The sequence below is a fragment of the Cupressus sempervirens genome, chromosome 2, assembly GCF_028749045.1.
Source record: "Cupressus sempervirens isolate cs-2001-9-10 chromosome 2, ASM2874904v1, whole genome shotgun sequence".
NCBI classification, from domain to species: domain Eukaryota; kingdom Viridiplantae; phylum Streptophyta; class Pinopsida; order Cupressales; family Cupressaceae; genus Cupressus; species Cupressus sempervirens.
The window spans coordinates 676,006,213-676,078,301 of record NC_143119.1 but is presented as its reverse complement, the minus strand read 5'-3'; the positions used below and the strand labels follow the sequence as shown (position 1 = coordinate 676,078,301).

The 72,089-nt window shown below is 31.8% G+C and overlaps 1 pseudogene; it reads left to right on the top strand.

Annotated features, from left to right (window-relative positions):
* The first annotated feature begins 38,258 nt into the window (after positions 1–38,258).
* Positions 38,259–67,178, top strand: LOC149575168 (putative pentatricopeptide repeat-containing protein At1g02420; annotated as a pseudogene).
* The last annotated feature ends 4,911 nt before the right edge of the window (positions 67,179–72,089 follow it).

The window sequence follows — 72,089 nt, the reverse complement described above, 5'->3', positions numbered from 1 at the left end:
CACTCTAGTGTACATATACTCCTGGCTCTGAACATTCCTTCCACTTTTCTTCTATATACTTATCACTAATGATTAATATATCAGAGGAATTATAGTAGTTAGTTTTCTTTACCTTATCTAGTGGCAGAGTTGTCATACTACCTTTTTGTGTTGGCAACTTTGCATTTTTTGAAATACCCTTCTCCCTTTTATGTGGTGGTATATAGATTTTCTAATTTTTCTCAAAAATCCTAATTACTTTTTTTGAGTCTACTTGTTGTTGTTTCTATCCTAGTGGAATATAGTTAGCTTTAGAAATTTTGGCAGGTTTATATATTGTTAGCTTACTATTTTTGTCCACTTTTGCTAGGAAAGTAATCAATTCTACCATTCGCTTTTCTTCCTCTACTAGTTTGATAATTTGGGTAGAATTTTTTTGAGGACATTTATTTTCTTCCATCATTGGCCTCTTTTTTTGCAATGCATTTCTTCTTTGATTCCTATTTGAAATTACAATTTTCCACCCATTGATATTTTCACATGGATTTTTATTTAGCTTTATCATCTTCCTATCCCTGGCTTCATGTTGTTTAACCAAGGCTCTAAATGTATTTGACTTTGAATGATCATTGTTTAAAGCTTCAAATTTGTTGCTGATCGAAATATAGGGGATCACCTATTTTCCTTTCAGCCTATCTCCTTGTTTCTGATATGTTGACTGGGAAAAAGTGAAACCCTTATTAGGGAAAAAAATATTTGTCATTGATTGTTGATATCAATGTCGTCTAGAAAAGGAATGATTTATGAATCTAGGAAATACTAATTTATTCACTTGATTCGTTACTTCTATAGTTCTCACCATTTTTCAGAGCACTCCTTGATGAATTTGTAAGCTTGCCATTCAATAGCTTAAACTAAATATTTAACTCTATGACCCTTATCCGATTTAGAAATTCATCTTTTCTCTCATTGTTTGTAACAAATATTCTTTGTGACCATATGGTAAGGGCATTTTTGGGTTAGTTTATCTATGTCTCTTTGATTCTCTAGAGTTTCAATAACTTTTTGATTATTTTTGGAATACTTTTAGAATAATTTGGGGGGGGGGGGGAGTGAATTAGTTATCCAAGGTCCAGAGGTATAACTAAAACTTTTCACAGATCAGTGAACCCATAAAAAAATAATCTTTATCATGCATGCATCCATAAGATTGTGCAATCACTTAAAATTTGTAGGTTACTAATAAATCAATTGGTAAAAATGCAAACATGAAACATAATAGATTCATCAACACATTTGACATAATTATTTATGTGGAAACCCAATTTGGGAAAACCCACTAGTAACATGCTACTCCTTTTTCACTCTTCTGAAGTGATGCCCTATGAAAGGCCAACCTTGTTAAAGGTTACAATACACACTATTAAATGTGACCTTGTTAAAGGATTTCATTCACCCTATTAGGAGTGAGCCTTGTTAGAGGACTTTAGACGATTCACTTGGAATGTCACCCAATTAAAAGATTTACAAATGACTGTTAGGTCAACCTTAATCCAAACGATTTAGCCTAGACTGATATAATTGTTAGAGAGTAATAGTAAGGCTTGATCTAATAACAACCTACAACTTCATTTGTAGATTATAGATGACTGTTCAATCCTTAATTCTACTTGGCCTTCATACTTTGCAACTCTAATAGCTTGTTCACCCTTCAAGAATTCATCTCCTTAAGCCTTCTTTCTTAGCATGCCAATGCAAACTCTTCTCTTAGTTCACTTGATGAAGTAGAGCCCTTGACTCCTTGTCTTCCTTAGATTTCTCACACCTAACCTTATTTGCTTATGACTAGCCATTCCTATAAATAGGAAATTAAGATCTTTTTTGCTCATTCTCCATTATCTAATCTAGGGTCAAGACAGATTAGGTAGGATACAATGAATCTATCCCACATTCCATCTTTCCTCTAGAAACTTCTCCTAGAATCCTTTTTAAATTTTTATAAAAATGATTTAACTTGAATTCTGTGCCACTAGCTTATCAATCTTATCTTCCACTTGGTTCACAAATTCCAAGAAAACAAACTTGTCAGCTTAGGTCCATCAAATTCACGATCTTTTAAATAATGTAGCCACTTAGCATTATCTTGCTTCTGATGTTCAACACATACTACGTTAATTGACATCCACTATGAAATTACTCGGCATTAACTAAAGTTTACTAGTGCTCGACATTAACTAAACTTTACTCGACACTCACTATTCTGCTTGGCTTACAATAGAATGAAACTTTACTTGGTTCCAACTAATTTTTTTCTTGGCTTGCACTGACTTTTCCTAGCAACTACTCTTCACTCGGTGAAGCTTGGTAGACAAACTTTGTGTAACTTGTTCTTCTAAACTTTCTTAGTGTAACCAGCCTTTTTAAGCTTAAATAGATTATCAAATACATCATGTCATCACTGTCTTAACTAATTCTTATACTTCATTACATAATGATAACTCAACCTTTCCTCTAGGTGTTGTTGTTACATCTTTTGATCAAATCCTCTTCATCAATCAACTAAGTGATAGTACTCAAATCGTATAAGCAATTGTCTTACTAGCAAATAGTAGGTTTGACATCAGTGAAAAAATAATGATTGAAGCATATTGGTCATACTTGTATGTTCTCAGCAATATCCCTTTACAATCTCCCTCTTTGATTAGCTTCTTCAATCCATTCTCAACAATTGTATTTTAGAATAAAAGCTAGACAGTTATGGCTGAAGTGCACCTCACATGTTTTGACTTCAAAATTTGCAGAGCCCAGAATTAGAAGGCTCATAATTTTTGTGTTTTGAGAGATGAAATCAAATAGTAGGAAGCTGGGGCTATTGATAGAGACCGCAACAAGTTCTCCCTAATTCATATTTTTCACTTTTCTTGCCTTGAAGTCTTAGAGCAGCATGTATTTGGAACAGATCCTCAAATTTAGAAATGAGCCTAAGCCTATAATCAGAATTGTGCCTCATCTCAATAGCATACAAAGTGGTCTATGACCATGTCTTTTCCCTTTTCGCGGTGAGTGATCTTCTCTACAACCAGTTTTTGCCTTTTAAAATTTCTTTGCATATGGATCTCAAATTCGAGTAAACTTTAGAAAATGAGTTTGTCATCAATGGGAGTCAATCTATAAAGTCTGTGGCTCGTGTGCCTCCTACATGGCCTATCTAATTTTTAATATTGTAGCTGCTTGATGTGTTGAAGGAGCACCAGATCAAGGGTTTCTTCATGTGGGATTAGGGTTTACTAGCTCATCCTCAATAGTGTGTTGTTTGATTCCAAATTTTCTCACTTTTCTTATTCAATATGATTTAAAAAAAAAAGTAAAAAAAAATAATAACATAAAAAAATTAAACATATAATAAAACAATTTGCAATAACTAAATTATATCAAACAAAATATCTTTTAAAGAAAATAAATGACATAAAAATTAAATAAATATACTAAAGCCAATCAAATATTCATTTATTAACTTACATTTTTCTTTTAAGCAACTCTTTCTTTCCTTTAAATGAGAGAAAGGTGGAGCATGTTTCCCTTTTTGAGAAGATACAATCAATAAGATTTATATATATGTATTTTTTTTTGTTGATCCTCAAAAGCTATTAGGAAAACATTCAAATAATTTTATTTAAAACAAATATTCTTAAATTTTTTTTAAAAAATAAGAAAAATAAAATAAAAATGTGAACAATTTTATTTCCCAAACTATAGAACCTATTTTTAAAATTATTTTTAATAATTAATTTCATGACAATTAAATATTATATAATATTTATCTGTTAAATATTAATTTTATTTTTTTTCAATACAAAATATCCTTAATATTATATACTCAATTTAATAACTTATCAAAAGAATTACTTAACCATGCCATTGCCACCAAATGTAAATTGATACTTTTCTTTATTTTATTCACTTCATCCTCACCCATCCCATGTTTTGTGTCACCTTTTTAGGAATAACTAAAATACGAGTCTTGGTTTATTTAGAGTTGAAGTACATGAGTAGTTTTATTAAGAAAAAGAAATATTCCATGTTCCTTTATAGCCTTAAATTATGGGATGTGTTTTATTATTTTATTTCACATAAAAAAAACTACACTTGTCCCCTTTCCAAAATTTAGATTCTTATATATACTTTTTTATTTATATTTATATGATATAAATGATCTCTTTATCATAATTTGTTTTTGTATATATAAATATTTCTAATTTAACTCCTCATTATTGCTTTTTAAATCTATTTTATTTAAATAGTTATTTTCTCTTTAATTAAATCAATAAATTATTATATATGAATCTTATAGTTTAATATCTATATAATAATAAAAAATTATTTTCAACTAATAAAATTTATTATATGACACCTATTTCTGTCACCGATGATTTAGGAAGAGTGTTTGTTGTTTCTAAAGGACTATTTAATAGTTTACTAATATTAGATTTATACATGTGTACACTTAAAAAAGAAAAGAAAAAAACTTGCGTTCTCTTATTATTTTAATTTATTCTTATCATCTTGCATATATTTAACTAGTTGATCTTCCCTTATAATAGAATAAACCCATGTGTTTAATTTAGGAAGGATTTTTTAATCACTTTGTAATTTTTTTTTTACATACTAGATTTATTTTGTCAACCCCATACAAAAGACATAATTCTTTGGGGAATCTACAAGTTTTAAAATGTTTGGTAAAAACTCTGAAGTGTTAAAAACTTTAGACCAAAATGGACAATTCTAGCGAATCCAACAAATCCAGATAAAACCAAATTTGGTGACTATGTTGTAAACAATCTTTTTCTTGCAAGGGAGAGCATCAAGTGTGTGGAAATGACAATGGAGAATATACTATTCCTAAAGATTTTTGTTTAAAAAAAAAAGTTTCTAATCAGAATGTGTGGAACTCAATCTTGAAGATGACATGTATGAGACAATTTTTATTTTATTTTTACATACCTTGTCCTCTCAAGGATTGCTCTACGTCTACATAAATGGTAAAATTCTTGGGTCAACATCATTGGAGTAGTATATTCTAAAAGTTTTGTGATATTCCTCCTTAATTTTCTAAATTACATTAATAATGGCCTGAGATACCTATTAGTATTTAAGGTTGTTCATGTTCAAGGCCAAGAGATAAGTATCATATTTGTTGTGCATTGACCATTCACTTTCTATTTGGACATTCTCACTAGCAATGACATTATTTCAGAAATGATTCAATCAAACATGCACACTACTTTTGCATGGGTTGCTAAACTAATACTTGGGTATTGCCTTCAAATTTAGTGTTCATCCTTTCTGATCAAATGAGGCCAGTGCTTCAAAGATTTAAAAGCAAGATTCACAAAAGATTTAATAAGTATTTCCACCTAGCCTAGAAAATAGTTTTATTTGGTGGTATAACTATTGTACTTTTCATTTGTCCTGTAGGTGACCTTTTGAGAGTTCTCTCTCTCTCTCTCTCTCTCTCTCTCACACACACACACACACACACACACACACACACACACACACACACACACACACACACGCACACACACACACACACACGCACGCACACACGCACACACGCACAATTATAAATATATTAAATATTACATACAAAACTGTTTTTAATATATTTACAAAATAATATATATCAATTTGAAAAGAATAAAGACTAAATAATAAATAATAAATATATCAAATATAAACATATTTTTAAGAACAATGATAAAATATTTAAAATAGTGTTTTTTTGTTTGATATTTATTAAATTTCTACATCCTTGCCATGATTTTAGGATACATTGTAGTTGATTGATTTTGTCTCTAACTAAAGATTTTTTTAAAATAAGAATATTGATTTGAATACATAACTAATTTGAAAACTTCAATTTTACAACTAATGTTTGAATTTGGACTTTATGTCTCTAACCTTTCCATAGGATAAATCTAGGAGTTTATTTAGGAATTTTATTTTATCTTATCTTATTTAGTAGGCATCTTTTATGAAAGATTTTAAGAAGTTAATAAAGATCTCTATATAGTGGGTAGATTTCTTGTGTGGAATTTTCTTTTTCTCAACATGATTTTTTTTTTTCAATTTTTTTTGTTTATTTTCTTTTTTGTTTTACATGGTTCACCTTTCTAACTAAATACTAACTTTTTTTTAATTTTCTAAATTTTGGATTTTGCAAATAGATGAGGAAAGTTTTTTTTGCTATCTTTAATCTATTCCTAACATTAGTACATAAATCAAATATTTCAAAATGAAAAGATGTAAAATCTTTATTATTTTAAATTTTTTCTATCTTTTTTGCATGAAAATAAAAATACTGAAATAATTTTTTTTGATTTATTCCTACATTCCATTGAACTCATATTTTTTTGTTCTACACTATTGTTTTAAAAAATTGGGCTTTGATACTAAAATGTCATGCCCAAAAGTTGAACAAGACACACACACACACACACACACACACACACACAAAACTCAATAATAATAATAAAATTAAAATTTCAAACACTTTAAGAAACCATATCAAATCATTTACAAATTATTGCTACAAATTTTCAAATACATCAAATCATATTCTAGGAAATATTTAAAGTGAAATGTATTCACAACTTGACATATCTCTTCCAATATTACAATCACATCTAGATCTTACAACAAAACAAGATTTACATATATGAAGATCTACATTTGATCTTTTACAATATAGAACTTATACAAATATTTATAATAATCATCTTGAAATCTCCAATAGAAAATGAAATCTTCCAATATTTTCTTCAACACAAATTCATAGAACCTATAGAAAATAACACTAAAAATCATGGAGAGCTCACCTCCCAACCTAAGTGTCTATGAGACCACTCACCAAGCTCAGAGAACCAAGACCAACAGGGTAACAATCAAACACAACCACATAGAATAATAATTACATGATAAAACATTTAATACCCTTTTTGAGCTTACATAATAGGTTACCATAGCAGCTAATATAATGGGTGAAGGTGTACGTAAAACCCCGAGGAGAAGTCAAATACATAAAACAAAATCTGCCTTCACAAGGCATACAAAATAATTACCAACTCTCACAAAATTTCTCCCCTTATCACCCCTAAAGTGTATAACAATATTGTACGGGCACATGCAACCCATACTACATGTGTATCCCTCTTCCTTCTAGGGAAGAGATTCTGCACTCAAGGGAAAGGCCCAACTAATCCCTTCACTCGAAGACCACTTCTTCCCTCCCAAGGGTGAGTGATGTCCTTCCACACCCATAACATCATACTCTCAAAATCAAAAAGAAAGAAAAAAAGAAAAAAAATAGAAATTCATTCACACCCAACAATACAACATGGACAATACACATATGCATCTATAGTCAAATTTGCATAACTTTTATTCAGTAAAACAATACAATACATAATTCCTAAAACATGATAGAAGCTCCAACCTTTCTCCAAGCTATGGCAAATGAACTGATTTGAGAATAGCTCTCTATCATTCCTTGATCAAATCTCCAAAAACCAAAAAATCTCTAAAACTAGAGAGTGAGTGAATAAAAACTCTATTTTCAAATTTTCCTTTACTAAGAAACTAAACTCATTCTTTTCTCCATCATAAAAGAGAAAAAATCACTTTAGCTCCACCTAATTTTTCTTATTTTATTGGAACTCCAACTCACTAAAGATAAGGTGAGATGTTGGGTAAGATTTCTTCCCATTTTCATAATACTTGAAAAATGGGATTTTAAAAGGGTTAGAAAAGTGATTTAAACTAAAGTAAAGTAAAAATTAAAGCCCTAACATATAGTACCAACATGTAGGTAACTTAATTTTACCAAAAGAACACCTTAGGACTCTAACAAAGCCCTCTAAAGCCACCTTAAACTTAAAATCCAAATTTAATCTAATAAAAACCTTTATATGATAATTTTATGCAAGGGGATATGACTTAAACATTTCTAATTGGTTAGAAATAAGGTTGGATGTCTTTTGCCAATATCTAAAACTAACTTGCCACTTATACACATAACAATACAAGTGCCAAGTGACACTATAAAATATACACTTAACATTATGAGTGGAAAATATAATCTAACACACTCATTCACATTACATTCACAAAGTAAAATACTAAACAATGAGGCTAAGATCTCTTCATTAGATGTAGCCTTGGCATTCTTAGTAGATACAAAGGTATAGTCTCGGTTCTCCATTTTACCATGGTTATATTTCCTACATACTCAAACCACATATTAGTAGTCCAAGTTATATAAATAATATGCATATATAAATCCCTAATAAATTTTATATTCATAATTGAATCAAAACATAAAATATATCTCAATTGAATTTCAAATAACAATTTTCTATTTCTATAATACTAGCAAAATCAACTAAGCATAATATGACCATTTGCAACATTTCATGATTTTCAAACATATGATCCATCTAATCTTTATATTCAATCATAATTTCACACTCCTCAATAAAATAACCAACCAAGTACATGAATGTAAACAATCATCAAGCATCATCAATAAGTTCTAACATCATAAATAATCATCATAAAAATAAACCATCCGTAATATCAAACAACCTGAAAAACAATCCAAAATAGGTCCAACATATAACAAGGTCTCAAAATATAAAATATCTAAAACATAAATAAACTACTACGATGGCTAGGTTGAGGCCTCATAGTTATGGATGTACCCATAAAAAACTTCTTGAAGGAGGATATAAATAGACTAATTAGTGATACGTTTGATAGATTTAACAATTTTAACATTTATTTCCAAATTTTTCTAAAGTATAAGAGAAGGAGAATTAAGATAAAATTCTTCTATCCCTATTGCCGCACCTAGTAAATCTTTAATTTTCCTCAAAATTTCACTATGAAGAAGCTTTACTAGTAAATTTGGAATAATAACCCATCTAGGAATAGGAATTGAGTTAAAAATGCTAGGTTCAAAATTTGATTGCTATTTTAGAAATTTAATATTTTATCCTTCAAAAAAAACTAAATAACCATGTAACATTTGATGTTAAGGTTGAGATCAATACAAAATACAAATTAAAAAAAATCCTTTAAGATATAGATTTGTACTTGCTCCCTTGAGGACTTCTTCATTCAATTAGAAGTGTGATTCTTTGAGGAGTTCATACCATCCCATTTGGAAAAAAAAACCATTGATTTTGAATTGTCTCCATAAATTGCTATTATGGTGCCATTTTTTGATGGGATATGTCTTTCAACTTCATTAACTATAGGAGATCGACACACCACAAGGTTTTCTTGATTAGAACACTTTTGCCAACAAAGGCCACAGACCAATTTGTCATGCCCAAAATATAAGGGCAAAACACACACAACAATTTTTTGTATAAAAATAAGAACAATGATCAAATAAGATAACATGGTTGTAAAAGATGTTAAATGTTAAACTATAATGGAACTAATTGTTCAAATAGTTTTAAATTTGGATTACCAAAGATACTTTGAAGATAGATACCAGTTCCCATCGATATAGAAGGTTACAACTCAATGAACATTTCATAAGAAGGGTTATATATATACTGAACATAAAGTTTCTATTAAATCAATTAATTAAATAAAATGACTAATTCCATTTAACTAAAGTCCTAATCCATCAGTTTGTTTAATAATTCCTTAAACAAAACCTCCTAGGGATGACAAAGAATTAACACCCAACTTATTCAACGTGTCAAATGACCTACTAACTAAAAAGACATCTATCTCTTAATTACATAACATGTTTAGCATCAATTTAAATATGATCAAATACCACTAACCTAAAATGAGCCAAATAACTAGACCCTCCTATCAACTTAATAACTTGATCGACATTACATTTTAATCATGTACTTTAGGCTTAATGTAATTAATTAAATCCTTTCCACTTCCTTCTAAGATAATTACACCCCGATCCATAAATTGACCTAAGAAAAACTTACCAATTTCTAGAATACTATCATAAGAGAATTTAGAACTCTAATAGATCAATCAAATTTAACTATTCAACCCATGCTAACTACGATCTAAACCTTAATCAAAATCTAAGCTATCCTTTAATATACATAAAATAGAGATAAATGATATTATCAACTATACTACCTATGCTTTAATCTCAAATTATCTCCTACGTTCTCATAACAATCTAATTTATATTAATCTATTACTTACAATTAAAATTGAACTAGGATCAATTCAATAAATCTATCAATTAAACTAAGCTTTATTTAAAAATTTATTCAACTCGCAACTTTATTTAATCTAAAATTCTATAAGAAATATAACATCTCTAAGGATACTAACCATATAAATTAAATCAACTTCGATTAGATACTACAATAAAGAAAGCTTTCATAATTTACCAATCTAACAATTGAACTAATAGCATTATTAACATCATAAGATAACTTGTATTACAACATATAATTCACTTCTACCTAAATCTAAAATTTAACTTTTCTAATTCAACCTACACTATCTTTTTTTTAAAACTAAGCTAACTTTAATATTATACCAACATTTACAACTAATAAAAAACTAAAATAAATCCTATTTTAAATATTAACTAACCTTTAAATTAAATCTATTATTATTAATAAAACAAATCCTAAAGCTAATACTAACCCTTAACCATACTAACATCCTACTAACTAAACCACACACTAATCTAGAAATTTTATTCAAATAAACTCTAACCTAAACTAACCTAACAACCCACCCTTAAAATCCTATATTAACCTAGACTACATACTAATCACTACTAACAACTATACTACACAACATGATAAATTAAAAACAAAACTATACTATGCAACTACAATAACATTACAACTAACTCTACTCTAACTACCTACTAAAAATAGCAAGCATCCTACCTCTAACCCCAACTACCTATTAAACCTAGCAAGCATCCTACCTCTAACCCCAACTACCCCTATACTACCCTCAACCCACCTTGGCATGCATGGGCCACTCAACCTATACTGTGCTGCCCAAGGATGAAGTACAGTAGGCAAGTGGGAGTGGTAAAGCGCATGATGGGAAGAGAGGGTTCCATATATACTTTTAATTGTTTAGGAGTGTGAGTGCAGCTTAAGACAAAAAGGTACCTCCTTCTCCCAAGGTGCTCACCCTCAACTTGCCTCCTCAATCCCTAAAACTGATAAGAAGGTCTTGGGAGCGCTGTCCAAGAGAAGGATGCTGACATGATCTTCTTTGTTTGCGCACCACACAAGGAATGGTAGGAGTGGATGATTATAAGGGTATGAAAGGTGGCTTTAATGCCAATTTTTTTTGAAATGTTGTCTTCCCCAAAAGCCATTAAACCAACCATGTTGCGCCCAAAACTTGAGAGGCAAAGGGTGACAGCAGCAACATTTGATGGCATCCCTCCTCCATTCAACGCCTAGGTAAGGGAAGTAAAAGCAAGTGGGAGATAACTAAACAGTTGGGTATTAAAGGGGTATGGGAGTAGTTATTGTAAAAAAGTTAATTTGGTAGGGATTGGACATAAGTTTAGCTAGGGTATTTGTCACAAGCAATCTATTTAATTTTGCAAATTAAGTTATTGTATTTGGTTTAAAAGAAACAATGATTATTAAAGGGCATCTAGAAGAATATTCTCTGTGACTAGGGTGGGGGGGGGGATAAAATTTTTTTCCATACATTTTCCAAAGAGGGTTTTACTCTTGGGAATGCACATTTTCTTTGAAGCCAATTTTACTAAGTGTTGATATGTTTTGCTATATACTTTTATGTTTTATAATTAATCATATATCAAGGTATACAAACCTTTTCTTTTGAATTCAAGGAGATGCAAAGTTTCATAATCTTATTTGATTTTGTCACTTACATAATTTAACAAGGAGAGGAATGAATTTGCGATCACAATGTATGATTTTGATTACATTTAATACTTAGACATCAATTTGGAAACTTCAACATAACAAATTTACTTCCATTAACATTATTGAAAACTTGGAAATTCATAATTCAAAGACATTATCTATCGTTCTATTTTCTCACATATATATGCCAAAATTGGGAATCACATGAGGGCAATACAAGGAGGTTTTCATAATCTCTTTTTTTTTTCTCTATTATTCATCCTGGTTCAAAGCTCCATCCAGAAAGAACTAGTAAGAAAACCTGATGTCTTTGCCAATACATCAAATTTCAAACACATTTTACATAAATTCAAATACATTTTACATAATATTACAATTCAAATGAAATCTCTTCTAAAATCATCACAAGTGCTTTCTTCCAATATCCTCAAAACTTCAAGGAAACACAAGGAGAAGAAAAGAGCTGACCTGGGTGAATCATCACAACATCAAGAACAATTCAAGCATGCACCCTAACCCAGTTTTACACAATAGATCCAAACATAGGAGCTGACTAGGGGGGAGGTGGATTTTCTGAATGGGAGACATCAATCACCATACCATAACATAGCCCTTTTGAGGCTAAAACTTCAAGAACTTCCATTCTTCTACAAGGCCCTTTCGAGGCTAATACCACAAGGATTTTCATTCCTTTCCATATTCAAGAATTCACAATATCAAACAAGGCATGTGATGACAAGTAGGGGCCCATACACCATACCCTCTTTCCCTCTTCTCACCATGAGAGGAGACACTACACCATTGAGGTCCAACTAAGGCCCTACCCCCATACATGGCCACTTCTTCCCTATCCAAGGGTGAGTAATGCCAAAACAATCCCCATGAAATCCCCTAAAAAAAAAACAAATCATCAAGACAAGCATAAGAATGCATCAAGAACAACAAAATCCCCTCCAAATCCATCCCAACACACAAGCAAGCAAAGCAAGAATAACACAATACTTTATGCAAGATTCAAGCAGGAACAACATGAAGAACAAAACCAAATGAGTGAAGAAATCCTACCTTCACAAAGAGTGATGGAAAATCGTGGGTTGAGAAGAGCTTTCCCTTTTCTTTCTGATATCTTCAAACTTCCTCTAAAACTAGAGATTGGGTAACAACCCCAAAACTACTCCAAAATGCCTCTAAGTATGATCCTTAACTCAACTAGACTTCAAGTAACTCCAGATGGAGTTTTGAGTACAACTCAAGTAGATGACAATCCACTTTCACAATCCATCAAAAATAGGGCTTTTGAGTGACCCTAAAATTCAAACTAAGAGGCTAAGGGGGTGGAAAGTACTCCCCACCCATACCTTTACCCCTAGGGCACTTAAATTTGATGTTTTTAAGCCTTAAAGACATAATAGGAACAATTAAAAGCTAGGAGAATAATAAAATCAATTAACAACCTTTTAAAGATAGACAATGCAAAGATAGCACAAAATAAACAAGGGGTTCAACTTTGGCTTTCCATTGGATTTCCCAACTAAACTTCCTGCACACTCATTGCACCCATCAGTAGGTTCAAGAAATTACATGCATTATGAAATTTACATATCAGAAAAATCATATAAATTAAAACATCCATTTTCTAATAATCAATTGTTTATCTAATACTAATATTTTCGACTATCAAAATTGCATAATCCAAAGTGTTAGTTTTGCATTCATTTACTTCATCATCATACATGTTCATAAAGCATTAAACAATGAACACAAATATCTAAAAGTAAAGTGTCACACATCATAAATTGCATAATAATGTTCATTGCATCAAATAATGTTCTGACATATCGAGTCATGAGTATCAAAATAATAATGTATCATCGGTGCTAGGATGGGTCGGGGTGAGGCCTCACGCAATTATTTTCTTGAAACCCTATTAAATATCCAAGAATCTCTTGTTTCAAGGGCTTTCAAGCCTCAGGTTTGTTTCTCATTCTATGCTTGTGATGTATTGAGAAATTGTGAGTTGTTGCCACAAATAAAAAGACATCAAGATCTCTGATTCAAACCTAGGGAAATTTAATTCACTCTAAATGAAAATTTAGGATAGCTTTAAAAAATAGGTATAACTCACATTGTATCTTCTCTATTTTGAGGTTTTCCCCAGGATTGAATGGTTTGATGCCTATGATATTTCTATCTTTGAACTATTTCCCATCCTTGGTCAATATGCCCTATAGTTTTAAGCTTATCATTCTTGTTTAAAACTTGGTGAGGATACTATTTAGCCAAATATTTTATATATTTAGATACACTACCACCAAATACCATTGTTACCCTAGATCTTGAATTTGGGTTATTTCACTCACAATTTTTTGTTTGATGTTTTTGACAGTGGGCAAGAGGAGAGATGAGAACCCTAAATCTATTTGCAGATGTATGATTCATAACACAAAATGAAGGCATTGATGCATTTAAACCATGTTGCTAATTGTAACTATCCTCTAATAGGCATGATGCCACTTAAAATCTTCCTATTATCTTTATAAACAAAAATATTCATTGATGTTTAAGGCTGCTTTTTATTTTATAGAAAATCCTTTTTGCTACTTTTGTAATCATTTCCAACAATCAATTGCTCAATACTGTTGAGAACTAAAATCCTAGCTGTTCGCTGTAATGTGTCTTTTTCTGTTTATGAAACCAGAGCCATCCGCTTCAATATTGTTTGTACATTTGAATAGAAAAGGTCCCGGCCAATATTATTATTATTACAATAAAAATTTAATAAATAACTCAAATGGTTGCAAAAATATTTATAAAAGCTGGAAAACATTATTTAATCTTATTTTCTAGTCTCTCTCTCTCTATCACACACACACACACACACACACACACACACACACACACACACACACACACACACACACACACACACACACACACACACACACACACACACACACACACACACACACACACACACACACACATTTTGATTAAAGAGGGTTGATTTACACTTTACCATAATTATCTTATTTTTATTGTTTATCATTATTTTTAATATTATTATTACCAAAAAAAAGTTTGGTGTATAAATAATTTAAAAAATAGTTAATTATTAAAGATTAATTTATATTTTTAAAATCAAAATAAAAATTAATTAGGATAAACAAAATTAATTATAATTAAAGTAGGGAATATTTGATTTGGATATTGTAAAAATAATATCTATTTCAATAGGCTAGAATTACAACCTTGTAGTTTTCTAACTTTTAATTACATTTGAATATATCAATTAGTATATGCCCTATTTATCTAGGTGTGTTTGTGTTACTATATTTTGGCCATCAGTATTTCAATCATACTCAATGATCCATTATTAGGATGAAAGAGCGCCAAGATACAAATTATAACACTTGTAGACAAAAGACATAATAAAAGGTCATAAAATATTGAGGGACAAATGGGGCACACTAACCAAGAGCAAGAAGTCAAAAAAAAGAGAGGAAAAAAGCACTTTAAAATTTGAAAAAGATGAATTTGAAAAATAATAAGAAATGAATAAAGTCAAAGGAGAGACAAAGATGACTAAAAATTAATAACATGAAAAGGAACAATAAGAATAAAAAGAAAAAGGAAATTGAAGGAGACAAGAAATCCCAAAATAAAAATGAGAGAAAACCAAGATTTAAGAAACAAACCATACAAAACAAATTAAGAGAGAAAGAGCAAAATAAAGATAATAAACCGGAAAAAAGATGCAAGAAAAATGAAAGAATAAAAAAACATTATATATATATGGACTATCAAAAGTAACCCACTAAAGATTAATAAATAATTAAATAATAAAAATGATAATTAAATTAAAAATAGAAATAAAAATAAAGAATAAGAAAGAAAATGATTTGCAAAGTACAAAAGAGGTAATAATTAAAAAGGAAGAAAAAATATATAAACACATAAGCCAAGAGAAAAGAAATAATAAAACTAACATTAAATTAATAATAAATAAATAAATAAACCAAAGAAATAAAAATAAATAGATAAATGCAATGAAGAAACAATTTAACAAAAACATAGATGCATGTATATGTACAACAACATGTGTGTGAGAGAGAGTGTGTATATATTGATTCTTTTTAATTTTTCCTTGGATATTTTTTCTCATTTATTAATTCCTGCCATGGTAGGAAACTATCACATTTGTGAAAAATGAATGAGTTTATTTATTTGTCCAATTAGAGGTTTTAATTTATTTTACAATTTTTCTACTATAGTCATTATTTGTGATGGCATTTTTCTCCAATTTCATAGAAAGTATTTTTTTCGCATTTTATTGGTGGTTGGTTGCTACAGTCATGAGTTTGGTGGTTTTTGTTTTTTGTTTTGTTGTGTACAAAATGAATTCATTTAATTTAGTTCTCCAAGTTGTATTGTACATGAAAAATTAAAATATTATTTTCCCCTAAACTATAGAGCCATAGAAAATATTTCCATAACAAGCACATAAAAAAAAAGCAAAAAAAATAAGACATTATTAAGTGCAGGTGGTGACCTTGCTTGTCTTGTATGTTTGTCATATTGCATGGAATTAGATTAAATGAGATATATATCTTTTTGTTTTTAAAAGACATTTATTTTCACCCAAACTATAGAGATATGAAAATATTCCCATAAAAATAGATAATAGATGTCTACAAGAATTCATAATTAATCCTTACATAGGACAAATGTTTTTGAAATAAAAAGCGACCAAAAACAAGGGGGTTGGCCCTTACAAACCAAAAGCTGGTAACCAACGCATTACCAACAGTGACCAACAACAAACAAACAAAAAACTAAAACTTCACAAAACCATAGAACAACTAAACTAAAATAAAAGTCCAAAAGATCTAACAACTTCGAAAGTTCAACAAAATAACTGTTGGCATATCAAGCCAACCCAACTCTTAATTATAGCTGGATACCGGCAAAACCAGAAACAACAGAATAACATAAAAGTCTTGGATCCGAGGATCCCATTAAACTAAAAAACTTAATTTTCTTTTTTCTCCTTCTCCTTCACAGCCAATAGAATCTGAGGTTAGTCTTCAGCAAGGAATTTGAAGAGGAGCTTATGGTCCTCCATATCCATCCCAATATCTTCCTTTTCCTGTGCCAGTAGCTGGAGGGTGGTGGCCACGGCATGGGTGACTTTGAGGGAAAATTTAGAGAAGGTAAAGAACCCTTCCTCTAAGATTTTAACCCTCTTATCCAAATTGGCATACATCTTCACCTGCTCCTTGATCTCTTCCTTGATATCTATTTCCACCTTTTTTGCTTCTTCCTTTGTTTTCTGTACTTGGATATCATCTTGCAAAACACTAGGATTAGTAAAAATATTATATTTTTCCTTAGCTAGGGATGAGATAGTTATGGGGGAGGGGTCCACTTTGTTGCTCTCTTCACAGAAGGTTATGGGTTGGAGGGTGAAGCTAGCTGAAACATGGGTGATCTCCATGGTAGCAACATTGTTAGCTGACACATGAGTCTGAATATTTTCAACATAATTATACATAGGACAAATGTTGACCTAAATTTGTGCCACAATTATATTAGAACAAGAAAAAATAAAGAAACAATAATGCAAATGACAAAGACATGCAATTAAAGCAATATACTGACCATTTCACATTATTAAAGTGCATGTGGAGACTTGGTTTGTCGTTACTATGTGTCTTATTGCATGGAATTTGATTCAGTGAGATTTTTTTGATATAATTGTGGCACAAATTTAGGTCAACATTTTTCCCATGTGAGGATTAATTATGAATTCTTGTACACGTCTATTATCTATTTTCTATTTATAGCATTCTATGGCAGTTTTCTAATTGCATGTCTTGAGCTCTTTCATCTCTACCTTTAGTACTAGAAGGTATGTTAGTATTGAATACTTTTATTTTTATCACATATTTTTTTGCATTATTTTTATAATCATAAGCTTCTTTTCAAATTTATGTTTGGGAAATCTATTTAATTCTAAAAATATAATTGTGGGTTTGTTTCTTGTTTCAAAATTCGATAGGATTTCATAATATTTCTATTATGTTTTTCAGATTTGTCAAATTTTAGATCTATGCATATATTTTAGACTAAAATAATTTTGTGCATGGATAATTGGTTTGAAATTTAGATCAAGGGTCAAAATCTAGTTTATTTTGAAAATATAATTATTGGTTTATTTCTTGTTTCAAAATTTGATAGGGTTTCAAAGTATTGCTATGATGTTTTTCAAATCTATCAACTACTTTATTCTTACAATATATTTGTGTGTTTGTTTCTTTCTTCAAAATGTGATAGGGTTTCATAGTATTTCTAGTATGTTTTTAAAATCTATCAAATTTGAGATCAAGAAGAAAACTTTGTTTGTCCATTTTACTTATAAGGTTGTCTGCATCCTACAATTTTTCTTCCTTGCTATATAACTTAGCAATAGTATTTACTTGAAGAGTTGTCTCACCTATCTTGTGTTTCCTTCCTTGTAAAGGCCATTTATAACTATGTCATAACTAAATTTATTTGGTACAAAGCCTCTATCTTTTGCCTTTGAAAGTAAATGTAAGGCCTGCTGTATGCCTTGCAATTAGGATATTGTATGTGGCAGAATCTGGATCCAATCTATCTTTCATCATCTGAGTTTTCAGGCTCTTTGCCCACTTCAATACTTAACCTTAGTAGAGCCCTCAACTCTTCCTCATATGGCTTGACACCCTTGCTTACCACATACTTTTCCACCTCATATGCCTTGTCAGCTTCCTTTCTCTTACAAAACACAAGTAGAAAAGGGCTGTAAGACCTCATCTTGAGGGAGAGATTTAGACTTACCATTTTCTTCACCATTTCAAATGCCATGTCACCATCCTCTTTGGAAGTTGCCAGCCTAGCAACTGTAGTGTGGCTTCATTGGGAAGAATATTGCAACTAATCATATGTTGGTATATCTCAAATCCCTTATTGAAGGAAGATGTTTTATTAGATTCTTCCTGAGTCTCTTTGGGTTTGAGGAGTCCCATAGTCTTAGAAGAGCAGAGATATAGAAGTGCATTTCAATGAATAAGATTAAGCTTTATTCCTTGGGCCAATGATTTTTCATGGAGTGAGTTTTCTTACGATATATCCTTGTGTTTTGAACATGTTTCTAGATCAAATTGCAAGTGCCCTTTTGGAGTTTTATTTTTTTCTTCACACCCCTAGTGGTTTGACATTCATTCTTCTTAGGAGAATCCATAAAATCCACTACAGTGATCTTCACTAGAAATGTGAACAAGACTTGCTATTTTTTAAAAGATGAATAGTTTGGTGCTTGGTAAATGAAAATTTATCAAGTCTTCCAAAAAAGGGTCTAGATAATTTAGTTTTTCAAGTTTTTGTTTCGATGCGTAACACATTGGTTTTGTATATTAGTTTTTCAGTTGACCAATTCATTATTTCAAATTAAATTTCTTACATAGACTAAAGAGATGTGACTACTGTTTTAAAGATTGCATTTCAAATTGGAAAACATGCATGGACTCTTGACATTAGTATTCTCTCCACCATTTCTTTAGAGTTTCTAGTAAACTTTGTATTTTAAGAGAGCATAAAAACTCTGCCATGTAGGTTAAATGTGACAAAATCTGGATTGAATCCATCTTTCATCATCTACGTTTTTAAGCTCTCTACTCTTTTCATTTTTCCACTCTTACAAAGTCCATCAATAAGTGCATTGTAAGGAAAGGCATAGAGATCATCCAAAAGTTCCAAAGCTTCCAACAAATCACCCTTCTTGCATCAGGCAGAACTCTAATGGAAAACTTTTTTTAAGATCTTTCCCTTAGGTGTTCTTAGTTTTTTCCCTCATTTTAAGCAAAATTTGATACATCAAATATCATCTCAGGAATCTATGACTAATCTCATGCTCTGCTTGATGTTCATTTTACTCAAAGGGATGAAAAGATGGGATTGAGGCTAGCATGGATGGTTTTGAATTAAAAAGCTAAGACTTTAGAACTAACTATTTATGAATTTGAATCCACACAAAAATTTCAGCAAAGAACTTAGTAAGACATATAAACATTAGAACAGAGGATTAAAAATGTTTTTTCTGAATTCAACTGGGTAGCATTTATCTTGTTATCTACAACTCTCTCATCTTTAATGATGGATCATGAAATGTGATTCCAATCATCAATACAACTACATACTATGCAATTGAATCTAGAAATATAATGCATTTTAATGTCATTGTGCACTACAAAAATCTTATCTCTAATTTAAACTCAGACATTGAATCATAAAGTCAACTAATTCCTTTAAAAAAATTGAAGTGCATCTCCTTATTCTAATGTAGGAGCTTTATTCAATTTGGGAAAGTCTCTTCAGAAATATTAGTTTTGAGATCATTTTCGTGTGTCCATGTCCACAAGAGATTAGAATGTTAAGATTAGACAATTTTTAGATTACTCTTTTTTATGAGCTTTTTATAGTACCTCTAAAGCTTGGAATATGGATAGTGTCTGATGTATTACTTTTCCCATTAAGGATATTTCTTCCATCCCTAATTGATATAGTTTAGAATATGCCATATTATTCCTATGTCAAATTATTTTGTTTCATTATTAAATCATTGAAATGGGATTGGATAGAATTGCTAAATTCTGCTAAGCAATTAGGTTTTAAATGTTATGACGTCGAGATATTTGGACACATGACCTTTTTTCCAACTCTGTAGTTAATCTGATCTTAGTATGGTCTCACTAGGAATGTCCAGACTGAGCTTATTTATTTTATCCAAATTATTCTAGCATAAGCTCACATCTAATTCACAAAGCAATCATGTTTTTACTATTAGAGAAAAGGTGATTTTGACTGCAGCAAGGAAGACACACTTCACTAATCACCAAAGTCACCTAGCCTAAGTGATGGGTGTGTATGTCATATTGAAACCATTTTTGAAATAAACCTTTGAACTCTAGTAATTTCATAAGCTTGGATTAGCATTCAAGCCCCAAAAGTCAACAAATCAAAAAAAAAACCAATAGTCACAGTCCCCAATACAAAGGATTTTTGCCCTTCCATTGTGAGCTCAAACTAATGCCCAATATGAGTGTAGTTAGAAATGGCCGACACAATGAAATTTTAGTGAATATTCTCCCTTATTTTAGGACATTGAATATTTAATGCAGGTGGAGAAATTGAGCTGAGATAATCTTCTTATGTAATTTGTAGTGATGCCTTTCCTATCTGACAAAGACTAGAAGTTTCTTTCAAATGAGATTAGAATACTACGTAGTTGTCATGTTATATGATAGGAAGAATGTTGACATAGTTATGCAAAGATCTATAGTTAGTCTTTTACACAGTGGGTGAAGCATAGTACCACCTATACCAATGTTAATGTGGGCCTTGGAGAACATAATAATAGTGGTGTGTGAAGGAATTTCAATAATTCAAGTGGGTATAACTATAGAATCCAATATGTGTACAAAAAAAAATGTGATGGAAGTATAAATTGTGTCACTTGGGACACTCACATTATCAAAGGTATTGAATGAGTTGATAGAAGTTGTAGAGGGGAGTAAAAGCATAAGCATATGGGAGGGTGATGAAGATCACATGGGCTTGGTGTTGACATGTTATTTGATTGATATAGTAGGGTGTTATCAAGTGGATAAAGTATTGAGTAGTTTATGATTGAGATAGTTCATTGCATATTACATGTGTCATGGTGGGGATGCAAATAGATCAATTGATAGGGGTAAATAGGTTGAAGAAAGGGTTTTATCACTTAAAATTTATTCTAAATTTTTTAGAATAATTAAAAATTTTCACAAAGGATTTTGAGAAGTTGAGTAGGTACATGTAGAAAGTTCAACATAAAGACCATTTGAAGTATAAAGAAAATCCAAAAGATGAAAAAAAAATTATATATATAACTAGATTTCATTATGATACCCATTTAAGATGTCTTAATAATGATTTTCACTAAATTTTTTAAAAATTAAATTAAGTTTTCATCCTCAAATATTATTTTTAGATTATTATATCAATTTTTTTGAAATGTTACAATTATTTTGTATGTTCCTAATTCATGTTTAGAAATGTTACACAAAGATCCAACAAAATTAACTCACTTTCTTCTTTTTATTTTTTATTGTAAAAAAGGTTACCAACCCCTAGATCTAATATGAATATCATAGTTGCAATATTGCCAATTTCGATGTTGATTAACTTAAAATAGAGTCATCATTGATTTCACTGAGAAAGAAGTCTTAATGTTGGAGAAGATGGGGGAATAGGGAGTGGGACCAATATATTCATAGGGTACAATTGAAATAAAGACATTGATCATAATCATATTTCATGTCATTGAGAATATTTTCCTTAGATACTCATGCAAATTTTAATTCATAGCCCTATGTAAAGTGGTATCCATTTGATGTCCAAGCATCTTTAGTAGGAATCATTTCTGCCAATCTATCAATAAAAAAACATTTCTCACTTTAGAACTTTCTTATTATATTTTCCATCATTAGAATATCTCATTGGTAAAAGAAAATATTTGATTTATTTATTAACACAAACTTTCACCAAATTTCTTTAAAAAAAATAATAATGAAAATTTCAATGCCGACAATTGTTTGTTTGAAAGTAAACCTACAAGCCCATATTTTCATGTTAATGATAATATGTATTGCATCTTGAATGTTAATTTATTGCTGTAATAAATAAAACATAGCAAAAAAACACAAAACTAAAGAGTATTATTGTGCATCTTCTTGATTTTTCTTTTCACTCATGAAAACTTGTACTATAGACAATACTTGCAACATGTTTTTCAAAATCTTGGGCAATTACTTCCTATACTATGAGAATTATACAAGTGACTAATATAATTAGCTTTAGAAATTTCAAAGACTATAGAATCTGACAATTGGAAAGTTGATAACAAACTTTACAACTTGAAAATGGATAAGAAAGTATGTATTCCAAGGCTACACTGGGACTGTCCCATCATAGGACCAATTGAACCAACTACAATGTGACATGTCTTCATATTTGATTGTTCATGTGTTGAGAAATCTCTAAGAACATTGATAGGAAATTTTTTTCTAAAAAATTCTTCAGGAACAATCTTCTATGTTGATATTGTTTCATGATTCTTGTCAAATTGTATGGACTTGGTACAAGAAGCAAAAGTCATTGAGAAACTAGCAAATGCTTATGTATAAGAGTACTTTGTGCCACTGACAAGATACCATGAATCAATTTGTGCACATCGAGGAACTCAACATGCATCTATTGCTGGTGGCCTCTTTTCCCATAAAGCACTTGAAGAGTGCGAGGTTGCATCATGCATTTATAGTGGTGTGCATCTAGCTATTACTAATGAATGTGATCTTGTTCTAGTTCATGCATTAAATGCACATGTTGCTCACTTGGGTGAACATCTTGTGACAAGAGTGAACAATGTGTATAATGCATTCATGTCTTTGTACACATATCTACCCAAGGGCACTAGTGTTCCATATGAACAGAAGCATCCAAGTGAGAAACAAATCCCAATTGAAGAAGATCTGACAGCTCCAACTCCTTCAACTACAAGCTCTTCATGAACTATTTGATTGTCTAGTAGTACTATAAATTGACTTCTAATCATAAATTGAAAGTACTAATGTCCTAGTTCAATTATCATATCATCCTTTTCCTATGGTTACATGTATGTATGAAGTGTGAAAAATAACACATAGAAAATACTATGGAGACTAGGTGCTCTATCTGGGCACTTTATGCTATCAATGAACAAGTATGTACAAGTAATATGAGTATTGTATTGATATATGATTAAAAAGATTACGAAAGTAATGTCTCTTCTAGCTTTTCTATGAATCTAATTGGTTGTAAACTTAGGCTACTATAATTACTATAGAGAACTTTAGAACTTCAATACTAATTATACTATTAACATGCAATGAATAGTGGAATGAATTATCATTTAAGAAATGCATTGATGCAAAATTAAACATTGTAAATGATAATCATCCATTGCACATTTATTGAATAGTATGTACATAATCATTTATATTAATGATATTTGTATGATTATTGCCATACAAAGTATATTGACAAAATAATGACACTAAATTCAAGATATATCTTAGAACTAACTAATGCTTGGTAAATTCTAAGAAATGTTCCTCATTACAAACAAGTTTTTCATCTCCACATTACACAAGGATGCATTTGTTTCATTAGATCGCAATACAGATCACCTCACTAAAAATCTAGAATCTAGTATTCTTGAAAAATTTCTAGAACTTCCAGACGAATGCAAAAGAAAAATAGTGGAAATATATTTTTATGATAAGCATGTTGTCATGTTTAGATATGATTGATGGGGAGACATTTAGCCAATACCAAACACCAATCAAATTCGTGTTCTATCCCCATTCATGACTAATGGTGAATTAATTTACTTAAAACATTTGGTGTGGGAATATAGGGAAGCTCATATCATATTTCATTGTCAAGATATAATAAGACATTTCCCTCTTGAAAATAACACTCCAAAAGAATTGATAGCCATTTTCAATCCAGCATGCAAGACATTATTCTGTGAACTATCACCATTTAACATGGTTGTTGAAGATAAAATACTTTTATCCATTATAAAACTTGTGGTAACATATCCAACCTTTTCACTTGAATGGATTATAAGACATGACAACACATAGATTCTTGGGCAATGGTATGATAACGATACAGGAGCCTCAGTAGCTAAGACCATAAAGCATCATTACTCATGTCATTTTTTGTTTCTATTTGAGAATAATTTCATGCCATTTGGCATTCATCTTGTAGTGGATATTGGGAGATGGTGCCTTCTTTACTGATGAACTAATGATTACAAGATGATAACCACCACAAGAATATAGTGATGATGTATAAGCTTATGCTTACTATGAATGAAAGTTCACAACTTGCATGTAAAAGCTATAATATTTTCCACTATGACACAGTATAATATGTATCTGGTCATTTCTATGTCATTTGTTTCTTAGTGAAGTATCCCTTTAGGCTTAAAAAAATATACTACAATATGTATCTAGTAATCTCCATCTCAATTTATAATATATTAGAAGTTATTTTTAACTTTGATTATTGCAAACGTGCAGATAGCTTTGTTTAGCTAACCATGTTTTTGCAAAGTTTGCTAAGAACTAGTAATAGTTTGATCTACTATGTTTAATGTGTGCACAATGATTATGCTACACAATGGATTATTTTGGCATATGTTGGATAAGATCTAGTGACCTAATTAATTACATCTAATGTTGTAAAGTTTTGATTATGCTTTTCTTAATACGATACTTTGATTGCAAACCAATAAAATCAACAAGGATCAAATAAAAAAGCTTGGTAATTGAGTGAAGAACCAAATAGTAAGTAAAGTTATACATTTTATTAGAATCTAGAAATGTCAAAGTTACAAGTTTCCAAAATCAACTTGTTTCCTTCTATATTATTTCCTTAAGATCCATGTTAGCATTTCATAAGATCTCTATTGGCATAAGTTTTTGTGTTCAAAGTAATGATTGCTAACAAAAAAAGTTAAAGAAATGGTGTCCTTGAATAGATCTTAGAGATGCAAATTTACTAATTGTATTGTCTTCTTGACAAGCTTACAAAATCTATAATTAGAACCTCATAGATTAGATTAGAACACATATATACATTTGTAGGTCAAGACCACCCACAATCTAAGAATTTATTTTCCACTTTTTGAAATGTCTCTCTAGATTGGTGACCCCCTTGTAGTGAATGGAGCATATCCAAAGAGCATGATGACTAACTTGGCTGACAAAAAAACTAAGTATGTGCCTACCTATGATGAACTTGTAACAAAGGTATGGATGGTACTAATCTTGATAATATTGGTAGATTATACACTATTCCTCATAGTGGAGAATACTTTGTGGTTTGTAATGTTAATTATAGTGAGTACAAGAGTCATATTGTATGCATTTGGTATGTAACTGAGAAATGCACAATGATAGTAATGTCACTAGTCATGACAATAGTAATGAAATTTAGTATTTATTGACTAGTAGTGTTGTGATTGATCATAGTATGGAAATAATGTCTATAATGGAGATAAGATACAAGTAAATATTGAGAAAAGATGATTATGAAGAATATGACAATAGTAATTGTTTAGCTACTATTTTTTGGAATTGCATATTATTTTCATTTAAATTTATAATTGAAATTGTTGTTTGAGAGGATTGATCATTTGTAATGTAATGTAAATATGTGCGTATTGCAACATGTCTTAACAAAAGTTTAATTTTGATATAGAAATATAAAAGAAGAAATGGAGAAGACATATAGGGGTGTTCACAAGAAATCATCTTGTCAATTTTCAACAAAGATAACATTGCCCAAGCTACAAAGACAAAAATGGCTAGGAACATTTGACACAACAGAACAAGTAGAATTTTCATATGGCATGGCCAACATGTCAATGAGAGGCAGTAATGCATACACCAAATTTTGCCATGTCAAATGTACACCTCATAATCAACATTTCAATGTGCAAAGCACTCAGATCTCAATTGTAATGAGATTAAACAAGAAGAAAACTAAATTCATGAAGTTGTCTAAATTGCAAGAATGTCCTGAAAAAGTTGAAGAAAGAAAAGGATATATGTCATTTTGCAATGGATCTAAAATCTATCCAAAAGAAAAGTCATATCAAGGTGTTCAGAAATGTTCAAGTGGTCGTTATGTTGCACAAGTGTGGAATCCTATACAAGAAAAGAAAAAATGGCTAGGAACATTTGATACCAAAGAGGAAGCTACTATTGCATATGATATGGCTGTAATTTCCTTCAAAGGATACAAATCCATTACCAATATTATGTGTCTAGATACAAAGATACATGAAAAAAAAAGTATCTCTCACTTAGAGAAAGATCAACTTGGATTGACCCTTCAAGTTGAACATATGTCCAATAGAAACAAAAAGAAATGGTCCATTGTCAATGGTCTATACAAATGATCATTTTGGTCATACAATACCTATCATTTAGAACCAACACTTTCTAACTATGATGCACATGAAACCTAACATCTTTGAAAGTTTTTGTAGAAATCTAGTACAAGATCTTTCATGGAAAGTACATATCAATTCCATAAATGCTACCAGCATAGATAACATGTATTCTTCAAAAAGTGACACAAAAATTTACTATCCATTATCTAAATCAACTTATCTTAGTGCAACTAGACTACCCAATTTTGAAATGAGTTGTCAGAGTATACATCCCTCAAATTTGGTAAACTCATACCCATTGCAACTATTGCAACAAGATGTTTCCCCCATGCACATGTCTCACAAAATATGGAATGTGGTAGTTCTCAACATGGATTCATTTATAGAAAAATATACTAGCAATTTTCCCAATGAAAATGTTCCTTCATTTCTAAAAAATCTTGCTACCAATCCTAATAATATAGACATGTATGGTATTAATCATGACATATTTGACTTCTCTAGTTTCCATGTGACATCATAATATATAGGCCTTGAATGTCATGGTCTAAGTAATAATAATGTCATTGAGCTTTACCTTTGAATTTATGATTCAAATAGTACAGAAATAGAGCAATCTCAACATTATTTCTATTGCTTGATGACATAGTCAACATATCATATTTGATGTGGAGATGTGAAGAGAAGGTGAAAAAAACATAAAGATAAGATGGAGACGTGATCAAAGAAAAGAATAGTAGTAATTTTTGTATTTGCTACTTGTTTTTTGTATTAGCATTTTTCTTTTTTGAATATTTCATTGATAACTATTTAATATTGTGGTGGTGATGTGAAGAGGAAAGGTGAAAAAAGCATAAAGATAACATGGAGACATGACCAAAGAACAAGAGGAGTATTAATTTTCATATTCACTACTTGTGTTTTCTATTAGCCTTTTTTTTTTTGAATATTTCATCAATGAATTCTAATGATGCGACATGTTATGTGTTTTTAGTATAGTATCATAATCTATCTTTTTTGAATATGTGATAGTAGAAGAGATAAGAAGTATAAGTTTTTGTACTGCACACATGTCTTGAGGTTAACATTTATCATTGTGAAATAGTGTATGCAATTATTCCTCTATAAAAATATCAATGTGGAAGTACACTTTTCTTGTCATGACGACCATAGTCTGAATCTATTTATCATTCTATGAAAGTTAAATTGTGCCATACTAGATACTTGTGAATAAATGGGACTAAATATTACAATGCATAGTATAGCTTCTTATGGCATGTGTAATTTTAAAGAATAGAAAAATCAAAGTAAATAATCCAAGATAACTAAAAATAGTATATTGAAAAGATGCATCTTGTCATGTAGGAAGAAATATCTAGATGTAGAAAAGAAACATTGCACAAGTATACAAGTGAAAAGAAAACTAAGGTGGTACTAGTCCTTCCTAAAACATAAAATGATACAAAATGAAATAGAAATCATAGACCTAAAGCATTACAAGCCAACAGGTTAAGATAGAACTTGTAGTATTGACATTGTACTAGAGAATGAATGACTGTGCAGAGTACCAACATTCAAGTACAACATAGGAGATTGCTTATTTGACTCCTTGGAATTCATACTAAATTATAGATATACATCACTTGAGCTAAGAAATGGGACCATTTATTACTTCTTACAATGCAAACAAGAAGGTGAATCAAAAGAATTGCATTTGTATAGTACAAAATTTCATCCACAACCTCTATACGAACTGCACCAAGTACATGATCTAGAAACATATTTTCATATAATGCAACTTTTTGCAAAGCAAAACATACACAATAGAGAAGTTAGACTATGGGGAGACATATTCTGCATTCATTGGTTATCCAACTGGTTAAACATACAAATATGCATTTGGTCAATGCCAATAGGAAAAAAGCACTTGCAATTCAATGAATCAATACAAGAAGAGGCATACTCAATCCTCTTTCATGATACAAATCCTATTGCTGGTCACTTTGAATCACTACTGAGATTACAATAAAAAAAAGTCATTCATCGAAAACATATGTGATACAACAAACTGAAGATATTTATAAAATAACATAACACACAAAACATTATAGATGTTTCAAACAAAAATAATATAGGACATGACAAGGTGCACATTAAAAATATCAAATTAGAAAACCCTAATAGAAAGCATGCACTTTAACTATGTCACCTCGAGAGATTTACCAGAGATTCTCCAAGTAATACTATAAAAAATAGAACATATGCACTTCAACTATGTCATCTTAAGAAATTTATTAGAGACACACAAAATAGTATAATGAATGGTGCAAATTGAAGAGAGAACACTCAAAATAAGTCAACATGCACATCTAGAATCCAAAGAGAAAAAAGAGAGGCACAACAATGCCATTGACTAAAAAACTATAAAATAGATTGTCATCAATAGAGATAGTTGAAACAACAATCCAGGATACACCAAAATACACATGTTCAATTTTTCAACTATTGTGTTTCATGAAAGACATTAGACCAATGAAACAAAAGGAAAAGAACAATTACTATACTCTGACACAAATAAAATATGAAGCATCGAATAATTTTATCTATCGAACATGCTTGTTTGCATTGAAATAATTCAAGCTCCCAACATATAGTACACCAAAAAATATTAGAATTAATGAACTAGTACAAGATGTGCAAAGCCTATCACAATTGGAAGAATGACTAGTGTCAGTGAGAATTGCATTTGCTCAAATATGAGAATTGGGATACAAAAGATCACAAGTGGGACTGATAGGTTCTATTATTAATGTTCCTATGAACATCAACATCATACAAAATGCACTACTAGAAGCAACCAATAGCACAACAACTATTGTCATTGCTCTTAAAAGGTGCATGGAATACAAAAATGCATTTCAAATAGGAATGGTGTGGCCAAATGTAGTGATGCAAGCACTCTCAAAACTCATAAGTACACCACTATACATAATGTAAAATGTTAAAATAAAAGATGATTGGAAAGAAGCTTTTGAGATTAATGTTGATAATGAAATGACATATGCAATTTGTGAAGATGAAACATCCTATTTGGTCAATGAAAATGCAACACATTTAGATGATGACAAAGAACATAATGAGCCTTCAGAAACTTTGGTACATGGATTCACCGAATCTAGATCCATACAAAAAATGCAAGACGAGATAATTGATGTTGCACCTATACAAGAGCACCACCCAATTAGAATATTCAAAGACAAATATGCTGAGGAAATGAAATTTCCCACATTATTATTTGGAAAATCATGTGACGAAGACATCATTCAAAGATTTTCTTACCAAAATATTACACAATGGAAACTCTTGCAATCAAAAAGGCACTTCGCATACCACACAACAAATATTTTCTTCAAGACTATCAAGATATTAGTACAATAGGTACTTTCCACAATGTAGATAAGAATACGAAAGGGACAATTGAAAGGATGCAAATTGCAAGTGAAAGATGTTAAGCCAAAACCCAACTTGGAAATAATTCTCAAATTAGACATTGGATATGTTGACTTCAAAAGGATAAGAACATCTCTAGACTATGTACACCAACTTAAGAAGAATTTTTTTGCAATGATACACCAACTAGGGGCTCCAACATTTTTTGTTACTTTTACTAGTGTAGAACAAAGTTGGGTTCCACTATTAAGTGCACTCGAACAATTGCACAATATGCATCAATAAAAAATTTAACAACAACAAGAGTATGAAACAAAAGGTGACAAATTCAATCTGATAAAGAAAGACCTATTGACTTGTGAATGATACTATAGACACAGAATAGATGCAATGAATAAATTAATTTTAACTAATGAATCTTTCTTTGGAAATGTTGTAGATTACTTCTTAGTAACTGAATTCTAGAATTGAGGAAATGAACATGATCATTTCCTACTTTGGGTAAAAAATGCACCAATATATGAAATAGATAGCAATACATCCATCACAAACTTTATCGACAAGTACATTTGATGTAGGAGCATCTTGCATGGGAAAATAAAAAAATAAAAATAAAAATTTGTGGAAGAGAGAGAAAGTGATGAAGATTAGAGGAAAAATAATTGAAAAATAATAAAATAATAAAAAGGAAAAAAAGGGAGAAAAAAGGATTTTCTATTTTCGAGGTGCATAGGTGGCATAAATAGAAAATTAAATAAAAATGGTTGTCATTCCAGTTATCGAGGTGTGTAGGTGGAATTCTAGAAGTTTGTGGATATTTTATTAAATCATGCATTTAATATTTGTTATGTCATATGGTGGTGCTTAGTTGTATTTGGGTGGAAATTAAGTATTTGTTATAAGGTAGTTGCGTTTACCTTTTATCCCACATTGGTTGTGTTTGTAACATCTTGGGTGGTAAATGCCTATTTAAGAAAGGCATATGAGCATTTTTAATCAAGCTTCAAGGTGTGATCTCTTCTTAGTAGAAGCTTGGATAGGAGGAAGCAAAGGAGCAAATTTTCTTGAGTCTGTGGATAGAGTGCTAAATGTGAGGTCATTTACAACAGGATTGTGGTGGAGTTGCAAGTTTGTGAGAAGAGCTAGTGGCTACAATTTATTAATAAGGAGGTTGATTGGTGGGCTTGCGAGTACAAGTTGAGATTTCCTTGGAGGTTTCTACTAGAGTGTAGATGTAGACTAGCTAGTGTTTAGGTTGGATCTTGAGGGATCTTATAGAACTATTATTGTAATTGCTATTTTACTTGGCCATAACCAAGAAGGCCTTACATCTTGCCACATTACATGTAATCAGTTCTATCTATGAATAAATAGTTATGATTTGGTATTAGATCTTGCATTATTGTTGTGTTTCTACTATGTGGTTATTTGTTGGGGGCTAGGACATCTCCTTTGGGGATTCTCCTACCTTGCACTGCATCAAGTGGTATCAAAGTGAAGGTTGTTCCAGAGCATGTAGACAAATCACCAAAGTTGAGGCAGTTTGTGTTAGGACCTTGGGAGGACATGTAGATGGATCTATGGTTATGAAGATGAAAAATTGATCTTGTTTGGGAAGATTAATATATTGGTGATTTGTTTTAGAGGGTTTGCAAAGGTCTTGGAAGATGGCTCCGAGAGTATAGGACCCTAGAATGATTACGAATCTCTGTGATATAGTAGAGAGGAGGACTAATGAGACAATAGCTTAGGTGGATGTTGTTAAGGATGCTACTTTTTCTAAAATAGTTGAGAAACAAAAGAAGGAAGTTCTATGTTATTGGAGCTTGAGTCTATTGATTTGGAAGAGAATTGTCTAGCTGATTAGAAGACTTGTTCAAGAGAGAAGATGGCATAGGAAGGTTGAGGTGGAAGAGGTTGGTTTTGTTGATCAGTTTGTGGAGTTTGATATAGAACCTATAGAGAAATTGGAGGTTATTGTTGAGGATATTCCTAACCTTGTTGATGTTGGGATGTAGATTAGTTTTCATGATCAGTTGGTTGAGTTTGACATGGAAATTACAGACTACTCATTCGTTGATGATCATGTTGATGTTGGTCGTGACTTGTATGTTGTAGAGCATCTTGTTGTGAGCAATGAGGTTGTTGGTATTGTGAGTTTGGAATGTGTTAATGGAGATCTACATATTACTACTGATATGAAGTTTGTTGCTGCTAGTGTGGATTCACTAGTTGTTGATGCAGATGAGGGTTTGCTAATTAAGCATTATATTTAGTTTGTTCTTGGGAGTGAGCATGTTGATTGGATGATTGAGATTCTAGTGTTTGACAGAGTGATGTAGATGTGGATGGTCTGCAGATTAGTTTTCTTGGCCTTGTTGAGGTGGAAACCTTTGGTGAAGATGAAGATGGTTGTAGGTCTTTCTTTTGGCATCAAAGTGTGGGACACACTTTTTCTATTTACTGGGGGAGTATGATGCAAGAGCATCTTGCATGGGAAAATTTAAAAAAAAAAAATAATAAAAAAAAAATTATGGAGGAGAGAGAAAGTGATGAAATTAGAGGAAAAATAATAAAATAATAAAAAAATAATAAAAAGGAAAAAAAGGAGAAAAAGGGATTTTCTATTTTCGAGGTGTATAGGTGGCATAAATGGAAAATTAAATAAAAATGGTTTTTATTGTAGTTATCGAGGTGTGTAGGTGGAATTCTAGAAGTTTGTGGACATTTTATTAAATCATGCATTTAATATTTGTTGGGCCACATGGTGGTGCTTAGTTTTATTTAGGTGGGAATTAAATATTTGTTGTAAGGTAGTTGCATTTACCTTTTATCCCACATTGGTTGTGTTTGTAACATCTTGGGTGGTAAGTTCCTATTTAAGCAAGACATATGAGCATTTGTAATCAAGCTTCAAGGTGTGATCTCTTCTTAGTAGAAGCTTAGAGAGGAGGAAGTAGAGGAGCGAGTTTTCTTAAGTCTATGGATAGAGCATCGAATGTGAGACAATTTACAATAGGATTGTGGTGGAGTTGCAAGTTTGTGAGAAGAGCTAGTGGCTATAGTTTAGAAACAAGGAGGTTACTTGGTGGGCTTGCAAGCACAAGTTAAGATTTCCTTGGAGGTTTCTACCAAAGTGTGGATTTGGACTAGCTAGTGTTTTGGTTGGACCTTGAGGGATCTTGTAGTACTATTATTGTAATTGCAATTATATTTGGCCGTAACCAAGAAGGCCTTGCAACCCACCACATTGCATGTAATCAGTTATATCTATGAACAAAGAGTTGTGATTTGGTATTAGATCTTGCATTGTTTTTGTGTTTCTGCTATGTGGTTATTTGTTGGGGGCTAGGACATCTCCTTTGGGGATTCTCCTACTTTGCACTACATCAACATTACTTATACAACTAAACATATAGAGCCTAGTCTTTGTACAATTCATAAGCACCACCACACAAAGTGAAATAGAAGACTAAGAAAGATTTCATGTAGATACAATTTTTCTTTTCCAGCCCTCCAAAGGAAAATTATACTTGAACTGTTGTCAAGAAAGAATGAAGTAGTAAGTTCAAAAGAAACAAGTATCTTTGCAAAATTAGAAAAGACAAACTATGACCTGGCATACACATTTCAAATGTTTTTAGATGAAATTGGAACCAATGAAGAAGAATATATCTTAGCTGTAAGATCAACTCTACAACAATCAACACTCTTCTTGCGACAAAATCCATAAAAAATTTGGAACAATAGCTATGCGAAGAAAATTCCACAACTATGGAAAGCTAATATCGATGCATAATTTGTACTGAATGCATATGCTGTAGTAATGTATTGTAGCTCATATATGACAAAAGTGGACAAAACAATGACAAATACATTTAAAAGAATACACAATAACCACAAACAAGATAGTATTGATGCAATATGAATTATAGCAAAGCTAGGAAATGCACTACTAAATTTACAAAAAATGTCATCATAACAAGCAGCACACATAGTTTTATCATTGCCACTAAATCATAGCTCAAGAAAGTGCATATTCATAAACACAAGATATGATCAAAATCATACATTTATACTCAAATGCAATGAAAAATTACTTAAAGAACAAGATGAGTCAGAAAATATCCTCTCTAAATTGTTAGTGGACTACTATTTAACTCAACCTCCAATCCTTCATAGCATATGCCTTGCAGAATTTGTCTCCGAGTACAGCAAAAAGGGCACAAAATACACATGAAAAAGAAAATCAAGTATAATACAATTTATCAACTTCAAAAAACACATGGACCTAGAAAAATATTATAGAGTACAACTAATACTCTATGTGCCATTTACAGTCAATGGGAGCACATTGAAACAATGCTTTGCATCATGGGAACACACATATTTATACTATCAACAAACAATCATAATGAATCAAGCAAAGTTTAATCATAACACAACTCTTGCATGTGGTGACATGGAAAAAGCAGTTAAGGATATAGATATTTAAAATGATGGCATGGATGGCCAAACCCTCATAGTAAAAAAACACAAGAAAATTGAGCAATATGACATTCAAAAAGACATCGAACACAAGGTACATAAGATACAAAGCAACATACATTATAACACATTTAAAATCAACCACCATCCACAAATTATGGACAATAATGAGTACTACAAATTGAGACAAATGCTAAATAGATAACAACAAGCAATTGTCAAAGATATTGTAAAAAAAAAATTAAAAATAACAAGAACCCATTGCATATGTTCTTGATAGGTAGAGTCGAAACTGGAAAGACTTTCACTGCAAAAGTTATATACCAACCTCTCCTTCGGATCTATAATAAGTACAATTGATAGTGATCCCAACAAACCAAAGGGCCTAATAATTTATTATACAAGAAAAGCAACATACAATGTAGGTGGAGTAACATTACATTCAACATTCCACATACCTTTTATCACATCTGACTTCTTGCCACTCAATAGTGACATATTAGATGCAATGTCAAAGCACTATGATCAGTTATGTGTACTTCTCATTGATGAGATATCATTAGTTGGTGCCACATTCCTACGTTACATTGACAAATGATTGCATGAGATAATGCAAATACCAACTATATATTTTCGAAACATTTATATAATTTTCTATGAATACTTGTACCAAGCATAACTAGTACTTGACATAGTTGTATTTGAAAATACAACAACTATGTGAAAATTGATGCCTTATAATTTCTGGCTAGAAAATGTTAAAAGTTATTTGTTAACATGCACAATAAGGCAAAAGGATGAAAAATTCATTAATATTCTCAACAAAATATGAATAGGCATGCAAACAATTGAATACTTGCACTATATCAATGAACAATGCGTGAGGAAACCACCATTGGACCCAACACTGCCATTCCTTTTCTATAGAAGAATCAATGTTGATGCTCATACTACAAAATTTCTTGCAATAGTTCCTAGTGAAATGACTGTCCTCAATGCCATTGACAAACATGATGAAAATAATAGTGCATTATGCCTACACACACAAACAATTTCTCTCCCACATCAAATACATCTCAAACCAAATATTTTGGTAGAACTATATGTAGGAAACTACAACACAAAAGATGGTCTAGTAAATGGATCAGATGGCATATTCAAAGCATACAAAAATATAATGATTTTGACATAGTTTGGATAAGATTTAATGATAATACAATTGGACAACAACAATGCAAGAAACTTATACAATGCTATATAGAAAAAAATTGAAAATGTTTGGGTATCAATACTATGCATTATTTGACCTATCAAAAAGGAATCAATCAAAAATAGAATTATTGTACAAAAACAATTCCCTATATAGATAGCATGTGCAAGAACAATACACAGTTCACAAAGGCTTACAATGGAGGCAATGGCTTTTGACCCCACAGGCATGAGACAACATGGATTAACATACACAACACTATCACAAACTAAAATAATTGATTCATTATTCCTGTTAAAACATCTAACATGAAAAAATTATAAAATCAAAGAGAGAATACATCCTGAAATGTCCCACCTACAATCAAGTGCAAAATGGTAATTTGAGAATGAGGATACATGTTCTCATAACACACCATCCATGCTATTATGCACACTAAACACATGTAGTTTAAAGCCTCACATAAATGACATAACTAATGACTATAATATAATGTCATCTAAAATCATCTCCATTCAAGAAGTAGACATGCAAACCCTAAAATAAATGACCAATTACAACATTTCAACAACTTCAATGCCTACCACATACATGGTATAATGACACTAGCCAACAAAACCCTAGTCATTTCAAAGATAAAGCAATACAACACAACAAATATAGAATCGATTACAATAAAAACTTTGATAAAAAAAAATGAACTAAATATATGTAATCTTAATGCAAGACCTAACACACCCATTGAAGAATATGCCACTATTGTTCAACAAGTCACCGCATATGTCAAACCAATGACTAATCTATACATTGTAGGTGATTTCACTATTGATATGTAAACAAGAAATGCGGTGAAAGAAAATCTTGAAAAGTATATGCAAGACCACAACATGAATTGTAGCATAGAAAAAACACAAAATGTATACAAGTCATCAATTGATCACATTTGGACAAGCTCAAGCAATATATGTTGTTTTTACAAAGCAGAAGCATACTAGACTAACCACCTTGCTACATTCATAAGGTTCCATATTCCACTCTAGATTGCTAATACATAGACAACCAAACACAAATTTAAATAGAAAAAACACATACAATAATGCAAATACATCTTACACCTAAGAGTTTTTATGTATCAAAAAAAATAACTCTAATTAAATAGTATATATTTCAATGCTCTAAATTTCTATGTAGCACAATAATGGAAGCAAACAAAAGAACATGAAAGGGAACACATGTCAAGCAAGAGCAAACAAAAAAAAGGTACTAAGATTTTCTCATCTCCAATAACATGAATTCTCACATGAAAAATGATCAATCAATACATGAATTTCTATTATTTGAAGCAATGTTAAATATCAACACACTAAAATACTAAACTAACACCATAATACTTTGTGTAGTTCTAGTCTAAGAAACCCCAATGCAATATCAATTAAAGAATTGAATGCAAGAAAAGTAGGAAACACTTTTGAAGGAGATGTACTTGTTGTATATATAATAACATTGGATAGAGACAACAAAATGTGAGAGGTGCTATGTGCAGACTTGATAGACTTTAAAGGAGAAATGACAATAACTTTAAATGCGATAGGGAATCTTGTACAAGAGTAAAAAAACAAGATAGTTCTAGGAACATCCATTATAGTGTCAAGATTTCAAATAGGACACAAAATGACCTATGACCATGGAGATTCTGATTGCATCTTGACTCTCCAAGATTCAAGCACAATTGAAACTATATTGTGACTTTGCCAAGAATACAAATTCATACCAAGCACCACAATCAAATAGCTACTCATGAGTACAAGTACCTATTCCATGAGTACAATAGGTGCACTAGTAGTTGTAGGATGATAGACAGGCTCCCAATATTTTGTTGACATAAAAGACAAAAACAATGATGATGATAAAGTACATGTAAAAAGCACACTAAACACCCCTTCTTTCTATGCAACATGTACATCAGTCATGTTTCTATTGAGTAAAGAGTTCTAAAAGTAGAAAATAAAAATCTCTTGCTAATGACTAGCTCTAAATCAACTTTGTGTTCCAAGAAGAATCCATGCAAATAGAAATCCAATTGCAAAGAGGTGAGACTCGTGCAATGTTTTTTAGAAACATTGTACAATGAAACAACATGGACAAAACATTTCACACAGGGATTGCTACATACATCTGTACACTAAAAGACAAGAAAACATTGGATGCCTTGAATGCATTGCTACAAACAACACTACAAGTAAGCAAACTTAGATAATTCAACACTAAAAAAAAAAATAATTCATACAAAAGATACATTAATATCAAAACATATGTTGTAGGTTGATGGGGTTCTCAAAGTAGCCAACTCATTATCAAATCCATTTCATGCATTTTGTTCCCAATGCAACTCAAAATTTGAGGATTATGGAATTCTAGAAGACAAAACAACTCATTGCAATAGATGAAAATGAGAGGTTGCATATGTATATTCATTATACCTAAATACTATCATCACAATTGAAAACAAACAAATCATCTAGTGTTCAATAGACAAGTCCATTGTTGAACAACTACTACCAAGCCTGAAAAACACAAAAGTTCAGGACTACACATAGGAAAAATCAAAGTTCATCTTTATCCTCCAAGATTTCACTATGAAAGGTCAATTCATGATGAACCACAACAATGCCATCAATCATGTCATGACAAATGGAGATTGAACAATTACTCACAACAAAAGGTAAATATGACTAGTCACAATTTAATAGTTATTCAAAATATAAAAAACAAGTTATTATGAGACATAATTACAATATAATAACATGCACAAAATAGAATTTTTAGGTATCATGGATGGCTATAATGGCATATCAAGCTATAATCAATGCTAGTTACAAAAGATACCAGCTAGTATAAAGTAAGATGTGTAATCAAATAATGTATATGCATGAGTCTCATATCCAAGTACACTCTCTATGTCATATATGTATAATGAAATAATGTATATGCATTGATATGCTATGAGACATAATTTTTCTCTATCAAGTTGTATAACATGATTGAGTAGATGCTTTGCTAATGTAAACTATTATTGAAATACAATGAGAAATTGCATCACATGCTTTATCCTATTGCATATCCAATGTATAAAACACTATCTAAATTGCTACTTGTCATAGACAAAAACTATACTTAGGCAAGAACTTTGACACTTTGCGTCCTTGTTATATTTGTTTCTCTCCTTGCTTTTTATTTGGGCATGGTTTGTTTCTTAATTTTTTTCTGTCACTTTTATTTTTGGATTCCTTGTCTCTATTAATTTATTTTTTATTCTTATTTTATTTTTGTAGTTTTTTTTCTTTTATTAATCTTTATTTATCTTTCTCTCTCCTTTAACTTAATTCATATCTTATTATTTTTCAAGTTCCTCTTTTAAAAAATTTAAAGTTCATTTTTCTTTCTCTTTTCTTGACTTCTTGCTCTTAGTTAGTGTGCCCCATTTGTCTCTCCCCATCTTTCCACATTTTTATTGTGTCTTTGTCTCTAATTGTGGTCATTTCTGTCTGAACATTCTTTCATCCTGATGATGAATCATTGAGTATGATCTAAAATGTTCATGGTAAAATTATTATAAGACAATTGCAACAAGATAAATATTGTGCATAAGGAACTTAGCTACTTTGCAAACCTATTGTATACATTATGTGAAGAACTAGCTATTCAACTATTCATAAATTTATTTCTATGCTAATAAAATATGATAATCACATCCTATTCAAAATATCTATTATATCAATAATAATAAAATTAATTAAAGTAAATATATTTTTTATTAAATGCAATTATTATTTCATGCAATATATAATCCATTAGACGACAAATATTTTAGCATAACCTAGTATAAGGTCCATGAAAGATAAGTTGGGAACCCATATTTGAATGCCATGTCCTACGAAGTAAATTAAAATAATATCTCAATAACTTGATGGAGACACAACCAAAAACTAGAATGAACACATAGTAAAAGGGAAATTTTATTATCAAAGAAAAATGACCTATGGGCTTACAATAGTATGATTTTGGAGAAAGAAATCCTCCACATAGTACCTTCTCTCTAACTCCACTAAGAACTTCCTTTACAATGCTAGAAATGTTCTTAAATAGACCCCAATTCATTTAGGGTTAGGAATACATTCTAGAATATACCAGTTGGCATCCACCACCAAAACAGAAGTTCCAGAAGTCACGTTAGAAGTCAATGTAAAATTAGAAGAATCTAGAAACGGTAGTCCAACTTTTGGGAGGCATAACTTTTGAATCAGGACTCTGATTAACAAACCGTTTACATTTTCAAAAAGCTCTCAAAGTGTTCTATAGCCCTATGGACAACTTTTCTCATCATCCATTTTTTGGCCCTGTATGAGGCCATTTAGTGCCCTAAATCTGACTTTGAAGCACTCTTAGGAGGTCTCTAGGAAACTTAAAATTGCAATAACTTTCTAACCATAAAGTCTTTTGACCTAATTATTTTTATAGAGTGTTTTAAATTACAATTATAATCATCCCTCCAAATTACACCCTCTAACTCATCATAATTTTGGCTCTATTACAAAATAACCCATTTTCTACATTTACACGTATCCCAAGGTGCTTAAAAACTCTAACCAAAAAAAGTAATAGTGGAACTATGGGAGTTGGAACCTTTATTTGACCCAAATGGGTATCCAAAATTAAAAACACATTAAATAGAAACTATCTCTAAGCATATTTTTGGGTGATACAAGATTGCCCTTACACCACTGGATGCTCTTGCATCAGACACCCAGGGTAGATTGAAAAGTGACCCTATCACTTTATGGTAGAGGAAAACCCAAATGTTCAACCTCCACTACTAATATCCAAGTTGAGTCCTCTATTGGTTGTCCTTTCCACTTCACCAAGTATTCTTCATACTACCTATTTCTGGTACTCCTACCCACATGACTATCCAGAATCTCTTCTATCTCCTCCTTCTTAGAAGTAGGAATTGAACATGGCTTCAGCATCAAATCCTCATTTGCACCATCATCATGATATTCTGTTAAGTTTGCAATGTTGCAGATAGGAGAAATGTGAATCCCATTTGACAACTCCACCTCATATGCATTTCTCGAGTCATGCTTCTTCAAAATTTTACAAGGGCCAAATTTCTTCATCTTTAGCTTGTTGTAAGTACCCAATGGAAATTGTTCCTTTTGTAAGTGTACCATAACTAGATCCCCTACTTGAAACTCTTTATGTCTCCTCTTTTGATTTTTCTTGGCTTTATACTGTTGATTCATCTTGGTGATGTGTGCATGGACCTCCTCATGTAGGCTCTTGATATGCTCAACAAATTCTTCTGCCTAAGCACTGTTGGATACAATTATTCAATTGCATATTGTCTTTGATGTTACACAAATATCATATCAGATATTAGATAGAGTCTACTAATCTCAGTTGGTTAGCAAAGCAAAAGATAGAGTCTACCAAGCTTAGATGGTCAACAAAGTGAATTACAGAGTCTACCAAGCATTTTTAGAAGTTGCACTGTGAAGACAGTTTCTACCAAGCTCACTCGGGTGCTGAAGGATTTTATGGTAGAAGACAGTTTCTACTGAGCTCACAAGGTCAACAAAGGAAAATTAGTTGTTACTAAATTCACTCAGTCTCCAAAGGATTTTTGTAGAGTTTGTAGTGTTTATTGAGCTTCACTTGGTTAACACTGAAAATCATTTCTAGAGTAGTATTTACCGAGTTGGGTCAGCCAACGAAGGATTTCATTGATTTAGGAAATAAAGTTTAATTGTTTCATTTAATGATTATAGCTGACTAATGCAAGTGTGTTGATCATGTGAAGAGGGAGTGTGAGCAAATTTTGAAGAAGCATCAAATATCCTTGAGGAGTAGCAAAGGTGTATTCGATCAGTAAGGATCTAGTGAAGTAGAACAAAGATCTATATCAACAAAGTTCAATTACATCTAATTCAGGTCACTTCATTGTCACTTTTTCATCATTGTAGCTATGATTTGTAAATCTCTTAATAGAGTTGGTTTAACAACCATTTTGTAAATTCTCTAACAAGATGGATAGTTCTACTAAATTGTTCTAAAGTTCTCTAGAAAGGCCACTCCTAGTAGGGTGATTAAATCCTCTAACAAGGTCACACCTAACAATGTGTTTTGTAACCTTTAATAGGGTTGACTCCTAATAGGGCTCACTTTAGAAGAGTGACAATTGGTAGCTAGTTACTTGGTGGTTTTTTCCATATTGAGTTTCCACGTTAAATTTGGTGTCTCTTGTGTTCATGTTATTTTCTTTTGCATGCATGTTAATAATTGTGAATGCTTAAAGATTAGTAATAAGTTAATACATAGTTCATCTATCGAGTTTCAACATTTTTTTGTGTGGCTATCGAGTGACAATAGTAACTAGTTATTTAAGACATCTAAGGGATCTATGGATTTGTTTTTGTGGTAGCTGATTCACCGCCCCTCTTAATTACTCTATCTATAATTTCAACAATTGGTATTAGAGCTTTTGGTGCTTGTAGGAAGGATTTCAAGGATCTAAGCTAAAGATTAGGATGTCTTACAAGAGGGAAATTTCATGACTTAATAGGGATAACTTTTCAGCATGGTAAGGTCTCATAAGACTCCATCTAGCTTCCATTGGAGATATAGGATTGAAATATTTGGATGAAGCATATGTAACTCCTTCTGGTACATTATCTTCTAATGACATTGTTGAGAAAAAGACTTATAACACCATGATGATAGACATTGCATCTATCCTAAGCTATTAGGAATTTGATGATTTCAAGGACTACAAAACTACCTTTGAAATGTGGAACAAGCTAAAAGATATCTATGAAGGTGATGATAATGTGAGGAGAGCTAAAGCATAAAGTCTAAGTGGACAATTTGATCAAATGAGGATGAGAGAGGATGAAAAAATTGCCAAATATGTTAAAAGAGTTAAAGTAGTTGTTAGTGCAATCAAGGCTTCTGGGGGAGACATTGAAAAGGAAAAAATTGTAAGTAAAGTTCTTAGAACATTACTTCCTATTTATTCAATTATAGTTTTTGCAATTCAAGAAAGAAGATGTGAAGCAAATCATAAGATAAATTTAGAAGCCATAGTTGGAAGAATGAATGCATTTGAGCTAGATAACTATGATAACTATGTTCTAGCTACCAAGAACATTGAATCAACATTTGAAACCAAGCTTTCACTCAGAGAAAAAGGCAAGAAGATAAAGGATTCTCAGTCAGAAAGTGAAAAAGAATTAGAATAGAGTTTTGACAGTGATCTTGAGGTGGTTGAAGCTTTTTTAGCAAGGAAATATTCTAGAGGCAGAGGAAAATACAAAGGTTAGGTTCCTCTAATCTATTTTTCTTGTGAGGAAATTGGTCATATTGCTTCTAGGTGCCCAAATAAGTAGAATAAGGATGAAAAGAAAGGTCACAGTGCAATGGCAAGAAAAAATTCAAACCATTCAAGGAAATAGGTAAGAAAACATGTTTTATGGCTAAGGATTCTAATAATTCTGATGAAGAAGAGATGAAATTGTTTACATTGCTGTGAAAGATGAATCTAATAATGATGAAGAAGATAAAATGGCACTTATCTCTAATGTGAGCAAAAATGATACATGGATCATAGATAGTGGTTGATTTCATCATATGATTGGTGATAAAACTAAGTTTGAACAATTTGAAGACTATGATGGTGGTAGTGTGAGGTTTGGTAATAATGAACCTTGCTGCATAAAAGGAAGAGGAAGAATCTCACTAACCAAAGAGCTTGTATGTGATAATGTATATTGGGTAGAAGGTCTAAAACATAATCTGTTGACTGTGGCATAGCTACTCAATAATGGATTCAAAATAGAATTCATGCATGGAAAAGAAAGACTGCTGGATGATAAAGGAAAGCTGATTGGATCAGGCATACAAACAAAAGGTAACTTGTTTTTATCTTGAACTTGGTGAATGTTCATGTTTTATTGCTCAAGTTGAAGAAAGTTGGTTAGGGCATAGAAGGTTGTGTCATGTGAACTTTTATAACCTTGTAAAAATAAGAAAATTTAGGAAAGTAAGAGGCATTCCTAGTATAAAGAAACATGAGGTTAGTCTATGCAAGAATTTTCAAATTGGGAAGATGGGAAAGACTAACTTTAGAAGTAATAACTATCAGTCTGAAGAAGTTTTAGAAATTGTGCATACTAATTTGTGTGGACCCATTGGAATTGAAAGCTATAATGGAGAAAAGTTCTTCATTCTTTTTGTTGATGATTACTCTAGAATGATGACTATTATGTATCTGAGAGAGAAATCAGAAGCATTTGAGAAGTTCAAATGGTATCTGGCTAGAGTAGAGAAGGAAATAGGGAAAAGAATGAAATGCTTGAGGTCAAATAGAGGCAGTGAATTCATCTCCCATGAGTTCAATAAATTTTTTATTGAAAGGGGAATCAAAAGATAGATACCAGCTCCTAGTACTCTTGAGAAAAATGGAATAGCTAAAAGGAGGAACATATCTATCATGGACTGTGCAAAAACTTTAATGATTGAAAAGAACATTGCTATCAAATACTGGAAGGAAGCTATCAGCACTGTAGTTCATACCTTAAACTGAGTACAACTAAAGAAGGACTCATTCAAAACCCCTTATGAGTTATGGTATGGCTATAAAGCCAATGTAAGTTACCTAAAAGTATTTGGAGTTAAATGTTGCATTTTGAAAGAATCTAGAAAAGGTAAATTTGATGTGAAGGGTGTTGAAGGAATATTTTTGGGATATTATTGCAAAAGTAAAGCATATAGATGTTTGAACTTGTCTACTCACAAATTCATAGAAATTACACATGTGAAAGTTGATGAGGCTGCAAAAAAGACTGAAGAAGAAAGCAAAAAGGAACTAGAAGACTACATGAGATTTGTTTTCATTGAACCTGATACAGTGCCAGATACATCTATCAATCAAGAATCTTCTACTCTCAAGTCTTTAGTAACCAAGTTGCAGGAAGTTCAAATTGAGCTACAGGAACCCGAGTCACATTCTGACACTACCAAGAAAATTCCTACTAAGTTTGAAGGACTTGAGTAATAGACAAAAAAACCAAAACCTGAAACTAAAGTGCAAGAGGATGACAGTGAAAATCATTCAAAAGGCAAGGAACCTGTATTAGCAAAATATGTTTGGAGACATCATACACCAAATTAGATCACTGGAGACCAATCTGAAGGTACTATGACAAGAATTAAGTTGAAAAGTACTTTTTTACTTGCTGATTTTGAACCTAGAAGTGTCAAAGATGTATTAGAAAATGAAAGTTGGATTGAGGCTATGAATGAAGAGATAGAGAAGACAGAGAAAAACAAAACATGGACTTTTGTACCTAGGCCTAAAGATAAAAATGTGATTGGAACTAAATGGGTATTCAAAAATAAGTTGAATGAAGATGGTAAGGTGTCAAGGAACAAAGCTAGACTGGTATGCAAAGGATACTTTCAAGAAGAAGGAATAGACTATGGGGAGACTTTTTCTTTTATTGCAAGATTGGAAGGTGTCAAGACCCTACTTACATAAGCTGCATACAAAAGATTTAAGGTTTATCAGATGGATGTCAAGTGAACATTTCTCAATGGTATACTAGATGAAGAAGTTTACATTGAACAACCTGAAGGTTTTGTTGATCCAGACAAGAAAGACATGGTCTACAAATTACACAAAGTATTGTATGGTCTGAAACAAGCCTTAGGAGCATGGTATGAAAGACTGCATAACTATCTTATTCAGACTGGTTTTTAGAGAACTAATGATAACAATAGCTTGTATATCAAGGAAAGACTAGATAACAAGATTGTTTTGGCAAAGATATTTTTGGATGATAATTTTTTTATAGGAAATGATGATCTTTGCAAATAAATTTTAGAAAAAATGAACAAGGAATTTGAAATGTCTATGTTTGGTGAGATCAAATTCTTTGTTGGTCTTCAAATTTAGCAGAGTAGGAATGACATCTACATTACTTAGTCAAAATACATCAAGGAGATACTGAAAAAGTTTGGTATGGAAGATTGTAAACCAATTGGAACTCCTATGTGCACTGGTCTAAAGCTTACCAAGGATGATGAATCAAAGGAGGTAGATCAGACATTGTATAGATCTATGATTGGAAAGCTGCAATATGTAGTTCATACAAGGCCAGATATTGCCCTTGCAGTTGGTATTGTAGCAAGATTTTCAGCAAAACCAAGAGAAAATCACTTGATGGCAATCAAAAGCATCATGAGATATGTGAAAGACACTAAAGATTTGGATTATGGTACAAATTTGGAGGTATTATGGATTTGGAAGTGTTTACTGATGTAGATTGGGCAGAAAACATTGATGACAGAAAAAGTACAAGTGGAGGTGCATTATTTCTTGGAAAGAACTTGGTTTCTTGGAAAAGTAAAAAGAAAAATTGTACATCCCAATCTACAATAGAAGCAGAATATGTTGCAGCAGCAATAAACTATTCTAATATTGTTTGGTTCAAACAATTATTGGAATGAATCAAGGAGGAAATCAAAGAACCCATTGTTATGTTTTGTGACAATACAAGTGCAATTAACATATCAAAAAATCTAGTGATACATTCAAAAATCAAACACATTGCAATAAAGTATCACTTTGTTAGAGAATTGGTGTAGGATAAGGAGATTAGATTGGAATATGTCCATACAATGGAACAAATTGTTTACATATTCACCAAGCTTTTACCTAAGGATGCATTCTTGTATCTAAGAGGTAAGTTAGGGGTCATTCCCCTATTTGAAGCTCACTAAAATAAATTTTTAGTGATGCATCAACAAGTATCAAGTTAAAGATCTTTTAGTTGATCTAGTATAGTTATGGAAATATTGCATATGAATTAGTACATAAGGTACATTGCTATTCATTTGGATTGTGTTGTCTTTGGCATGTGTTTTCAAAGAGGGAGAGTATACTATCATATCTTTCTAAAATTTGAATTTTTTTATGAAGAGTTTGATGTTTGAAAAGAAGCTATGTAATTCCTTCACAAAGGGAGATTACTGTATTTGAGAAGTTTGTGGAATAAAATCTAAGAGGGAGAAATATTTTGTCAAAAAAGACTTGTTCTCAAATTTCATTCTACTATGACATGTTGTTTTTCCATCAATGCCAAAGAGGGAGATTGTTGGATATAATTGTTCAATTGTGTGTTGTCTTTGATGTTACAAAAATGTCATATCAGTCATCAGATAGACTCTATCAAGCTTAGTTAGTCAGCAAAGCAAAAGACAAAGTCTACCAAGCTTAGATGGTCAGCAAAGTGAATTACAAAGTCTATCGAGTGTTTTTGGAAGTTATACTATGAAGACAGTTTCTACCGAGCTCACTCAAGCATTGAAGGATTTTATGGTAGAAGATAGTTTCTACTAAGCTGATAAGGTCAGTGAAGGAAAATCAATTTTGATCAAGTTCACTCAGTCTCCAAAGAATTTTTGCAGAGTTTGCAGTGTTTACCGAGCTTCACTTGGTTATTACTGAAAATCATTTTTGGAGTAGTGTTTACTGAGAAGGGTCGGCCAATGAAGGATTTCATTATTTTGGGAAATAAAGTTTAATTGTTTCATCTAATGATTATAGCCAACTAGTGTATTGTTTATTGATAAATATAACTTGTAAATGAGCTGACTTGGAAAATTGTAACGTATAAATAAAAGGTCAAGTTGTGAATTCTAAAGTATGAATGGATGTATGAATGAGTGAGCATGCAAGTGTGTTGTTTGTGTGAAGAGGAAGTGAGAGAAAATTTTGAATAAGGATCAGATATCTTTGAGGAGCAGCAAAGGTGTATTCGATCAGTAAGGATCTAGTGAAGCAGAACAAAGATCTATATTAGCAAAGTTTAGTTGCATCTCATTCAAGTCACTTCATTTTTACTTTTTCATCATTGTAGCTATGATTTGTAAATCTCCTAATAGAGTTGGTTTAACAACCATTTTGTAAATTCTCTAACAAGATGGACAGTTCTACTGAATTGTTCTAAAGTCTTCTAGTAAGGCCACTCCTAGTAGGGTGATTAAATACTCTAACAAGGTCACACCTAATAGTGTGTTTTTTAACCTTTAATAGGGTTGGATCCTAACAAGGTTCACTTCAAAAGAGTGAAAACTGGTAGCTAGTGACTTGGTGATTTTTCCCATATTGGGTTTCCATGTTAAATCTGGTATTTCTTGTGTTCATGTTATTTCCTTTTGCATGCATATTAATAATTGTGAATTCTTAAAGATCAGTAATAATTTAATACACAATTCATATACCAAGTTTCAACATTTTTCTATGTGGCTACCAAGTGACAATAGTAACTAGTTATTGAAGACATCTAAGGGATATGTGGATTTTTTTTTTTGGTAACTGATTCACCTCCCCTCTCAGTTACTCCATCTATAATTCCAACAAGCACTTGTCCTCTCCCCTTGCTCCATCTTCTTTAATTCTAGTGTAGTCCTTCAGCTACTTCCATACACAATTTGGAATGGTGATCTACCAGTACTCTTATTTATAGAGTTATTGTAAGAAAATTCTACTTGTGGTAGAATCAAATCCCATCCCTTGGGCTTATTTCCCACTAAACACCTTAGTAAATTTCCTAGACTTCTATTTACCACTTTGGTCTATCTATCAAACTATGGATGATTTGTAGAACTAAACCTCAATACTATCCTCAAATTCTTCCATAAAGTCCTCCAAAAATACCCCACAAATTTAGTATCTCTACCGGAAACAATACTCTTTGGGAGACCATGTAGTTTCATCACCTCTCTGAAAAAAAATCTGCAATATGTACAACATCATGAGTCTTGTGGCATGGGATGAAATATGCCATCTTGGAGAACCTATCAACCACCACAAATACTGAGTCATTTCCCCTTTGTGTCCTCAGCAATCCAAGAACAAAATCCATGCTTATGTCCTCCCAAAGCTTTGATGGAATAAGAAATGACTGATAAAGTCTAGTATTGTGACTAAATCCTTTGGCTACTTGACATACTTGAAAACTCTACACAAATTTCTTCACATCTTGTGACATTTGAGGTTAAAAATAATGCTCTCTAAGAATGACAATGGTCTTATCTTGACCAAAGTGTCCTACCATTCCCCCACTATGTTTCTCTTTGATCAAGTTTTCCCTCATAGAACTCCTTGGAATGCATAATTGACTACCCTTGAATAGCATACCATCTTGAATAAAATAATCTAGCCACTTGGTTTTGTCTATAGTAACAAGTTTTTTACAAGCCTTCCATGCTTAAGAAAAATCAAGATCCTCTAAGTATAGATTCTTGAGTTCATGAAACCAAACCACTTCAACCTGTATTACTGTAAGCAACAACTGTCTCCTACTCAATGCATCTGTAACCCTATTAGACCTTCCACTTCTATGTTTTCACACAAATGTATAGCTCTGCATGAACTCTACCCACTTCATATGTCTCTAGTTCAATTTACCTTAGCTATTTAGGTACTACAATGCCTAGTGATTAGTATACAAGAAAAATTCCTTTGGAAATAAATAATGCCTCCATTTCTTTAAGGCTTGAACCATTGCATAGAACTCTTGATCATAAACAAAATACTTCTTTTCATCATTCAATTTTTCACTAAAATATGCAATAGGCTTCCCTTCTTGGCTCAATACAGCCCCAATAGCACTGCCACTAGCATCATAATTTACATGGAACACTTTACTAAAATTAGGAAGTGCCAACATAGGTTGTTCTATCACCTTCTTCTTCAACAATTCAAAACTCCTTGCAACTACTGTAGTCCACTTGAACTCTTTCCTATCGCCCCTCTTTGTTTTAGTTAGGGGTGCACATATGCCATTGAAATTCTTAATGAACTTCTTGTAAAAACTAACTAGACCATGAAATGATCTCACCTTAGTAGCAGAACTTGGAGTAGGCTATTCCAAGATGGCCTTTACCTTCTCTGGATCCATTTTGAGACCTTTAGATGATACAACAAACCCCAAGTAGACTAACTCTTTTTTTACAAAGCTACATTTCTTCAAATTAATCAACATTTTCTCTTCCCTCAACCTTTCAAGGAGACTATGAATGTGTAATAAATGTTCATCCAAAGTCTTACTAAAAATTAAAATATCATCCAAATAGACAATAATTTTTTTTGCCAAGAATTTCTTTAGTACTCATTCATAAGCTGCTTGAAGGTGCTTTGCGTGTTGGTCAGTCCAAAGGGCATGAATAACCACTCATATAGACCCTCCTTAGTCTTGAATGTAGTCTTCCACTCATCTCTCTCTCTCGTATCTGTATCTGGTGACAACCACTCTCTAAGATCTATCTTTGTGAAGTACTGAGCTCCACTCAAGCAGTCCATAAGATCATCCATTCTTGGTAAAGGAAACTGATACTTGATGGTTATTCTATTTATAGCTCAAGAGTTTGTGTACATTCCCTACTCTCTATCCTTCTTTGGTGTAAGTACTATAGGTATTGCACATGGACTCAAGCTCTATCAAATCAAACCCTTCCTCAATAGCTCTTGACCATGTCTATTTAGCTCCTTAGTTTTAGTAGGAGTCATCCTATGAGTAGCCTTGTTAGGCAAACTAGCTCTAGGGATTAAATCTATCTGATGAATGATCTACCTTATTGGTGGCAAACCTTCTAGAACATTATCAGAGATGAAATCTCCATACTCACTTAATAGGCCTAAAACTTCAGGTGGAATTTCACTACTACCTTCCTTATCTCTTCTAGGAATCAAAGCATAACACATACGTTGATGTTTCATACCATCCAAAAAATTTATTCTATGAACAAGACATATCCTAGGACTACTGCATACCTTTTCACCTTTCTTTATCAAGGGCTTTAGTTTGTGGCAAACTCCATCCTTTGTTAGAGAGTATGTATTTGTATGACCATCATGTCCAACATGTCTATCAAATTGCCATGGTCTTCCCAACAATAAATGGTAGACATCCATTGGAATAATGTCATAGAGAACTTCATCATGGTAACTCCCAATCTTGAACTTCACCAAACACTATTCACTGACTAGGACCTTATGATCATCCTTCACCCAAGAAATCTGATAGGGTTGGGGATGTTTCTCCCTCTTGAGCTTTAGCCTAGAGATCATTTCCTCAGACACCAAGTTGTCAGTGTTGCCACCATCAATAATCACATCACAACACTTATCCTCGCACTTGCACTTGGTATGAAATAAACTCCTCCTTTGTCTAGGTTTAGTCTCATCACTTAGTAAGACCCTTTCATTTCCAAGAACCTCTCCTCTTTTTGCATCCTTAAAATGTGATGATTGTGCATCCTCATCCACATGAGAAACCCTTGCTTGACCATCAACTTTCCTATCTATCCTTCCTTGTCGTTGAGGGAATTCAAATGCATGATGACCTTCTTCATTGCAATGAAAATAAGTACCACAAAAGCCTCCTCTTCCTAAACCTTGTCCACATCCTCTACCTCTTTCTCTCTGATCTCAAAAGTTTTGATCATGGGAGTAGTTAAAACCCTCATTCCTCTAGTTCCTGCTAGTACCCACATCTTCATTTTTCTTTTGGGTTTCATTTTGGCCTCCAAATGACCTACCATTGCCCCTTCCTCCTTGACAACACCCTCTTTGCCTTCCATCAAACCTTTTGTTTAGCTTCTCTTCAACTTGTAGGGCAAACTAGTATGCCTCTTCAATGCTAGTCATTCTAACCAAACTTAACTCCTCTTGAATGCTAGGTCATAACCCACTGAGCTAATGGGAAACCTTCTCCTTATTAGCTTTTGCATGTCCTACCCTAATAAGAAGTCAATAAAATTCCTTTATATATTCTTGGACAGATTTTCCTACTTGCTTTAACCCTTTCATTTTCTTGAAAAAATCAAGCTCGTAATCAACAGGAATGAACTACTTCTTTAGTTTGTCCACCATGTGATCCCACCTTGTGATTTTCTCCTTTCCTCTTCTATTCCTTTCAAGCTAAATCTCTTGCCACCAGATTTTGGTATGGCCTTTGGAAACTTAACCCTCTCTAGGTCCCTGATATCCTCATACTCAAAATACTCCTCTAGTTCATTGATCCAATTGATCAATTCATCTGAGTTTAGAGTTCCTGAAAACATATTGACATCAATTTTAGGTCTTTTTCCAAGCTTAGAAATGGCCCTAAAAAGCCTCTCCTCTACCTAATTTAGGACTTCCTCTTCACCTTCCCCTTCCTATCCAATATTTTCTTCTTCTTCATTTTCTTCCTCACTTTCGTTGCCTGTGACAACATTTAGTCCTTTGCGGATCTCCTCCTGTAATGCTTGAACTTGTCTCTAGAGGGCTCTAACCTCAAGAGTAATAACTCTGCCCCATCCACCACGTTCCTTTCATGGACACATCTTCTTTTCTCAAACCCATGACCCCACAATCCTGGTGTAAACTGCCTCATAGTAGGTGCTCTATCTACTCTGGAAAATCTACTCTAATACCACTTGATGGAGACACAACCAAAGACTAGAATGAACATAGAGGAAAAGGAAATTTTATTATCAAAGAAAAATGCCCTATGGGCTTAAAATAGTATGATTCTAGAGAAAGAAATCCTCCACACAACACCTTCTCTCTAACTCCACTAAGAACTTCCTTTACAATGCTTGAAATGTTCTTAAATAGATCCCAATTTGTTTAGGGTTAGGAATACATTCTAGAATATTCTAGTTGGCATCCACCACCAAAAAAGAAGGTTCCAAGAGTCCAGTTAGAATTCGATGTAAAATTAGAAGAATCCAAAAATAGTAGTCCAACTTCTGGGAGGCATAACTTTTGAACTGGGAGTCTGATTGACAAACTGTTTACATTTCTAGAAAGCTCTCGAAGCACTCTACAACCCTATGGATAGATTTTATCATCCCCCATTTTTGGGCCTTGTACAAGGCCATTTAGTGCCCCAAATCAAACTTTGAAGCACTCTTAGGAGGTCTCCAAGAAAATTAAAACTGCAATAACTTTCTAATCATAAAGTCTTTTAATTGAATTCTTTTTTTGGAGTTCTTTAAATTACAAGTATAATCATCCCTCCAAATTATACCCTCTAACTCATCATAATTTTGGCTCTATTACAAAATAACCCATTTTTTGCGTTTACATGTATCCCAAGGTGCTTAAAAACTCTAACCCAAAAAACTAATAGCGAAACTGTAAGAGTTGGAACTTTTATTTGACCCAAATGGGTATCTAGAAATAAAAACACATTAAATAAAAACTATCTCTAAGAATATTTTTGGGTGATACAAGATTGCCCTTACACCACTGGATGCTCCTGCATCATAACTTCCTTCTAGTAATGCTCACCTTCCACAACCACCACAAAATTCTCAAGTAAAAATTAGTAAACAAATCCTAATGGATAAGATGTCCTAAAATTATCAAAGATCTACTAATAATAGGTTAATATCACATGATCTTGGAGGTTACAGATTCCCTCATGAAAAAGTCTCATACTCTAGTATGAAATCACCAATATAAATTAAATATTATAATATGTAATTGAACCAAGTTAGTCAACTTTAAATTCCAAACCACATGACATAGAATAGTGATGTGACAATATAATGAAATTTTTTAACAAATCAAAATTTAGTGGATGAACACCATGGAATGTGTGCCTAAAAGTAGTAGTCAATGATCATTTCAATAAGTTCCTTTAGTTACTTAACTATCTTAAAGATACCATTAAAAGAGTGTAGGAGCAACTAAGGAAAATTATTTGATTGTGTAGTAATATATACATCATTTATCCTAAAATTATCAAATATTAGTGCAAAAAAAATTCATTCATTTAGTCATCTTTCATGGGTGACTAATTATCTAATCTTTTATTTGCTCATTTATTCAGTAATTTTAATTTATTTGACCTTGTGATTTTACCCGATGACAAAAATAGTCATTTACTTAGTCATTTATACTTATGAATTAAAAAAGAATAGTAGAATTTGATCACTTTAGTTACATGACTAAAAATTTTAGTCATGTGACTAAAAATTTTAGTCATGTGACTAAAAAATTGAGTCACAATCATTTATTTGCATAAATTCTACTAGTGAACTAAGCTTAGCAAGCAAGAAAAGGATAAGACTAAAGAGTCAGTATTGACTACCAAATCTAAGGAGCAATTAATAATACAAGCACTAATTACTTCACCAAAAATTTCTACTCCTCCAAGTTAGGCTCTTCATAGGCCGAGTGTAGAAGTTATACCACTATAGTCATCAAGGCCTAGTCCTAGGACATCCAAGGTAGATGAAGTTACATCAAATGGTGATTTCAACTTGGATGAGGTGATTGTGTTGCCAAATTTTGATCTTGCAACAATCACTATTAAATAGATGAGAATACGTTAGGATGCTCTTGCAAGGAAAAAGCACCAAGAACTTCTCAGAAGAGAGCATAGGCAAAAGAAAGCATTACAAGATGTCAAGGACATTTTTATTGATGCATTTAGCCTTCCTGAATTTGAAGAAGATAAGCCTATCATGAAGTAGTTAGAAAATATAGTGGAGAAGATTAGTGATATAAAACTAGATTCAAATGTTAAACTACTTGAATGGTCTGTGAGGAAATTTCAAGGCAAAGTCAATGAAAAGATATCAATACCATTGCACTTAGTCAGGTTGAATTAGCAACCAAGATTGATAGTGTAAAGGAAGTATTAGAGAATATTTTCTCTCTTTACACCAAGTTGTGTGATACAACTCTATTCATAGAAGAAGTGAAATGACATATTGACACTCTGGAAGGAGATACTAAGCTAACAAGTACTACCCTACCTAATTCTTTAGCTCAAATTCAAAAGTACTTCAAGAAATTGATGAACTCCCAAGGTTAGTTGGCAACCCTACATGCTCAAGATGCAAATATTCAGGCTACACTAATTAGTATCCAGCCCATGTTAACCCCACACATGGAGATACTACATAAAGAACTAGCCTTTGTAGAAACAATGATGAAGAAAGATCCCAATCTTTCTACACATGAAGGATTAGTTTATCTTGCTACCAAGTTATCTATCCAAATCAAATAATTGGAAGTAGAAAATGATAACTAGGATGCAACTCTAAAGATAATACTTGAGGTCCATAAAAGTTTCTTGGAAAAACACACTATACATGTATAACCCTTTGCCATAAGTGTCAAAAAGGGGGAGACATAAGTTTTAGGGAGAAATAAGAAGAAAAAGAAGGAGTCAAAGACAATAAAAAAGCACAACATAGTTCATCATATGCATATTTACTCAGTAGGAGTTATAGATTCAACACAACACAATCAACTCAAGGGGAGTTATAATATTTTGAGGTATGACTCTTAAATAAAGTTTTGCAACATTTTGAAAATTTAAAATTTGTACATATGATGAACACAGATAGTGAGTATCTAAGTCATATTCATAAGTTAAGATCATTTATGCATGACCAAGTTTTTTTTCCACTTATGTCAAAGGGGGAGATTGTTCATCTCAGATTGATTTTGACATATGAGTGTCTATAAACTTAAGTCATTTACAACTTGAACATAGTTCATGCCAAACAATTAATGCATGCCAAGCATAACATGTTAGATAGTGCATGTTGAGTGCGTTACTCAGTAAGTTCCAAGTAGTTAGTATGTACTTAGTAATTCATATGTAGAGTGAGCACATTGAAGTTGCAGTTGATGCTGAGCATGAGGGACTTTAGATGCCGATTAAGATAGTTTAGATATAGTTGTTTGTAATGACACAAACTACTATGTAAACCATTTTGGAGCTGACTTAAGAATTTTTTTGCAATCCTAGATGATAAGAATGAATTTTAATTGTGAATCCCTATGCAATACATGCAACCAATCAGTTAAAGGGATGATTTGAGTAGCTAGATGAATGAATTACAATTGTTGATTCATTCCTAACCCTAAGTCACCTAAATCTTCTTAAGGAGGACAAACCCTAAACTTTTTTGTGAATATTGAAGGAGCAAAGAAAGAAGTTTTCATGTAAAAATAGAGAATTCATGGTGGCTAAGGAGTTTTGAATTGAGATACATTGTAGAATCAATTAGAGGAGAATAAAGGAAAGGAGTTAGAGGACATAAGTGATACATATGATCAAAGAAGAATCAAGGATACATGAAAAGAGGTGATCTATTATCTAATAGTAGAGTGATAAAAGTAGGATCATTGCTGAGACATTCTAATGGGTGAATTCATTAAATATCTTAATAGAGTACTCTTAACAGGCTATTTTAAATCCTTTAACAGGGTGCTTACTTCATTGTAAGTTGAAGTGCTTTAACTAGGCACACTTCTAATGGGGTGTTGAAATCCTTTAATAGGGTAAGATCTAAAAATATTGTAAGCCTTTAATAGGGCATATCCTTCACAAGGTAGATCATGTCTCATGATCAAACATTGTAACCTTCATTGGATACACTTTACAACTGCAATGGTGAAGATTTGTGGGTTTCATCCCCACCCCAATTTTACCTTCTCATTAGAGGGTTTCTGGGTAATCATATCTTGTGTCATATGTGTTGAATGTAATTTTCTTTCATGTTATAAATGAGTATGTTTAGCTAGCTATTTCAGTTTATATGCAAATTGTGAGATGGATATGTGGTGAATGATTTTATGGTTGATGTTTTCAAGTACTGATTTAGCCCCCCTCTTAGAGTTTACTTTCCCTATTATATTTGCAACATGTAAAAGGTGATAGTTATAATCAAAATGGTTAACTTAGCATCACAGATGGAAAAATAGTTAAGAGTTTTCAAGTTGTGAGGATGCAAAAAGAATAGGATAGTTAAAGTTCTTCATCACATCGTTGCATGTGGTTAAACTTGACTTGAGGTCAAGGTTGCAAAAATGAACAAGACCATTAATGTTCTTCATCACATCACCACATGTGGTTAAACTTGACTTAAGGTCAAGGTTACGAAGGAGTGAAAGCATATATTTGTAGCTTTGTAGGGTTAATAGATGAATTAAGGCTCCAAGTTGTATGGTTACGATGAATGACAATAGTCAATTTCACATAGTTATCGCATCATTGCATGGTTTCAATAGAAATTAAATTCTTTGGTCATGAAGCCACAAATAGGATATCAGTCTTCTATGCATTCATTGCAGGTCACAAGGTGTCAATATTAACTCTCAAAGAAGGTTGCAAAGTTGTAAAAAATAGATAGCTAGTGATTGCATCATCACAAGTAGTAATGCATTTAAAGGATTTTTAGTCACAAAGCTGCGAAAAGTAACCTAGGCAATAAAATTAATAGATCACACCATTGAATAGTTAAGCCATAAGAAAATATTTTGAGTTGCAAAACTATGAAGAATAAATGATAGTTAAGATTAAAGGCTATCACATCTTCACGAATAGTTAAAGTCAACCTTGAGTTAAGTAAGAAAAGAAACGAGGGTCTATCATCACCTCATCACAAGTAGTTAAGGGTAACCTAGAGTTAAGGTTGCAAAGAAACAAAATGCTTTGATCATGGCTTCATAGGGTTAAATTCTGAGTTAGAATCTTGAGTTGCAAGAATGCAAAAAACAATCAAAATAGTTGAGTTAAGGGCTTGCACAACATCATAAGGTTTCATTTATGATTAGGGTCTTTAGCTAAAAAGCTACAAAATGAAATAACAATTAGTCATCACATCATCACATGAGTTAAAACCATTGTATGATAGATAGTTACAAAGTGGAGAAAAGGATTAATATGAAGTTTTTGTGAGTTTGCAAGGTTAAGTCTTGTTAATATGGCAACACATCTTGGCCATTCAACAAAGCTTAGATCAATGACTTCAAATGAATTTTGGGCCTAAATGTTGAAGGCTAAAGGGTTTTGGAGAAAGTCTTTGGAATAATGACACTTGTCACACTCAAATCTATTTTGGGCCAAAACTAAAAGGATCAAAGGAGATCATGGCCATCCATTTTTCATAAGAGAAAAGGCAACACACAAGTCAGTTAAAATGAGATGTTTTAATCTTGACCATTCATTTGATATGAGCCAAATCCATGCTCAGAATTTAAAGATCAACTATCCATTGGAATATGAAAAGAAGGAGATGGTGCCATACGGGTTTTCTACAAAATCAGAGAGGAATATGAACCATTTTGAGGACTGACCATTTCTGCTTTCTTTATCTGATGTATTGAATTGCAATCGATGACTGTTGGATTCTTGAGTGATTCAAGTGCTCTATTTATGTAACTGATGAATTTGTAACTGACCAAGAACCCTAAGAGGTGGCCTATATATAATTTTTATTGTTAATGTAAAGGATTGGCAATTTTATGCAACTTTTCCCCCTATATTTCCAAATATTGAGTGAGAATCGAGAAGTTGTCTAAAATGGAGGATTTGATTGATATCTGCAACTAGGTCTTGTGTGGTCTTAATTCCATTTGAGATCAACATTTCTAATGTTATGTTTATTGTCTCTTCTAGCTAAGCTAACCATGAATAGTAAAGTAGTCCCTATGGGATTATAGGAAAAATATCTTTGAAGCTAGTGATATCATACTAGATTCCATTTTAGTGGAGGGTTATTAGTCAAGGTGGATTCCATTTCATCTTTAATTTGCATCTTTTCTCTTTCCCTAGATTGCATTTCATTAGGTCATAGGTTAGCCAAATCTTATCCTGCCTAGGTTGTTTGTGTTTACAAACAATCTAGTTTATCCTCTTCTTCTCTCATGTTAAAAGCATACCCCCATCTCAATGATCTATTAAAGACACAATTCATTACATATCTTTCATATAAGGGATTTGTACCTTATAATTTAGAGGGCAGTGATATAACACATACATTGACCCATTTATTGGTGACATCCTTTTGTTTCCTCACATTCTAGGTGTCTAGAGTCAAGGTAAAGCCAAGGTAGCAAGAGGGACAATCTATTAACCAAAATATTTTTATTACAAAATAAATACAATAACAGAGAAGGGGGACTATTAAACACTAATTAAGCTATATTTTTTAGCAACTAAAGTTTTTGACCCAACATCTCTTTCTTTCTTTGAAATTTCATACTTTCAAACACACATCTTGTAACTTTGAATTATATTTTTCTAGTTTGACCTAGTTGTGGAGAGCTTGTAAAAAGAGGTCAAAAGTTCAAATCTTACTAAGGGTATTTATGCCTCATTATTATGAATAAACTTTATAAGATTTAGATGATAAGTTATTTTGATACTTTTTGAAAATAAGATTCAGAAGGAGAGAGTCACCATATGTAGACCCAAAAATACATCCAAATATAAATACTTATTATCAATATCAAGTATCAAAATAGAAGGTGTTATTTGAATTAAAAAAAAATGAAATATCTTAAAAATACTATTTTATATTTGTATTGTTATGAATAAACTTTATAATATTTAAATAATAAATAATTTTTATACTTTGTGAAAATAACATTAAGAAACTAGAGAGTCATATGGTGTTCTTTTGAGGGAAAATTATGAGATTTTTGTTTAAAACATGGGAATTGATTGGAGTCCAAAATAAGGGAACAAAAAAGTGTAAAACATTAAAGAAAAAGATGGACTTTAATATTACATTCTAACCATTAGACAATTGTATTCTTTTTTGTATTGGAGAGGCCTCAAAATGAGCACTTTTTTTAATAGATTTCATAGACCAATGATGCCTAGATTTCTCCATATGTGTTTCATTTTGACAAGAATTAAAAATTTTTCATATATTGGAGATTCCAATAGATTGGTCTAGAAGATGAAAATTAGGGATATTGGGGCTTAAACATCTGGTAAGGAAAAATAATTTAGGCCTAGAATTTTTTTTTTTTGGATTTGATTTGGATGCAACAAGGGTTTTGTTTTATCATCCAAAATTTGTGTTTTTTTGAAGCTAGTACTAGTCATCCATTCTAGAGAGAGAGGGAAAAGTTGGTATGGATCCACATTATTTTTGTATAATTATGTAGCTTAAAAGGTTATATTTAATATTTCTTTCTTAATATTAAAAATAACTTATATCTCTTTTAAATTTTTTATATTAACTAAAAATAATATAAGAATAATAATTAACTATAATACTCTATTAAACTAGGATACTTGGCTCTCCAACATAACCAGTATAATCAGACCACATATCGTACTTTTGAATTCTGTTGGAATAGCTCAGTTCTGCCAAAAGTAGGATTCTTTTCATAGCTTGCACTAAAGAAACAAATTTTAACTAGTGATCATCTTCAAAAATTGAACATTTCTGATCCCTTTAACTATGTGCTCTGTCTGCAAGTTATAGAAACAACAGATCATCTCCTCTTAAACTACCCTTTTGCTCGAGATTGTTGGAATTTTGTCCTTGATAAGCTTAATTTCCATATTCCATTACCTAATTCTCTATGGGATTAATTCCAAGCATGGCCAATCTTATACTCTAAATCAAATTTTTCATGTCTTTGGAAGTGCATCCCTACATTTGTAGTATGGGCAATTTGATGGGAAAGAAAAAAGAGAATTTTTAGACAGACATCATCTCCAATACCTCAATTTTTGGAAGGATTAGAGAGATCAATTGTTGAGCTTGTTAATTCTTTAGTAAGTAAATATTAGGGTAAACATGTTTTTTCTCCTTGGGATGACTAGTTATTGAATGGTGGAAGGGTTTACTTTTTCCTCATCTTCCTGCTCCATTGTGTCCATCCAAGATTCCTCTTATCCAAGCACAAACCAAGTGGATTTCTCCAAGTGAAGGTTATTTCAAACTCAATTTTGATGGGGCCTCTAGAGGAAATCCAAGAAACTCTAGCTATGGCATAGTCATTAGAGATTTTAAAGGTGATGTGATTGTAGAAAAATCATCTTCTCTCCCTTAGTGTACTAATAACAAAGTCGAGGCCTTGGCCTTGCTTTTTGGTTTGGAACTTGTAAAATCACTTTCTATATATAATCTACATGTTGAAGGGGATTTATCCATTATTATTAATGCATGTATTAAACATCATGTTTATAATTGGTCCATACAGTATGGTCTCTTCTTGATTCAATCTCTAAATGTTACATTTTGCATACTTATAGAGAAGGCAATCTTTTAGCTAATTGTCTGGCTAATTTGGGTTCTGATGGGGTTTATATTAACTCTTTACTTTCCCCACTTAACCTCCTTGATCTCCCCAACTTGGTTAATATTATGACAAAAGAATATGTTTAGAATAAGGTCGAGTCCTCCTCATATTTTATTTGATAGTAAATCATGACTTCTCTATGATTTTGCATGTTTTTTCTTTTATGGATCTCACTTGTTCTTTTGAGATATTATATGTAGGTCAGGGTGTTGGATTACACTTGCATTATATGGCTTTCTAATTTCATGGTCTTAATTGAAGTTTTGAATGTATATTAGTGATGGCAATGTTTGTGATATTTTCACTAAGCTCTGGGTCTTGTCTCTAGCACCAATTAATGAATTGTATTCATATGAGTTTTGGGCTCTTTTTAATTACTATATGGTGTAGGAGCACCTAATCCTAGATGTCACTATGAGATATATAAGGTTTTTGAGTCATTTAAAGTCAATTATATGATGTATTGATTCATTTTGAATCCATTTGTAAAGGTGTTGACAAGAAATGTCAGCATGTGCACAATATTGCTCAAGTTATCACATAGGTCATGTTTAGGTTTACATGGTCAAATTTATGTAAAATTTTTGGTGATGCGACACGCTCCCTTGCCCATAGGTGGTTAATTATGTGGTGTTCCATGTTCACAAATAGTCATGGCTTTTGGTGCAATGACAAATGGGCCCTAGAATTGGTATCAGAGCTTGGTTTTGGCTTGGTCATGGGTTCAAATCTCCCCGGTGCCTTCTTGACCCACGTAAGCACCTGGTATGCACATCGAGGGGGAGATTGTTGGGTGATGCAACGTGCTCCGCTGCCCATAGGTGGTTAATTATGTGGTGTTCCATGTTCACTAACAGTCATGGCTTTTGGTACAACAACAAATGGACCCAACATAAAAGACCCATGGAAGGGTAAAAATTATTATAAAAGGTCTTAAGTATTCCATTTGGATAGGTATAGAGAGGTTTGATGAAGTTTTGAATTCATTTTGTCAGAAATGTAATAGTTGTATAAAAAGTTGTAAAATGCAACATTGAGAAATTTGCTAACATTACAAAAATGATGTAAAAAGGTAGATGGTTGGTCTTGGGGGTACTTATGAAGGTTCATAACTATAAAATGAATATAAATAACATTTTATGGTCAAATCAAATCAGATTGGAGAAGAGGAAACATTTTGGTACATTTTTGGTGCATTCTATTATTGTTGTTTTGATTGGTTTTTTAGTTTTAGTGTTATTTCTAGGACTTTTATGGCCCTGTACAGGTCTTAAACCATGTAATATAGTAATGAATATATAGAATTATGAAGCCTCCTTCTCATGCTTTTTTTTTGGTTCAATTTTATAAAGAAATGAATAAGTTATGAGCATTTTGGTGAAAGTGGATATTTGGAGGTTTGAGATTCCTTGAATATAGTCATGTTGCAGCATGTAGTACAAACACATTTTGGACACTCGGGACCTCTAATAATATTAATTGGAAATATATTTTAATTATATTTCATTTAATTTTTGTTTGAATTAGTTTTATGGATATTTGTGAAGATTATACATATTTTAGTGGAAACTAGTTTTTAAAGATCTCCGTTGTAGTTATAGGCAGTGATTTGTGCTTGAAAAATTATTTATTATTGGGAAAAACAAATGGCTTACATATTCTTAAAATATGTTCATAAGGTTTTCACATGGAATTGATTTGGTATCATTTGGATTAATTTTGAGAAAGATATGGGATACCCTAGGTAGGGTTTGGTGTTTTAATTCTAAATTATGATAGGGACATGGACCAAAATTTGTAGTTTGAAACAATAATTTTTTGAGGAATCAAATGGGGTCCTTGGATCTCAATATTTGGTGAGGTGATAGTTACTATAGCTATCTACAAACTTTATTGTTTCCAAAAATTTTGATTTTGAAGTTTAGGGGGTCAAATGACTCAATTCTTTGAAATTGTAAAACTTGGAACAATATTGAAGTTGTTTGTTAAAAAGAAAACAAGTGGTATTTTCCTATTTTCAATTATTTCAATGATTAAATGAAGATTGGATCATCAATATCTTAGATGATTTTTTGGTTTGTTAGATGCTCTACATCAAATTTCATCAGAGTGGTATTAGATCTTGAAGATCTTGAGTGTGTGGGTAGAGTGTCAAGGGAGGCAATCCATACTAGGACCTTGGAGATTTGGTATTTATTTAGTTGATGAGTTTTGATTGCAGGTGCTCATCCATCTTGTTGCATGTGAAGGTTTGGGTTGTATGTATAGACACTGAAAGTATGTCAAGAGCCAAGAGAAAGTACAGGGCCAAGGAGTGGTCCATTTGATTGCTAGGAGACTAGGGAGAGAGGAAAAGAGGAGGGCTCCTAGGTGAGGCATAAGGGTGAGTTGTTGTGGTGAGTTTGAAGTAGCAAGGTAAAGGTGGATGCCTAACTGATAAGGCATCGTGGAAGTTGCAGCCATTAATGCTCCACTGATAGGAGTATTGAAGAAGATGATTTTCAGGATAGTCCTATGTCCTTAAGGGAAAAGATGATGGTGATAAATGCATGCAGAGGAAAAGGAAAAGGAAGGTAAAGATGAAGATTTTTGTTATAATATTTTTTTTGCAGCTTATGGTACACCTTTCTAAGAGACTTGGAAAATTTTCAAGGCCAGTAGTATGGTGTAGGAGCACCTAATCCTAGAGTTCACTATGAGATATATAAATTTTCTTTAAAGTAAATTATATGATGTATTGTTTCATTTAAAATCTATTTGTAAAGGTGCTGACAAGAAATGTAAGCATGTGCACAATATTGCTCAAGTTGTCAAATAGATCATGTTTAGGTTTACACGGTCAAATTTATGTAAAAGACCCATAGAAGGGTAAAAATAATTATAAAATGTCTTAAATATTCCATTTGGATATGTATAGAGAGGTTTGAAAAAGTTTTGAATTCATTTTGTTAAAAATGTAAAAGTTGCATAAAAAGTTGTAAAATGCAACATTGAGACAGTTGCCAACATTACAAAAATGATGTGAAAAGGTAGATGGTTCATCTTGGGGGTACTTAAGAATATTTATAACTATAAAATGGATATAAATACCATTTTTTGGTCAAAAAAAATTATATTGTAGCAGAGGAAATATTTTGATACATTTTTGGTGCATTCCATTGTTGTTGTTTTGATTGGTTTTTTAGTTTTAGTGTTGTTTCTAGGACTTGTATAGACCTGTACACCATGAAAACCATGTAATATATTAATGGATAGATAGAATGATTAATACTCCTTCTCATTTTTTTGGTTTGGTTCAATTTTATAAAGAAATGAATAAATTATGAGCATTTTGGTGAAAGTGGGTATTTGGAGGTTTGAGATTCTCTAAATATAGTCATGTTGCAGCATGTAGTACAAAAATATTTTAGAGACTCAAGAATTATAATAATATTCATTGAAAAGCTATGTAAATTATATTTCATTTCCTTTTTGTTTAGTCAATTTTATGTATATTTGTGAAGATTATACATATTTTAGTGGAAACTAGTTTTTAAAGATCTCCATTGGAGTTATAGGCAATGATTTGTGCTTGAAAAATTATTTATGATTGGGAAAAATAAATGACTTACATATTATTAAACTATATTCATAAGGTTTTCACATGAAATTTATTTGGTGTCATTTGGATTCATTTTGATAAAGATATGGGATACCCTAGGCAAGGTTTGGTGTTTTAATTCTGAATTATGACAAGGATATGGACCAAAATTTGTAGTTTGAAACAATAATTGTTTGAGGAATCAAATGGAGTCCTTAGACCTCAAGATTTTGTAAGGTGATATTTACTATATTTATCTACAAACTTTATTATTTTAGAAATTTTGATTTTGAGTTTTAGTGGGTCAAATGACTCAATTCTTGGAAATTGTAAAACTTGGAATAATATTGAAATTGTTTGTTAAAAAGAAAACAAGTGGTATTTTCCTCTTTTCAATCATTTCAATGATTAAATGAAGATTGGATCATCAATATCTTAGGTGATTGTTTGGTTTTTAAGATGCTCTACATCAAATTGCATCACTATATTCCTGATCTGAGAATCTCTAGGACAAGATTCATTAGTGTTGATAGATACTCTCTCTTGATGCAATATTTCTTCTTCTGCATTCCTTTTTTGTATCAAGCAATGATCATAGTTTTTATTTTCTGGTTCTTTTCTTTGGGAGGTTTTTTGAACCAGTTATTATTAATATAAATATAATGTTTTGCCCAAATTTTTTTAAAACTATAATAAACCTAATAATTAGCTGTTAGGCTATTATACTTTAGACTTCCCCTAGGGAAGTGATGTCTCAACAAAAAAATTGTATCGTAAAAGTAATGTTTTAGAATTTGGCCAAAAAGTTCACACTATGTCAAAAACTAAAGGGAGATGGTGAAGATTGTGGGAACCACCCATCGGTATTCCTAATGTCTCATGGTTGAAACATTATGTCACTATAGGTAAATTTTCAAAATATCTATAATTTCCTTTTGTTGATAACAAGAAGGCCATTGAGCAGTATAAATAAGTCAACCTATGTTCCTAATGCTTATCATGCTAACCAAAATGAAAGGCCAAAGGTCTAGGTGGAGTTGAAACATTTTTGGGTTATTTGGTTCTTAGTGTGGAAATTGGGTAGTGTGACACTGCATAAAGGAAAAGTATAGAGAGTATATTATTTTTCTTTCCTCTCTTTCAAGTGATGTGCTTAGAAAAGCGGCCTTGCACATATCCTACTTGCTAGAATATCCTACAATAAGATTGTTTGGTATGGCTTGGAACTGGAGTTTTCTTATATATTTTTATTTATGTTGGAATAATATTATTTTGATGAATAGTGGATGCATTTTATTTTTTTGTATTTTGTATTTTCTTTTTTATGGAAGAAATTTTAAACCATTAAAATTTGTTTAAAAAAAATTATAAATTAAACTTTAAATATTTTCTATACCAAAAAGTTATAATAAACAAATAGGACATCTTTTATTTTTAATAATTTAATGAAAACTATAACTGATATCAAATCATTTTTATTCAAGTTTTAATTAGTTATCTTTGAAGAATAGATGAACACCTTTAGGAAAATCTATTTTAATTATATAGCATTTTTGTTGTGTAGGATTAAATATATAAAGACACATGGTAACATTCACATTTCATGATTATTTTGTTGTATCAATGATTTATATTTAAAAACTATTTATTAGTTTTATGTTTGAAAAAATAAACAAAGAATTATTATTGACTCTTTTATGGTTGTGCATTTAATCACTTTACAATGTAGTTTCTACTGCCTTCATGCTGTGCAAAATCAGCATTAACCCCAAGGTAGTCTCAAATGATCTTAAAAAAAGAAGAAGAAAAAGCCATTGAATCCTAATGTTGTGGGCATGATTGACATCCTTTGCAAGGATGGTCTCATTCAAAAGTCATGAAACTATTCAGTGAGATGCGACAAACATGAAGCATACTTGAAGTAGTCATATGCACAACCATGATTGAAGGTTTTTGTAAGGCATCAAAGCTCAATGATGCCAAGTATTTTCACAAAAATAAAAGAAAATTGAGATATGGTGTGCTGATTTAGGGCTTGTGCAAGGAACAAAACCTTGATGATTCCCTCAAATTTACACTTGCGATGGTCAACAATGGTTGGAGACCTAATGTTGTCACTTATTTTTCATTGATTAATGAGTTTTGCAAGGACCAAAGAGTGGAGAAGTTTCAAGGACAAGGGATTTCTTGCATATGAGAGAGCTATTAAGTACTACATAGATGGGAAAGGATATTTTTTCCTTGCAGTTTGCAAGGTTATGTTTGGGAAAAAGGGATGTTGTGATAAAATATAGGGTTTTAAGTGATTGTATGTGGAGATAAGACTCTAATTTAAGGTAAGGGTACAAATTGTAATTGCTTGGTATTTTATTTCAAAATTTCCTTGCCAAAGTTATGAATTTGGCACTTGGATAGTACATAGGGATCACTTTTTCATCAAACTTAGATGCACCCAAGTTCACTATATAAAATTCCTACTTTTAGAACTATAAATAATATGCATTTTGAATTTTTTTTACATTTTTAAACTTGGGGCTCAACAATAGTCATGCCAAGTACTGGAAAACTATGTTTTTTCTTCTTTTGAGTTTTAATGAACCATTTTGTATAATATGTCTATTGAAAATCAAACCCATAAAAACCATGCATAAACAAGGGACACATACAACAAATCATATACATAAAAAAGGGACATCTTATATTCTTGGATGATATTATCATGCAATATCATCACTTGAAGCTAAAGTCCATTTACATTTTCAATAAATTTTTTTTTGTAACTACAAAATGGTCTAGGAAAAGTACAATTTGTTTTGGTATGTCACAAATTTTTAGGTTTAGTACCTAAAAGGTATAAACATAATGAAAACAAGTCAAATAGATTATGTACCAACAATTTTGGGTACCTGTTATGTAAATGTCTAGATATTTGCTGTGATAATGATTTGTTGACCTCTTCAATATTGTAAAAAGTAATTCAAATTATATCAATTCACATCTTGGTTAAAATCCATGTGCTAACTTCAGAGATCATAGAAGAAGAGATTGGTGAATGGAGGAATGTTCAATCAAATGTGGGCTTGATAGTTGTGGTAGGATTTTCTAGTGATGGTAGGCCATGTTGTAAAAGGAAAAAGAGTCATGAGAGTACTTCCATAATAGCCATGGTGATAAAGATAATGGTTTTCTTTCATAAATGTTTCCTTTGGAGGTATCTATTAATGATCAATTTTAGGAGCATTTAGTGATGAGAGTGCTTCCACAATAGCCATGGTGATAAAGATAATGGTTTTCTTTCATAAATGTTTCCTTTGGAGGTATTTATTCTAGGCATCAAGTCTCTTCTTCAATTCTTGTATACCCAAACTACCTTATGACTATCAATCCCCACTTTACTACTATCTCCCCTTTGTTTTCAATGGTATGTCTTTGTTCTTAACAATTATCCTATTTATTGTTGATTATTTCTACTATTAGATAAATTATGTGTACTAACAAAACCACTATTCTATCTCTAAATTTAGGTACCTTAAGACATATATTACATTTATATCATTTTTTTTATTAGATCTCTTGTAAAATCAGTGAACTCAAAGTGAATCCCTCTATTTATAAATTTATTTCATATTTGTTGTCTATTGAATTTTTTAAATATGCTTTATAAATGTCATGTCCTTAATGATCTCATCGATGTCCATAAATAATTGTTCTTGGTTATGATTTTAATCACTTCTTACAATAGATTCTATTGCTTTACTTAATAAATTATCATAATACAAAACATCACTACTATTTAAGGAAAAGACATTAATCCATGATTGATCCATCCCCTTGAACATAAGTATATCCTCCTTTGTCCTTATCACCATAGGTGCAGGTTAGTGGTGGGACAACTACAAGGAAATTGTTAAGGCTAAAATATTATTCACAAGAGTATGACCTCTCCCTTCCACCAAAAGTTAAAACCTTCCCCTTTAAAATCTTTAAATTTTGTAGCATGCTGGTAATGGTAGCCTCCACATCATCACAAAATGATTCTCAATCATTTCAATATTTTTCTTTTCTATTTTAAAACTTCAAAGTCCCATTTAAATGCATCTTTTCATTATTCCAAGGCCCTTATGCATAATAGGGTTTCAAGTGCCATGCTTCTCAATGTTGCACTTCACAAAATGTTAAGCTCCCATTTACAAATAGCACTTTCCTCAACTACTTATTAGTGGGGAATTTATCATGTTTTCTATTATCAATAGTAGGCAAAAAATAAACAAACATTTAAAGGCCTATATCATTGTATTTTGTCTCCCATGTTGCATTAGAGATCCACAATAGTTACTAGACCAAAAATTGGGAACTCATAATTTCCTTTTGTGAGATTTTATTGTTGGCCAAAATGAGGGGATTAAGAATGAGGAAAAATCTATGTACAAAAATACATAATCTATGGTATAGGTATAAGTAATAGATATATTCAATATCAAGAAAAATACAAAGAAAGTGGTAATGTTGAAGTGGTGGAGGTCTTTTTTCTAGAAGGAGCTATGGGAGGTGGTTTACTAAGTTAGAGAGTGGACTGCAAATTATTTTGTAATGCATGAATTAGACCAATTTTAATTTAAAAAATATTTATGCATGTTGGGGAAACTCTTCAAATAAGATAAGAAAACCTTGGGAAGGAGATTTATGTGTGGAAGATGAGTAATTTTAACCAAGTGCAATTACCTCAGTGGGGACATTTGGTAATATCATCCTTGCCACAATAAAGTCACTAGAGAGCTACTTTTGTTAAATATATTGAATGAAAGGAAGAGTGAAATGGACTTCTTTTGGATATGGAAAATTAGTGAAGCATTCTAATTAAGAAATTGGACTTTCCTTAGATTGTGAAGTATTTGGGAAAAATAATTAATGATGATTGTGTTATATGCAAGAGAAATTTGATGATGAAATACATGGAAAAAGGAAGTATAATAGATAATTTATAGAAATTTGGAGGGCCATTGGAAGAGTATGTTATTTACATCTATGTTAGAGGTATTGAGTATTTGCATAGCCATGGGATTGTGCATTCTTATATCAAGAGAAAGAATCTATTGGGTGGGAATTGTGGTGTAAAGTTAGCGGATTTTGGGCCCATTAAGGTAATGTAAAATGAGTGAGAGAGAGAGAGAAGAAAAGTTGAATTAAAAGGAACTCTACAATGAATGGTCCTCTATCAATTCCTCAATTTTCATTTCCTAGAGACCTACCTAGTCACTTGCAGGAGGAGCAAATGAGCCAAAATTAGGGTCAAGCAAAGAGTATGTTTGAGGCAATTCCCTTTGATCATCATAGAATAGAAAAAATGGAGGATAAAAGTGGTATTGGAAGGAATAAAATCAATGAAATTAGGCATAACCAATGTATAGCCCCTACTTCTAACTAGATTTTTGTTAGGTGCCAAAAGAACTTTACACTTCCCATGGTGGACAAACTTTTTCATACTTCAATAATGGATCCTTTGTCTAGATGGAATCCTCTATTAAGACTTCAATAGAAGCTCATTATAGTGCCAAAACTTAGTACAAAGAATTGAAAGACATCCATTTCCAAGATCCAATTCCATTGGATGTACCAACCTCTTAATCGACTAGTGCTAGTAGTTTGTCTTATACAACTATCATAGAGATTGTTTCCTCTAGAGAATATATGGTGGACCTTAAGAATTTTATCAAGATTTAATTCCAAGTTTCTTTATATCTAAGGGAAATCATGTATTATTGATAGCTTAGAGGTAGTTCTACAGTTCATGTTGTAAAATGTGCAATAAAATGTTATGATCTTCCACTACTAGACTATAGGAAATGACTATATTTAGGGGCAGAGTCCAAGGTTTAGATTTTCCATTGAGGATAAAAGCCTTCTCTCTTCTAGAAAACAACACCATTACTCATAAATTTCATAAGTGAGATGATATAACTATAGGATGTATATAATGGTGAAGGGTTTGCTCCTTGGAGATATGTTTGAAGGTTGAGATTATGGTTTGTTAATAGCTGTTGGATTTATATAGGGGTGAAGGGTCTGCTTCTTATATGAGGACTAATCGATTATGATCACTAGTTCAATTGATTAATGATGTAGTTCCCAATCTATAGCTTAATACAAGGAAAAACACATTCATCTCTATGATGGTGGCATATATGAGTAACTAGTTTTAGGCAAAAGCTTTGAAATTGTATGTTGGTCTGTGGCCTTGTGGGAGGTACTTGGTTGTTATGAGTGGTTATTTTTCCCCATTTTTGAAAAATAATTTCAGTTCTACCAGAACATCTATCAAATATATAAATGTGCATAGGGAAGTTAGTTATACATCTTTTTTATGGCTTGGATATTTGAAACTAGAACATTGTGAATTGATAAAATGATTGATGTAACATTTTCTAGAAATCTTATCAATAGTATAATTTTTTCTCTTGGAATATGGCATCAAAGTGGTGATTAGGATTCTTTTCAAGGCCTTCAAGCTTTCTAAGAGGTAGTCATATGATAAATTCTTGACTTGAAATTGCTTGTGTTTGAAAAAGATTTGATTGTAAGAGAAGAGGTTTTTTGAATCGGTTTGTTATTTGGTGAATTTATTGGATCTTTCCATGGTCTTTGTTGTTTATTGAGAAAATTAAGGGAAAGAGATTCCATTGAATTTATTTCTAGCAAGATCTATGGCAAATTTTTTAGTGTTATCTTTAGATGATCCCAGTCGGAGGCATAACCTAGTTTTTATCTTCTCACATTGCACTTACTATTGGAAATCTGATTGAGAAAGCTCATTGTTAAAGATTAAAGAGGGAGATTGTTGCAAAGTAGGAAGATTTTTGTTTTCAGTCATTATTTTTTCATTGATGTCAAACTTGTTATTTGTAGGAATGACATTTTCTTATAAGATCCACGTACTATCACTTAGTTGATTGATGAAGAGGATTTGATCAACAAGATGTAACAAGACTACCTAAGGGAAAGGTTGAGTTATGATATTGTAATGAAGAGAAAGGATGAGCTAAGATAGTGGTTAAATGATGTATTGATAACATACTCAAAGATACAAAGGATGGTCACACTTAGAAACATTGGAGGAAGAAGTTGCAACAAGGTTGACTGCAAAGCCTAAACTAAGATCATTAGTAGGTGCCAAGAAAGTTAGTTGAAGTCAAGAAAATTCTTAGTTG